Source organism: Tachysurus fulvidraco, chromosome 19 (assembly GCF_022655615.1).
Source record: "Tachysurus fulvidraco isolate hzauxx_2018 chromosome 19, HZAU_PFXX_2.0, whole genome shotgun sequence".
In the NCBI taxonomy this organism is placed as follows: Eukaryota; Metazoa; Chordata; class Actinopteri; order Siluriformes; family Bagridae; genus Tachysurus; species Tachysurus fulvidraco.
In genome coordinates this window covers 13,051,241-13,110,540 of record NC_062536.1, presented here as the reverse complement: position 1 = coordinate 13,110,540, position 59,300 = coordinate 13,051,241, and the positions used below count along the sequence as shown (strand labels likewise).

The window sequence follows — 59,300 nt, the reverse complement described above, 5'->3', positions numbered from 1 at the left end:
TCTCATAAAACTTAGCTCATCGTCCAAATTTTGTTTGTTTACAACATTGTTTAGTAAACAGCAGGCCTGGTATTACCAACACTGGAATGCAGAATTTTAGTGGTTTAATTGGTACTTTATGAGCTCATACCCAGTTTGTCTTTTTACAATAGAAAGACCACACAGTCTTAAAATCTTTGTGACCATTAAAACACACTCTCTCTCTCTCTCTCTCTCTCTCTCTCTCTCTCTCTATCTATATATATATATATATATATATATATATATATATATATATATATATATATATATATAAAATTTTCTTTCACAGTCATATTCACCACTGATCTATCATCTACAATGAGTAATGAGTCTTGCCATTTGCAATACTTTATGCTTAATTTATGACAATCATAAAAACAGTTAGTTTAAACAGTAAACAAATACTACCCTCTATAGGCGACCTAGAGCCAGTGCACCGTTTTTAAGGAATAAAACATAACTTTAGGATTGTTCAGGCCAACAAAATACAGACAAGAATTTATTTCAATCATGTAGAATAAAGTAGTAACCTGCATACATGAACTTACATGCATATACAACAACCCTTTTAAGTGTGTATAAGAGGATAGGATAAATTAGTGGAAAATGATCTGCTGTGGCAACCAGGAAGCAGCTGACAAAACAACTGTAACCCTGAAAGTGACCTTATGAACCTAATATCAGCAAATAGTGTAAATTAACTATTTAAAGTGCTTTTCAAAATCCAAGACATTTGTCATTCAAACATGAAACTCTGTGTCTCCATCACCAGCCTCCAGTCTTTCACAGATTTGTAGTGCTTGAGTCCCATTTCAGCTGAATTCACTGAATAATATTTTTAATGTACCCCTGCAAACAATAAATAAACAGTTAATATCCTCTTATTAGGCTGGTACAATGGAAAATCATGATTAAGTAAATACAATAATATACATATATTACAAGTTTTTTTATTGTAATGAAAAACTTCAGATTTCCACACATCTCATAGAACAAAATGACCTACCCTCTGTCAACTCATGCTCACGTTCACATATCAGGTTCTGTTAAAAAAAGAAAAAGAAAGATAAAATATAAGTTTTTTTGACCCAGGTTAAGTAGCATTTGTAGAATCTTCTACAATTAATACTGTGTGTGGATATAAAATTAGAGCCATCCTATATGTCTCAAGGGAAAAAACAACCCAATACACTTTAGTTTAAAAACCTGGTGGATATGTCTTGGACCAAAGACCTGTGGGTCAATTCATATTTTTTTGTGACACTGCCACCTCTTATTACAAACGTAATAACTTTCTTTAAATACGTACATAAAAAATATACGTTTATAATTATAATTAGAAATCCAAATGTATAATTCTTTAAGATCTAATACTTACGCCAGACAAAGGTCTGAGTTTTTTGCATATGCCTGACTCTGCATGAGTAGTCTTTGCCCTTTTGGGGTTTAAAAGGCACACTTTTGGTGAGATGGAACATCCAGCCCTTCTCAAAGGCCAGGTCTGTCTGATGGGCTTGAGAAAACACCTCTTCATCCATCAGAAGCTCAATGTGGATGTCTGGAGGATGGAAACCACTCACATGGCAGATCAGAAAGTTGTCCTTGCCGAATTCACCAGGCCTATAACTGTATACTTGGACTTTAGGCGATGCTAGAGAAAAATAAAATTAGATTAGTGAGTTAGCATTTTTTTCAGCTTACAAACATAAAAACAGAACACTTTCTGACAAATTCCAAGTGAACTTGTTTGATATCAAACCTTTTACGGAATTTCTAAATAACTTTGTAGCTTAAGTTTACAATGTCATGCAACAGTTAACATTGTATTTATACTTACATTCTTTTGCCTGTGTACAGATCCACAAAATGCAGATTACAAAAAAAGAAAACAGCTTCATTTTTGAGTTAGATTTAATCCCAGATCCCAGGTCCCAGGTCTTTTGCTGTCTATAGTGAAAGTAATACTTGCTTTTCCTGTTGTTCTGCTGCTTCACAGTTAAACAGCCAATCAGAAACATCTTATGCATCAGTCACTAGGTAGAATATCCCCAGGAAGGTTGTCCCTAATAAGATTGTAAGATAGCTGGAAAATCCCAGAACTCCCACAGTAAAAAATCTACCCAGAATTCTATTGTGTAATATGAAAAATACCAACACACAAAAAGAAGAATATGAAGGAGCTTGTAAAATGGTCACCTATTCTGACTGTCTCGAGCACTGGCTTAGAAAGTGATATGAAGGTGAGATTAAATAAGACACCAGGAAATAGTTTTTATCAAGTGAGTTTACAAAAGTCAAGAGGGACGCTAGTAGTGACTTGTAAAGTGTGATCCATAAACACTAACACTCATGTTGGTCATGTCTATTAACTGGAGAGCTACATATAGTTGGATGTAAAAAATAAAAAAAAATACCCTTGTATATTACCCTGTACAAAATTCTAAAAACAGTAAAGTTTAGTGTGAGTGAAGTGGCACAAATATTACTAAAGGTTCAAAACAAAAATGATCAAATATTGTATATCATCATTGTTTTTTTTACCTAGTATGTTGCATTTCCAATGCATTTTTTATGTAAATCCAAACGAGAATATGTTTGACTCATAAATATAATATATATCACAGCTGATCTCTGTCACTAACACTAGTATATCCTAAGGGTTATATTTGAACATATTTGTATATGTTTAGCCATCAAACATGCAAACTCCACACACACATGGCAGAGGCAGTAGTCAAACCCTCAACCCTGAAACTGTGAGGCAAAAGTACTAACCACCAAGTCACTGTGCCCCCAACTAAGATATTGTAACACTACATTTTTAAGTTGGTTTAGGTAGTTATTGTATATATGTATTTTATGTCTTTATTCATACTATAAATGCCAAGATGCCATTGTTGGGCCCTTGAGCAAGGCCCTTAACCCTCACGGCTCAAGTGGTGCTCTATCATGGCCGACCCTGCGCTCTGACACCAACCTCAAAAGCTGGGATATGTAAAGAAAGAATTTCACTGCACTATAACTGCAATATAAATGTATTTTTTCACTAGGGAAGTTTTTGTCATGGGGACAAGAGCTTTGAGCATTGCATCTCTCTCTCTCTCTCCCTCTTTCTCTCTCTCTCTCTCTCTCTCTCTCTCTCTCTCTCTCTCTCTGTCTGTCTGTGTGTGTGTGTGTGTGTGTGTGTGTGTGTGTGTGTGTGTGTGTGTGTGTGTGTGTGTGTGTGTGTGTGTGTGTGTGTGCGTGTGTGTTCTGCTGTAGTTATGGTATGCCGAGGAGGCACATGTTAAATGCGGCTTGGCTCGGAGGACTGTTCTTCTTGCCACAAACATTCCACCTTTACCCCAGTTACCATGGATACACCGAACAATATTATGGCACCATAGTACAGGGAGACCTTGTAATGTTTTATAGTGTTTGTACGGATGTGTAAAATGTCTACATATAGACTAAAGGCCCGGCTGCTCCTGCCTCAGTCTTTATGGTATAGGTAAAGATATTTTATGTACCTTATGATATAGTTCATAGCAAAAACAGATGTGTCTGTTACAATACAGTTTATTTTGTGACATAACACCAAAACCAAGAGGCAAGCAACGACAGGAAATAATGTGTACTGTAGTGTGTAAAGTGTAAAGTTGTGTTTTTAAGGCTTATTCATCAGTAACATCAGTTTGGGTGTGATTTAAAGAGTGAGAACGTGCGGCTAAAGTAGTAAAGGTCATATGAATAACTAGTACAGAAAAAAAATCCTCAACTTGAATACAGTGCTATTTATTTTGTCCCCTAGATGGCAGTGTTGCACCAGTACTAAAGCGAGAGAGAGAGAGAGAGAGAGAGAGAGAGAGAGAGAGAGAGAGAGAGAGAGAGAGAGAGAGTGTGTGTGTGTGTGTGTGTGTGTGTGTGTGTGTGTGTGTGTGTGTGTGTGTGTGTGTGTGTGTGTGTGTGTGTCTGTCGTATAAACCATAAGTTAAGATGAAGGTTTCTGGAAATGGATGTAACCTGGAGAGAAAAAAAAGGCACCTGTTGCTTTGTTTATAGACATGACTGCTGTTTCTGTACAATAACAAAGATTTGCTCCCTTTAAACCCCTGTTCAGACGTACATTCCTCCTGCTCATAACATGGTTCCACTTGAGTTACTGAATAATTTATAGTGTTTACTGAGTAATATGTTATCAGATAAATATCTGAAGAAATAATCCTGGAGTTTCAGATGGTTAAGAAAGATAACCCACTGTGTGGCCACTCTCTCTCTCTCTCTCTCTCTCTCTCTCTCTCTCTCTCTCTCTCTCTCTCTCTCTCTCTCTCTCTCTCTCTCTCTCTCTCCCTCTCTCTGTTAATGTAAATCCTGCAACAAACACCTGAGCCAAAGAAAATAGCCCACTGTTTTGCACCTGTTTTGTTTTTCATATCTAAATCTACAGTAGGCTAAAAATCTTTAGGCCAACTCAGGTGGAGGTGTAGACTGCTGGGACAGCACATGTGGTAACATTCACTTCCCGGTAAAGGCTTCAGCAGAAACCATAACAAAAGCTTCAAAGACTGGAGAAAAAGCTGCTTTCTGCAGACACCACAGGCGTGCCAATCACCCATTTGTTTGACCCTGCACAAGAACAGCCATGCCGAGTGTGTTAACCACTTAACAACAAATAACTAGACATTTATAGAACAGCTTTATGGCACTACTGTGCTCTCCAGAACAGCCAGCCCTCACTAGAGTATATCCTGAGAGATATTTAAAAATGTATAGATACTTATAGTTTTATGAGACACTCTCAAGTGCCATACAGACATGGGGGAAGTCCTATTATGTGTGGTATTGTTACCGTTATGTATGGACCACTTTCAAACATTTGTCATGAAACTCTAGAGCTGCTCAAGTCTCAGGCAGCTCGTCGAGTGTGTACGATGGTGGAGAACAGCGAGCAAAGAGGGAGGCTCCAGCCGTGCGGTCTGGTCTCGCCGCCAAGTCTGTGCTTCATTAAAATGAGGTCATTTACAAAACCAGGGAGGGAAAAAAGGGAGAGAATAAGAGTGAGTGAGTGAGCGAGAGTGAGGGGGAGGGGGCAGCAAAATGAAACCAAAATGAATCACAGAGAGTGTAATCCAGAGAAAGCAGCAAGACAGGGACAGGAGGAAGAAGAGGAAATCGTTCCTCGATGACTAAACATGCATGGCCCTGTTATGTGTGGTGGCACGCGAGCCCACAGGCAGTGACGGCGAGATGAGTCAGGACCGCCAGCATGACTCAGGGACAGTGTAAAGCCAGGCACACCCTCGATCAGGAGTGCTCGTACCACACACACCCACGCAATGCAAAAACAGACAGCCATGTGTGATTCATAACTGTCCAATTCATAAATACTGATTCATAAACAGTCCAATTCATAAACAGTTCACTGACATCCTCTACATTTTTGTGGGTCAGAAAGAAACACTGCCTTTTCATTCATCATGATGAAGCCACTCTGAATCATTCATGCCTTCACAGCCATTCATATCAACTGTCCTGTACACAAACACATCTCCATGTGATTCAGCTTCTCACGAGCTTCTACACTCACCACTGGAAACATCTCCAAAAATATAGAACCTCAGACATGCACAGCCTCATTCAATGAAAGCGTGTTCACATATACCTGTAGATCACAGCAGCAGAGCTATGAAACACACACAGACAGCACCACACACCAGCAAGGGGAAACCAGACACACTCCTGTCCCGCCCTTCGTCTGGGGCCTGCGGTCACGGTTATACAACCTGCCGTTTTAATGTACTGTGACTCACTCACAACGCACAAAATCCGGTTATGGAGAACAGCTCAACTATTAAGCACCAATACCATGTTACATTTCATTGTATATACAGTGACACGGGTTATATTCAGGTAAACTGACACATATATTTTGTAGACAGGAACTGTATTTGCATATTATTTCAACATATCTGCCTATTCATTCATCATCCTACATGTTTAAACATAAGGCTTAAGATTATAGATATTAGCAGCATTTTTGGTGCCTGTACAGATGTTAGTGTGGTGTACAGTGGTGCATTTTTAAAACAGCATTCAGTTAAAGTGAACATGTTATTAAGGGGTGGGTTTTCGTGTGGTGCTGTGCTATCCTATCAAATCAGCTCACAGAGGGGTGCAATAAGCATTTTGCTACTGTGCTCAAGTCTGATATTTAAGTATCATGTAATTCTGTCGACTTTTACTTACCACTTTTTAAAACTTTCCACTCAGTACATTGTGGGAAGCTACATCAATATAATTCCCAAAAAAATCTTATATATTTACATATGTCATGACTTTTAACATCAGAGATAAATGAATTGAGCATTGTTCCAAATTGTTAAACCGATTTGAAATTTAACATGACATGACAATGAGACCTAAAACCCATCATCTGTTGCTACAGTATGTACAGTTTGCTTGCATTTATCATGACTATTTGTACTATGACAGCTATTAGCTATCAGACAGTTTGCATAGTCAGTTATCGTGATACTTAACATGTAGTTTGACTATCTTTTGTTAGTTAGTATTAGCTCATGTTTCCTCAGAGAAAAGTGCTAGACAGTGTTAAATAATACGTCCACACATTCTTTGGTGAAAGGCAAGTATCTAAAATGAGTGATTTGAGGCCATCATTTTCTTTAGTGACTTACGTATATTGAAGAGTTTCAGACTTATTCAGAGAAGTAATTACATAACAAAGAATTTGAATACTTTTATTGCATCTGTCAACTTCTATAATTCTGTTTAAAATAGAAAGTGTGCAGTGCAGCATAGCGACGTTTTCATGACATAACATTAGATTCTCACATGCATCACTTGCACATTCAATATTTTTCAATGTGATGTTTTGGTCATTTTAAAATTATTTCATGTTCGGTTCATAATGATGAAATCAGCAATTTCAAAATCACAAGTGAATTTGTTCTTGTCAGAGTAACAATAAACTCAGTTATTTCATATCAGAAGCTGTATAAACTCGTCAATTTTACTAAATTTTATTTGTATTTCGATTTTAACAACAGATGTCGCAAAGCAGCTTTACAGGAATATAAAATTCAGAATAAAAATGATATCAATATAATGAAATCGATATTTATTTATAATATATTAATAATTTATAATTTATTAATAATATTAATTTATTTATAATTTATTAATATAAATAAAATAGAAATATTAATATATAATATACAAAACAAATGAAAAAAAAGGAAAAAATTTAGAAGAACCTGACTCGGAAGGGAACTCATCTGGGTGGCACAAGAGAGTGTGAATATCATTTATTTCCTTTCTATACATATATATATATATATAACAACCATGGGTGAATCAGTGATTATAAACAGCCTGCTTGTGTGTGTATGTGTGTGTACAAAGCCCTGCAATGAATTGGTGTCCCATTCAAGGGATATATCCCAGTGTTTTCAGATTGGACTTTGGGTTCACCATGACCCTGATGGTATAAAACGCTCACTGAAGATTAACGAAAAAAAACTATGTATTCATATTTGAATGCTACAAGTGTATCCTTAAGACAAATTCACTCTCATCTGCAAATGCAAACTAAACAAACAAATCTTTACTTTAAACTTTAAGCTATTAAAATGCTTTAAATTCACTCCTAATACAGAACAAAATATAATGTTACGTTAGTTCATGTATTATTTCTTGTTTCATGGGAGAACAGAAGAATTATGGTGATTTCTTGTGTGGAAATAGAAAGAGACACAAATAAAGTAGAAAGGCTTATATCAAATCAAACACTATGTTTTTAAGGACACAGTGTTTCATAATTTGCTATATTATAAACTTAAAATGACGAAAGTAGTGTCGTTAATTCCTTCGAGTCATGTAGAGTTTTCTTCAGAGTCATGTAGAGTTTTCTTCAGAGTCATGTAGAGTTTTCTCGAAGGAATTAACCCTCTTATTCCACTGTGTTACAAGATATGGAAATGGAGAAACTAGATAAGATTTCTTTTATCAACTGTCTATTGATCTATTCCTACTAAGATGATTCACATGCAGTTCCTACTAAGATGATTCACATTCAATTGTGTTGTGAAAGAATGAAAGGTAGAACTGAGGTGCTGAGGGCACCTGTGTGAAAGACAAAGGATCCAAGTTTCTTTTTTCACTGCTTTTTATTCTCTTCTGTGTTCCTTTTCCATTCAGGATCCATGGCATTGATTTGCTCCATCACCAGGTAACCGGGAATCAGACATCCCCTCCCCCCCCCGACAAAGAAGACAGGGGGAGGGTGAGAGGGAGGGTGGGGCGGTGGAGGAAGGAAGAACTTTAGCAGTTTCATTTTGATGGATGTGTGGGAGGAAATAGATGAAGAAAGGGTGACATCTTCTCTCAGGTCCCAAAGCTATTCATCTGTTACAATAAGTTAACAAAGAGTCATTGCGCCATCTTTAGATGCGACCGCTCAGTTCTGTGCTTTGATGCACAGGATGATAAAAAGGACCATGTTGTGAATAGTAAATGATGACCTAATATGAGCATATCAATTAAGATATTCTGAAGCATATATCCGCTTGCTCCATACTCCCAAAGTAGTCTTCATTTAGCTATTTTTATTATTCTGCTGTGACCCTGCTAGGGGCCAGAATGGCTAGCCTTAATCCCTCTCCTGGTGCAGGACGAGACAGGAGCGAGCTCTGGTCTTCCTCACAGGCAGACACCCACAAGGGTCATTTCCAAACACTTGTCTGCAGGAAGCACCCAGACTCAGAGTAGCCTCCAAGGGGACTTCCCCGCTTGCCCCTGTGGATCCCCCTCATATCCCAGACACTCAGCAGAGGCAGACAGGGAAAGATCAATGGCCCATCATGCAGCCACTAAAAAGCTGTGTTCTTAATCAAACTTAAGACATGGGAAATGCACAGTTTGGGTCCACATGAATTTTTGAAGCCACTTTTGTCTGCCAGGAATAGCTGGATTCAATAAAAATAGAGGGATTTTATCCTAAGCACATTATTTTTTTCTTGCTTTCTCAGATGCCACAGAAATGAAATCTCAGTACTTCATCTATGCATCCAAGCCTGAAACATCATTACCGGAGCTTCTTTACCAACATATTAGTTCTGCTTTAATGGGCGTAGTGCACTAAATTTGGCAAAAGATCAAATTAGAGTAAATTTAGTTAAAAAAAAAAAGTCTATATCCAAAAAAATTCTGGAGATGACTGGAGGAGGTCATGCACATGTGAAAAAATGGGAACTGGGTGAAGTCTGTGTCATGTGGTGCTGCTCATTGTCTTTTTTTTTTTGTCCTCCCTTAAGGAGATACAGAAGTCAGACTTCCTGAAAGTCCCGAGAGGAATACCAAGGTTAAATATTTACTCAAGAGGCTGGGAAGTGGCTGTTCAGGGTGTGTGCGCATGTGTGTGTAAGTGGAGGAGGCTATATCCTATTTTTACACCGCCAAAGCCTGCCTTTATCATGCAGTAAAAACTTCTGCTCATTGTTACTGACAATATCCCTGCTTATGAATTATGAGTAAGACTCTCCTCTTCTTAACCGGCTCCCACTATAAGGCATATAATTTTTTTCATTCAACTCTATAAAATTACTAAAATATGCCTGAGAAAATGAACTGATGACACAGACATAATGCTAACAAGAACAAAATAATACCAATAATTATAGCACTGTGAAATAATTTGAGTTGCATATCCCCAGATTAGGAAGTTGGGGTCAGAGTGCAGGGTCAGACATGATACAACACCCCTGGAGCAGAGAGGGTTCAGGGCCTTGTTCAAAGACCCAACAGTGGCAGTGCTGTGGCTCGAACCCTGACCAAGAACCCAAAGCCTCAACAGTCTACAGGGGTATAAATCCTTCCTCATTGCAGACCAGTGTTCGAAAAAAAACAAGATGCATGAATTATTCCTACCACCATCAGACTTTAACCCTGACCTGACCTAGCTATTTAATTTCCTTTTCTAGTTATACACTATACCTGCAAAGTGAGTAAATTGAATGAAAATGTTGGGCAGGACTGAAGAAGCGCTCCACTGTTTCACTCCTGGGGCTCATGGAGCCTGTGGCAGCACATGAATTGCATCAGGAGGGTGTGTGAAAGCTGAGCCTGGGCCAGCACTCAGCAGCAGCTGCATGCAGACACACAGAGCAGGAAGTGTGTTTTATTTGCTCAGCGGAGAGGACGGACATCCTTTAGAATGGAAGATACAGGAAACAGCCAATTAAGTACATGTGCTACAGCTCACCTCAGAGGAAAAGAGTGAGCAAACAAAAGAGAGCGACAGAGAATTTACCTTCAGTTCATATATTTCTATTCTTTTTAGAATATTAAAACATATTGCATATTGAATATTGCATTCAGTAGGAAAGTCATTCCAGCTACACGCAATTGTTGAGTATTGAATCATTAAATTGGATGTTAATAAAAAAAAAGTGCATTGTATTTATTGTGAATTGTGGTGTCACCATAATAACAAATTATTGGACATAAAAAAGATTGCATACATTTTAATCACGTATAGAACCCATTAACCAACTTGGAAAAGTTTATATTTATTATAAATAATGCGAGAAAAGAACGTATATTTTAAGATGCCTATTGAAACTGGAATATTGTTTAAATACTTTTGAACAGTTCTTCATCTAATATCTGTACGTTGCTTGCAATAACTCTGGGTTTATGGGGTTCTCTGCCTGGCATGGAATTGTGTGTCTGGAGCTGAAGCAGGCAGTGGATTCAACCTTACTGTGGTTATACAGAATGGGAACCTCATTTCATGGAAAAGAGGAAGAGGTGGAAAGACCACCTCAAAATGTGGTTGTGGTAGCAGTTAAATCACCCTCCACCCAGACAGCAAGCTTGTTTCCACCTCCTCCCTCTCCTTCAGCTGTCGCCTCCCACTTTGCCCCTCATTTCCCTTCTTCCTAGTGGATCAGTTCGGAAGAATCAGTAAGCAGCTGTATGATGTGTGCTGTCCACAAAAGATAGACTCTTAAAGGCTGAGCAGAATGTATTTTGGGGGAAAAAGGGGGCTTTGAATGAGTAAAGGAACTTGGTGTGGCTTTGAAGTATGGGCCTCCTTTCCATTCTGAGGGGCCACAGTGGACAAAGGTCAGGGGCTTATGGGTGGGCCATATCTCCCCAGTGAGGGTGGCAGAGAGAGGAAGATAGACAGAAGAGGCAGTACAGCAAAAACCTTTCAGATTTCAACAATTTATTATAGAGATGTGAAAAAACTGTGGAATTCAATTGATATTCTGCATGATGTAAGAATCAATGAATCTTCAATTTTGTAATACTGAGATGTTTATATTTAGGATGTTTTGGATGCTAAATTAATGTATTATTTAAAAAATAAATGACTTTTTACAGTGTGGAGGATATAATAACTGACCTTTTAGAAATGTTTCGGTTTCAGTACCAGACCCAATTAAGCACACTGGTTATTTTAATTGTTACAGTTCTACTTTATTGCCTTCCCTAAAGAACCCCAGAAAAATCATTTTTAATGGTAAACAAATGCAAAAAAATTTCAGAGACAACAGCAGTCACAAGCACCCATTTTATTGTGCTGAATAAGGCAGTGAATATCTATAAAGAGAACTTTTTTAATCATTTTTTTAACAGGCAAGTAATTCGAAGTGGAATTATAGACAGCGATACTAGGTGAAACAGAGAAAGCCATAAATGTTAGAAAGCATTGGAAGTTATATATTAGGTGGAGGAGGCCAAGAACAGGCGACCGTCTCTCCCCACAGCTAATGAAACTACATAACATTGCATAATGAAAGAAAAATGCTTTTGAACAAGGTAACTGTCCAGTCCAACTGTGACTGAAAGGCAGAGGCAGAGATGAACAGTCTTATAAAATGTATCACCCATAAAAAATATATATGTTTTCCCTGGAGTCAGCCACCTGAATTTTAACTGAATTTAAGCAGATTGAATAATGAGGTAAAAAAAAAAAAAAAAAAAAAAAAAAAAGAGGCCCTCTTGGAGGTAGTAGTGTGTATTCGATTGTACTAGAACATGTTATCAAAGTCGACTTCATTAAGACACCCACAGCGAAAAGCACATTAACAGTGGCTCATGTGGATACACATTCAAACCAACAGATCAAGTCAAGAAAGGAATCAAGAACATTTTGACATTTTGTCAGTAATACACACTGTTAGACATGTGCATCACAGTCCTTTTCACTTGTGATGTCTTTTCCCTAAAGGAGTGAACATGATTCTTGCAAAGAGATGTTTGTTAGCAGTGAGTAAATATGACTACACAGTATATGGTGTCTGCTGATGAAGAGATGTTTTAGGAGTCTTCAGTATTTCTGCAAATGCAGAAAAAATCAGAATATACATTTCAGTGCAGTTATAAAACGATGGCTCGCTGCAGGTACGGAGTTTACCTCCGGTATGTGAACGTGTCTGCAAAAACTCTACTTCTTCTTCTGGTTGATTTGAAATCCTTTTAAATCACACATTCAGTTCATCCTTTACATTTCTCTTTGGGTTCAACATAGGTGCATAGTTTTAACTTGTAAAACACTTTGTTTCACATCCACGCCTCAGCACTTTATAGTTATCAGCATGGCTCCATCCCCTTGTTACTTTATACAGTAGTGAGGTGTTTTAGTCAAAACCCTTGCATTCTAATCATGTTTTTATTAAATGTCACATGAAAAATGTGAGGATAAAGTTTTCCAGTTCAATTCCTTCAGACGGGAAAAGAACTCCATTTGCAGAATTTCTACATCACCACAAAAGAGATACATTTCTAGTGAACAGACAGTCATGAATGTTGATTTGATTTGAGTTTACAATTCCTTTCATGCTGTTTTAATTTAATCAATCACTGTCAGTAATGTGACCCACAACAGTACGTTATTTTTGCTCATTTGAGCTAAGCGCCTGGATCTGACCGAACAGTTGAATATCACTGTAAATAGGAGTTGCATTTACTCACCGAGCAGGAATCCGTTTCAACCGAATAAATTTTAATTTCATTTGATTTCTCCCAAAATAGTAAATTTTTAAAGTGATAAATGGCAGCACCTACCCACACGGTGAATACACCAAATTAAGCTGCTTTTACATAACTCACATAAAATGTTGACGGTAAACTGAAGGTCTTTACAGTGAGCTGAACTTTCTGATGTATCTACAGCTCCCAGAAGAGCTGCATTTCATTTTGGATGCTTCATAAAAAAGCAAATAAAGGTAATTTATGTCTTTGCCATTTAGGTGCTTCATAATGTGGCAATATTTTCAACTCACATAGGTAAGCTACTTTTTTTTTGCTCTGCTAAATATGTAGAAAATGATTTAGCCTTACAGTGTTTGAGCGAGATCTAATGTTGGTTTGCAGCTGCCATGCTAAAGGTAGCCACTACAAGCAACTATGAATGTGTCAATTCAGGAGGCATGTCCGCTGCTCCACTAGCTTTCCGTGAGGCTCTACTTCAGACCCAGTTGAGAATACCAGTTAACGGTTCAAAGGTTTTCATGATGATAGGCTGAAAAAGGTGTAACATTTCACTACATATGAAGTATTACATATAAACCTGCATGAACCACATGACAAGAACAGAAAATCACATTTGTGTAAAAGACACAAATCTTGCTAATCAAGTATATCTCGATATCTAGTAATTAAAAAAAAATAAAATAAAGTCATGTATGCAATATACAAAACCAAAACATATATATATATACTTTTTAACCTGAAAAATTATCAAGTTTTTTTTCTCTGTCTTCTCCCCCAGGAAAATGAAAATCAATTCAAATTTAATGTTTGTAAAGCATGGATTTTGTGCAGTCCTTTTTTTCAGCATACAATCATTTGAAATTGTGCTGAAATAGACCAGGCAAAATCATTTTTTATCAAGACCGGAGGTAGGTATTTGTCAATTGATTATTAGTCTTTTTTTTATCTCTTTTTTTTGAGGTACATATCAGAAGAGTATGTATGTCAGAGGAAATCTATACTAAAACTCAAAGAGAAGAGAAGAAAGAAAAAAAAATAAGAGGAGCAAAGAAAATCCACTTGCAATAATATCATTTAGAGTCATACAAGCATTTGATCCATAGAAACAATTGAGTAAATCAGTACAAAACATATTCAAGTTAACTGATGTAAAACAGATGCCCCAGTTGCCAAGAAAGAAAAGAATCTTGTTACATATAACAGGTAAATGAAAGTGTTAAAAATAAAGAAACAACAATAATTAAAAAAAACAAAAAAAAAACAGTACGTATTCCCTTAGCTGCTTGAGGAGTTCATCTTGGAATCCAATCACACCTCGGATTTCAGTCATCACCTGCCTGACTCTCACAAATCATTTGCAGAGCTTCTCTGTGCCATCAAACATTATTATTACAGGCATTCAAGAGAAGGTTTTTTTTTTGACATTGGCACTCACTGCCATCCCCTGCTGAGTAATGAGTAGTTTATAGCAGCGTGTGTCTCACAAGCTGATTCGCTGGGTGAAGAAATCGGAGGTAGCTTTGAAATGGTGAGGAGATTTTTCATGGGCGACAGTGCCGACGGGATCGAAGCCCTGAACCCCAACAAGGTCACTGTGCTTCATGGATCTTGTGTGTCTTGAGGTATAGTGTGGTTTCTTTCCTGTGGGTTATGTTTCTTGAGGTTCAGTTTTTGAGTCAAAATGTGATGACATACTTCCCTTTATGTGAAAGTACTGAACATGTCTTCTTTAAAGCTATTATGTCTTCTTTAAATGTTGTACAAAACAGAAAAGAAAAAAAAAACAGAAAGAAACACAATAACGAATCTGTACATGTAAAATGGTAAAACAAATATGCCAGGGTTGTGTATGTACAGTAGATTGCTGCATGGTTGTTCTGTAGTTCTATTGGAGACTCACGTCTCATTTATAATTTGGAGAAGTACGTTTTTTTTTTGTCTAGTTTTTAAGCTCACCACCGAAGATAGACAGGAAAAGAAACACCAAACTAACTCTGTCTACACTTTTTATCCCCTAATAGAAAGAAAGCCTATAGTAATGCCACGTTCAAGTCATTATGACACCACCCAAATTCAAACTGAACAAACTCTGGGCTTATTTTAAGGTATTAAAGCTTAGTTATGTTTTTGGTTAAGATTTTCACTTGATGAATATATCTGATGTGATATTCTACACCATTTAAAGGTAATAATTTACTTCATATAATCTCGATACCTTAATGACTTTTGCAGGGTTTTAAAGCCTCTAAATACCATTTATAATAAGTCAAAGCCAATCCAAGTCATGTACTCATGTTAAATATTGTTAAAGTTGTTACATTTATTCTATGGAAAGACCCAGTTATATTAAGGGAATTGTATATGAATACATAATGCAAACTAGTGTGAATAGGTTCTTTTTTGAGAAATCTTTGCTATGGAATGGGCTTTAAATACATCCAGCACAATATTCCTCAGTAATGGTGACCCCAGACTCTTTTTCCTTTTTCTGTACTACAAAATTCTTCAAAAAAAAACTTTCTAATGATGGTAATTAACATTTAATAGGTCATGTTATTTTCAGTTCAATCTGCAGGCCATATCTTTAAATATTAGTGAACATTTTTATGACATAAAATGCTGTATTGAAACATTTTATACATCTAAATACCCAGAATAGTTCGTTTCTCATCTGTCTTTGGTGGTGTGACACAGAAGTAAGGTGTTTTCTGCATGTATGTGTGCACTTTTGATGGAGTAGTGTGTTGTAGGCTCTACCACAAACATTTTAAATGACAAAACCAGATAGGTTTTCCTTCTCTTTTGTGTGTGTGTTGGTGTGTGTGGCAAGAGCAACAGCAGCACATCCCATGCGGCTAACTCCCGCACCTCTGTGCTACAGCAGTTTGGAATGCGGAGGTGAGCAGAATTATTATCTGCACAACGGTTGTGTTTTTTGTCGATGTTGTTGTCGTGATTTTTGCCCCGCGTTCATGCTATGAGGTTTTGTGTGATGATCACAAGAACAAAACCAAAACCAAAATAACAAACAAGAACAAACAAAAATGAAACTAAGAAATGCAACAAATGAGAACGATTAACAAACTTGATAAACAAAAGTGGAAACTCAACAATAAGTGGTCAAGGCAGTCTTTTCCCTTGAAGAGAGCTGACAGCTGGATGAGGTAGAGGTAATATGCTGTGGTTGATTAGTCCTCCTCGGGCGAGCCCTCTGCCTCCTCCTCCTCCTCTTCCTAAAAAGCACAAAAAATCAGCCTTACTTCAATCACTGCCAATTTCTACACATACTCTGAATGACAGGACATTTGAAGGCTAAAGACAATTAAAAATGAAAATATTAAATTTATATTATATTTTGAGGGTTTTTTCATTATTATTATTATTATTATTATTATTATTATTATTATTAGTAGTAGTAGTAGTAGTAGTAGTAGTATTAGTATTAGTATTATTATTATTAGTATTATTATTATTTATTTATTTATTTATTTGTTTGTTTGTTTATTTATTTATTTATTTATTTATTTATTTATTTATTTTTTAATTTTTTTCATTATTATATCTACAGTTATAAATCTGCAGTTGCCAGTACTGTAAAAATTTTGTTTGGGTCTGATTAAATCTGATCTCTATCCTCTGATTTACTTTTGCAACATCTGGCAAACACCCTTATCCAGACCGACTTACATTTATCTCATTTATACAACTAAGCAATTAAGGGTTAAGGGCCATGCACAGGGGCCCAGCAGTAGCAGCTTTGTGTACCTGGAATTCTAACATTCCAACACCTTAACCACTGAGCTACCACAGCCCTGTATTTAATATATATTCTAGCTGAGCATCAACCAGAGAGAGAGAGAGAGAGAGAGAGAGAGAGAGAGAGAGAGAGAGAGAGAGAGAGAGAGAGAGAGAGAGAGAGAGAGAGAGAGGAAAAAGAAATTTGAGGGGAGATTCTTGGCCATTTTCTGAACCAGGGTGGGCGAATTCTAACACCTGGCACATGCTCATGCAACATGACAAGTCAGCTGATGAGAGTGCAAACTAAACTCCTATATACATAACAAATGCCTGCGATTGGCTAGTGTTACTCTGATTGACAGGTGAGTCAGAAATACCATCCCTCACATTTAGCATGCATCATTAATTAGAGAAGGCAAAAGAAAGGTCAGCATGCACGGATAGCCCAATATTTATATCGCTAGCTGAGAGACGGCTCTATAGTTAAAGCTAGTAAATAGCTCACTCTTTTTTCTTAATGCAAGACAAGGAATTTTACAGCTTTTAAAGTATTTTCTAAAGTTAAATGTGTTTTTTTTCCAAGACGCAGACAGAGAGGTAGGTAAATGTTCGAGCTATGTGTGAATCGACTAAATCTGTAAGAAAAAAAGGATATTGCAGGCAAGTTAAAAAAAACAAAAACAAACAAAAAAAACGTACGTGTGATTAAAACCAGTCTAGCACACATCAGTACTTGAGACAAGTTATGAACTTAAATGATGAGTCAAGTGAGTAGAATTTACAGACCATGTTGTCAGTCCTGGCATTTTTACTTTCTGCTGTTTCTGGTGCTTTTACAGTATATTTAATTAATTAATAAATTTCTAACAAACAAATGTGTAGGACATTCATACATACACACTGAACTATATACTGTATATCTTGAATTTTTACTATATTAAATCTCTATATTTCTCTTTATATTTACCTTCTGTTCTATGTTTATGTTCTGTAAAGCTGCTTTGAGACAAAGCCCATTAAAAAAGTAAAAAGCGCTATACAAATAACTTGAATTGAATCGAATCGAACATGCCACTATGGGTTTACACATATGAATATATGGAGTGCTCTACAGCAGCGGTCTCCAATCTTATCCACAAAGGGCCGGTGTGGGTGCAGGTTTTCATTCCAACCAAGCAGAAGCCACACCTGATTCCACCTGTTTAATCAGTTGTTCTTGGCTTTTATAGACTCTGCTGTGGCTTCTGCTTGGTTGGAATGAAAACCTGCACCCACACCGGCCCTTTCCGGATAAGATTGGAGACCCCTGCTCTAAAGACATAAATATAAGTGTGTGTGTGTCTTTGTGTGTGTCTGTGTGTGTACATTAAGGCTCTTGTTCCCAGTGCTCATCAAGGCCCATGCATTCCCACACAGCAACAAATCAGGCTGCAGTTATGCATTCCCACCACAAAATGGTTCGCACCAGCAAACATAAAAGGGGAGGGAGAGAATTTCTTACCTATTCATTACTTTCCATAGGTGTCTTCCCACACTAATCAACATAGTCACTGCTGGAATATATCGTTTAACTGCACTTGAATGTATTTGCATTTGGAGAATGTTTTTTTAACCAAATTCCTTTGATTTCTCATCTGTTTTTCTGTTACATCTAAAACATTGAAGTAAAAAAGACCCTTCTTCTGATCTTCTAATCTTTTAGTCTTATACTTCAGGTCAGATTCCATATCCATCGGTGAGGGCACATAAGATTATATATTGCAGAAAGATTTGATTTTATCAAGATAAGATTTATATTGGCTCTAGAGATTTACCCTACAGGTCCCTAGCTAAACAAACAGTTGAGTCAGAGATTGGGATTTGTGAAACCTTGAAAACACAAACTGGCCATGACTCACATACACACTGATATAAGCGCATAGGTTGAGCTCCAGGCATCCTTTATTGATAGACTGTGTAGATTTGGCCGGTGTGCTGAGTCCATAGCGGTCTGTATTCTCATGATTTGACATGGGTTGTATTACTCAGAAGCCATGCAGTTTCTAAATGAAATTCTTATTGCATTTTTAAGTACTAATGTGTGAGGATCAATGTGTGCTAGATATACTATGGATAAAAGCTTTGGTTACATAAAGGTAGTGTAAGAGTTGTAGTGTGTGTCTCTCTCTCTCTCTCTCTCTGTGTGTGTGTGTGTGTGTGTGTGTGTGTGTGTGTGTGTGTGTGTGTGTGTGTGTGTGTGTGTGTGTGTGTGTGTGTGCGTGCGTGCGTGCATGTGTGTGTGTGTGTGTGTGTGTGTGCAGACTACACCTAGAATAAATACATTTAGTTTACATACCTGAGCAGGCTTTTCTTGGACCACTTGCTGTGGCTGCAAGAAAGACAGCAAAAAAAAAAACAGGTTAGAATTTTTTATCATTGATCATGGCACTGCCTACCATGCCACATAACAGCACATATCAATACCAACATTACCTAATCTATAAAACTCTAAACTGCCTTCTATAAAGTGCCAACACCTAACCTTAAATTAAAGGCAAATTAGGCAGAAATACAGCAGAGCCTTTTACTGTGGGCAAATGGGTGAGTTAACAAAGCCCGGATTGTGCCCTCTTAGTGTTACATCACACCCAACAAGCACTGCCACCCCACCGGAAGAGGCTCTAAGACCTCAAGCAGACAGCTGAGCAGTCTTCTGCTCTTCCAGAAACAAAAAAAGCCCTGAGAGTCCCTTGTGTTTGCAACTAAAGCTAGCCACTGCAAACACACACACACACACACACAGACACACACACAGACACACACACAGACACACACACACACACACACTCACACACACACTCACACACACACACTCACTCACACACACTCACACACACTCACACACACACACACACACACACACACACACACACACACACACACACACACACACACACACACACACACACACACACACACACACACACACACACTAAACTGGATTGTTGGGAACAGCTGGTGCATTTTGTGCCAGTTCCTGCCAGAATGTGAGCAGGCTGTAACATAGTAAATGTCAGCACCGGATGGACCTGAGTGTGTGTGTCGATAAAGTCAAATTGAGAGTAAGCGAATACAAGCTGGGAACTGTCAACCAATAATTCAGATGCCTGGTAACCATGTTTTTGTTGACAAATTTCTCCAACAAATTGTGGATGTGTCCTACATTTTAATGGCAACTCCTCTCATCAGTCACATTCATCGTGATAGATTACAGTTTGATTCCTTTATACAGTACAACGTACCATCATGGGCCTTGTGGAAGCTAATATACAAAGCTAGCTGTCCTTGAAGGTCCATATATGACCTAATACATGCTCTGTGCCTTCACTAGTAATACTTTTGAAAGCTACACTGAATTGTCTATATTGTCTAAAAAATATATATGTACATTTACTTACAGTACTTTACAGTGTTAAAATGAAAAAAATATTTTTTTTTTATAATAATGGTCATAACATTTACTATAGAAATCGTTTTGGAGCTAGCTTGGTAATGACCATGTGATAGGATTTTAATGGGAACTCAAACCAAATTGTTTTACCCTTTACAAACTGAAACATGATCCTTTATTTTCCAATTTTATCCATCAAATTGGAAATTAGATAAACAGTGAATTTGACTTTTACAATTTTCCTATTGCAAAATAAAACTAAAGAGCCAAAGTGTACAGTTACACATTAGAAGACTGAAATGGTTACAATAAAAAAAAAATTGTTCAGGGAAAGCCAGTCAATTTCCATGCAAATATTTGATAAAGGATCAAGAGAGACTTGTCTCAAAATCATTTTATGTGTTTTACATCTTAACACCTCTATAAACTTGCAGTTACAAATCTCCATGTGAAGAGTGAGTTCCCACAGATCTCTTCCCCATCACTGACTGTGGAATGTAGCTCAGGACAAACAGTATTTGAAACCAGAACTCTATAGGTAGAGAGGCCCCCCATTTTCTATGGCTCAGAACGTTCCCTCCACCTCCTTCCCTTCTGCCCCATCTGCACAAAAGGGGAAATCTTGGCATTGTCTTTCACAAGGCTGAAGCTCTACTTTGAAGTTGCTTGGAGCTGACACTCTGGGTGCTGGTTTAAGATGTGGGCCAAAGCCGAGTGGGGCCTGGTGACCCTGAGGCCCCCAACATCCTACGCACACACACATAGACACACGTACACACACACACAAACACACACACTGTGTGCGGCCCAGTGCTAAAAGGGACCAGAGATATGTTCCCAGAGAAGGAAGAGATCAGCAGAAGAAGCCCCAGAGGCAACTGCCCCATCAGTGTTGAAACTCAACCCCCGAGAAAGAATGCAGCCTATTCCCCCTCTCTCCCTCCCTTGCTACCCAACTATCTTTGGACAGCCCTTCCCAGATCGACTTCCTTTTGAGATAATGCAGTACAAATCAATTGCCATTCTGGCACTCGTATTGAATGCAGGCAATCCTGTGATGAACTCCACATGGCACAGGACACTGGATCTCTACCAAGCTGTGTTACATATCCCATTATAGTAGTGTTGCTAAGTGACACTCAGTAAAACGAGTTGAGATATTTTGATCCTGCCTGATGGCACCCAAAAAAAGTCTTCACTACTATTTCTGTCCTGGTTGTGGTTTCAGGGGTTAATCATTTCTGAGATACGCTTAACCTTCCAGAGTTGGTTAAAATTACTTAATTACACATTTTAATGAGAGACATTTCAATAATGACAAACAGGGAAACGCTGGTCAATAAGTGTCCCGTAGTGACACAGTTACACATTTTCCCTCTCACTTCCTCACACTCCTCTGACCAAAGGAGGAACACTCACACTCCTGACTGATCAAAGGAGGAATGATGTGTCAGACAAAAGCTAATTAACTTGTGGGAAAACGTACTCCTGCCATTTAACATCTATATCTACCTGCAGATCGGTGTAACCTGAGACTTAAACTCGTATAATCAGTCATTACTGGTTAAAAACAAAAAAAAGAGACAAAAAAAAGTAACAAACGAAACAAATGGCATTTCATTCTTCCGTTCTCTGGGTTTTATTCATTTTAAAAGCTTGTCAACTAAGTCAATGACTAAGTATACCTTCAGTATAAAAACTCTGATAGAAGGAAAATATAAAAAAAAAAACATTTTCTTCTCTTGGCTATAAAATTCTGTTGTATTCAAACTTGCAAACTCCCCAGAATGCTTTTAAAGATTCAAGGTTCTGTTCAAGCGCAATTCACATATAATGTGGTTCTAGCTTAACTACAATTTTAAGAATTGAAATAAAAAGACTAATTGCTGTCAAGGCGATAGTAATAATTAATTCAGTTAATTTAAATGATGTAGAAGGTATAAATAAAATATGTATATAGATAGAAATATGTAGATATAAATAGGCTACTGGTTAATAATAAGTTATTCTGAGTGACATATATGACATGGTCTACAGTTAAAAGCTTATAAAAAATAATAATAAAGCCTACTAATGATAAAGTAGTTTTAAATCAGTAATAATTGTCAAACCTTAATTTAATTCTGATGTTTTATCTTAATTGTATAGAAATTCAGTTTAGTTTGATTTATTTGTTGATCAGGAAGCCAAAGCATATCTAGGACAACAGCCAGTAAATATGGTCTTTTATGAAAGCGGATATCATATTATACTTTGATATGAACTGATATCATGATCTATAAACTATGCCATCATATAGATTTTTGTCAACTGCTCACTACCAGGAAGAAAGCAAGATTTTTTATTACACAGTACATAACAAGTATTATCACTGCATGCTACAAGACACCAATATATTGTTTATATAACTGTATGTATTATCAGCTCTGTTGCGTACACCATTTTTTTTCATTTGCATTGTCCAAAACACACAAATAAATGGTCTACCTATCAACAGAACTGAAAGATAATATGAAATTATGTACACTTCAATGTGGTTTGTAAATCCTTTGGTCATTGTTTTGTCATAGTGAGGAAAATTTCAGTGGTATTAAAAGGTCTCAAGTTTTTTTGGGCAGAGATCAAGTTGTGCGGCAGCCGGTGTAAGTTTCTTTTTTTCTTTTTATTTTTTTTGTCACTTCCCTCTGACTTGCCATGACCTGGTTTCCTAGCTTATAGTGTTTTGCATGCCTTGTAACAACTGCCTGGTGGATGACAGAAAAACACACACCATGCTCAGGAATGATAACATCAATGAATGCTCAGGAAAACATGGAGAAAAGCAAAGCAAAGCAAAGGAAAACATGGCATCACTGCTTTGTCTAAAGCTAAAGGTTGCTGTACACCAATGACACTCTTTCAGTGTGGCCAAAAAATCTTCTACGGTTCTCAGCAGAGCACTTGGGTTTGCCAAAGGAATAAAGCATAACATGATAAGTGAGCTCTTCAACAGCCAGTTAACTCTCATCTGGACTGTCGGCTGCCTTTTCAAGTTCTGACAAAACAGGATAATCAGTTTGTCACCCCCTCTCCAACTGATGAGACAAGCATGAACTTTTACCAGCCAAAGTTTGTGTAGTTGTCGATTTGCTGGCAATAAAAACCTGTCTATCTCCTTCACTATTCCAGTGCATGAAGAAAAAGCAAAGAAAGAGCAGACCTCCTACTGTTCTTCTGCTGTCAATAGCTCTACCCCTCCCTGTGAAGTGGTAGATCTTCACTTCAGAATACCTTGGCAATGATTCATGCCTCTTGGATTTCAAAGAATTTACGAGTCAATTCTTGTGTAATCTTGCCTTGTCCTCTGTGTGTTCTCAGCACATGCTTTTTGGATATGTGACAACTCACTGAATTGGGGACAGACCTTCAGACACCCACATTGTACATTGTTCAGAACCCATATTTGCCCAGTTTTCTTTTTTAATAAGTATGAAGCGTAATAGGCATGTGCGTGTATATAGAGCAAAGGTTACACAAAGAGATTATGCAAGGGTAAAGAGGAACGAGTAATGATTAGAGGTTTCTGACTTATGTAATAGTGAGACGACAGTCCTTGAACTTGCAAGTGCAAGTCTTAGCAGCTCCAAAGAAAAGCGTGCTGAAACAGTGTGAAGCCTCACACTGAACAGAGCAAAAGGAAAAATTCTCACCCTCAAAATATGCCATGTCTAAAGGCCCTCTTTTGCATGCCAGGCAATTTACTTAAAGCTGCTAACTACAGGGAACCCCTCTCTTCCTCTCAGCGCAAAACTCTTGGAATAACTTTCTTTAATACAATTTGGGAGTTTATCTTAAAAAGTTTAACAAAAGATCTGACACATGTTGAGTCACCATTCTAATTGTAAAAGTAACAAATAAAAATCTGTCCATCCAATTCCGCCAATTTGGTCGATTAGTACAATTCCACACACAATATATTTATCCATAATTGCTCAGCAGCTACCAACTGATGAGAATGAAGTCTAACAGATACTTGCTCAGATGTGTAGATTACCACAACACTAATTACCTTCCTAGGTATACAGGACCATGAAATAATCTGTCATCCTAATTGACAGGAAAGTAAGAGGGAAAGAGAGAGAGAGAGAGAGAGAGAGAGAGAGAGAGAGAGAGAGAGAGAGAGAGAGAGAGAGAGAGAGAGAGAGAGAGAGAGAGTAATTCCTTTCCAACAAAAGAGATGGTTACTCCTGTCCATGGGGCATTTTCTCACTCCCACTGGGGCAATTTAATGTTGCAATCTCCCTATGGTATGGTATTTTATGACACTCAGAAGCTCCCTACACAGTTTTAACTATTTGTTTTGTCAACTCCGTTTATTGCTACTTAATGGTAGTATCTATTGCTAGGATGATGTGGCCATAACTTGTCGATTTGTCTAAACTCTAACAGACTGAAATAATTGAGTTTCTACAGAAAACCATGGCATCTTAATTACACAAGGCTTTAGATTGCCAAATTTCCAAATTGTGATTTAGGTCCTAATACTTTTGATTGTATATTTGATCAAAGCCACTATATTCAACTCTATCTTGATGATGAACGATTCTGATGTGTTTCCTTAAGACTCTTGTTTTGTATTTAAATCGTACCACATGATTAAAACATGAATTATACATAGAAAATCAGTAATGCTTTACAATATTTGAAGCATTATCAAATTGTTAAGAGACCACATATTTTTCTTTTTTTTTTACTTTGTTAATAAAATAGAGGATGAAGTCTAGGAAGCAAGAGTGCAGCTCACGTTCACTTTAAATTTAAACTGAGAACACATGGTTTGTGTTTGCACAAAAGCCTTTTTTTAACATAGCCTCTCCTTAGGGCCGCTGACAAGAATTCCACAAAGACAGGAAAAATAAAAAACACTCTGCTTGATTTGATGAGGCAAACCTATCCAAGGACTCCCTCAGTCGAGGCAGACCCCACGGACGAGCCACCCAGTAACTGCATCCCTCCCCACCGCCACCACTTCTACGAATAAAGGCCACATGTTATATTAAACTAAAGGTGGAAGTGGGGAAAAAGAGCCAGGCAGCTCCTGGGTGCAGGGGTGGCACAACGTCAGCTTTGTGATTTCTCCTGGAATGCCTCCACTATTTCGGCTGATCCTGAAAAGGTTCTTCAGCCAGGAAATCCAAGCCCTCCACAGCCAACAAACCTCCATCCACCCCTCCATTCCTCTCTTCTCCATTTCCCAATCAACTACACTCCCCTACCAAATAGTGCTATGAATGGCACCTATCAGAGTAGAGCTAAAACCTCACGATTAGGGGGAATTGCCGAAGGGCCCATTGTAGAGGAGAAAAATGTCTGCCAGAGTGAGGAATGTGGAAAATTCCTGGCAGGACAAGCAGCCTTTTGTTAAGATTTTTTTTTCTCTTTTTTTTCAGGAGGGGGTGTTCTGGAGGGAAAGAAAGGCGCAAATTGGATCTGCTCCATTTAGGAGCCTCTGCTGTTTGAAGTGAAATCAGTTCCCAGAGTTTTTCAAAGGGGGAGAGGGGTCATGGGCAGCCCTATAATTCAGGTTTTACTTCAGTTCCTTACAATTTTCTAGTTTGAGAATTTGTTGTCTTGAGAGTTTTTTACCAAGTCTTATGAGATCATATGATTATCTTATACTCATTTGTAGTTCGTTGTCTTTTAGTTTTTGCAGTCTGTTTCTCTTTACAACACAAATCCTCTGTTGTTATTGATAGCTGTGAAGTTATTCATAGCCACTTATAGAGCATATAAGAGACCATGTATGTGTTCTTGGAACTATAGGGATGCAGTTGTGGGTTTTGTTCAAGAATAAGAGTTGAGTGGGAAAGAATCCATAAGGAGCAGTCAACTCCGCCCATAGTAAGCTGAATGATGCAGATGTTGTGGATTAACCTGCGTTGCCTGGAACAACTCATGTCCTGTGTCCTATTGGCAATGGCAAAAATACGCTAATAACATGGATCCTGACTAGGTTTTCATAGAATTTGAAGAACAGCAGAAGTGTGGTGAGAAAACATGGAAAAAGACCAACTGTTTAGCAAAGGGTGGTGTATTTATGTACACAATGTCCGCCTCACAGCAGTACGTGCTGAAAAAGCCCACTAGCTCATTGGCTGATTTGCATTAAACACCCTTGTTGCACACATTAAAAGCTAATCGATGATACTAACATGAGCATGTCTTTAGTTTTTGATTGGAGTAGAAGCTGGATGTGGTTTATCTGCATAAAACATCCTATAAAAAAGTATCAAATTTAACACAAATTTTAAATGAAAAATATTTCTACAGCTTTATGCTGACTCGATGATTTATGCTGCATCTTTTTTCCTGATATCCTCAACATTTTAGTTTCTATAATCTATTATGCTATTTGATAAACACAATACAAATACAGTAAATACAAGTAATTTGTAGTTCAATAAATGTTTCAGGGAACTATTCTGGATGTGTACAAGCCTCTGGATGAAAGACATCAGTGAAAGAAAACTGTAGCCCTGTATCAGCCCCAGCATTCCCCCAACAGGAAACAGAGACAGCACATGTGGGGCCTGAGACTGATAGAGGCAATGGATTTTGTAGAGGCCATACCATCAATAACACAGGCCACATACCTTTCCCTGCTCTTACAAACACAGTTGCCACCCCCTGTTATCCCTTTCCCTCCCTTTCCTCTCCTTTCTCACATCGCCACTTCTGTGAACACTAGCTATATAGCCTGATTGGATTGACTGTCAGGTAATTATGATATTATATTGCTTTTAAAATACTGTTTAATAAAAAAGCAGCTACAAATCATAAGCATAAAGAATACACTTAACTAAATGAGAAAATCAGACAAACCTGTACATATTCTTAATGCTTTTCAACATGCTTACTATGTGAGAGACATGGCATGACTACATGGCATAATTTGACTTAATTGACTTAATTTATTAAAGCTCAGACATGGGTGTAAAGTAATCCTTTTTTGGAATAAATTTGGCACAAGTGTGGTGCAATTGAACAAATATAGGGAGGTAAACAGACAGAATGGACAACAATGACCTGACAAAATATGGGAAAAATGTAAAGGTTTGCAAACATTTTAACTCTGACTCTCACACATCCAAGACGTGGAGAAGAGCACGTCAAAGCTACAGAGTGTATTAATATTTTTGCAGGAACATACTATGGGGCAAAAGTTGTCCAAATCCATCTTGCAAATCTAATAGCTAATATGATATGTACTGCTTATTACAAAATTATCCAAAGCGCTGATAATTAGTATGATTTTGCCAAACAATATTGCAATACAATCCAGTGGGGGCCAACATACCCACTTATGTATCAAAAACAAGCAGCGAGTGTTCATCTTGGGTAGAAGGAGACCACAATACATGGACAAGACATTACAATTAATTTTTTTGTATTGTGTGGCAACATGGTCCTGGAGAAACGCTGTCTCATTTCACTTGTGTACTACAACAGCTATATATAATTTTAATGACAATAAAAGCTTCTTGACTTGACTTGACATCCTTGGAGTGTGTTAATAAGCACTGTGATGTATCATAAGAAGCAGTTGTGGCTGGCATCACACGTTAGCCATCGGCTTCCCTAGTTAATAGCTGGTGTATTATAAGGGGGTTAATGTGGTTAAAAAGGCCTGGGTTAAAACAAATTTCTACCTGTGTGTTTTTCCCCCATTTGTAATGTGCAAGTGAAACCTAGCACATAGAGCATCCGCTTAACCATTGTTTCGCGCACTGATTCACTGAACTGCCAAGCTCCTGGGATAACCACAGGAATCACTGACTAGAAAACACATGGGGCCAAGTTCAATATTTTGCCTGAGAGGATTGTTGACGCTATAAAAACTTTTTGATGTTTGACACTGAATCCCCATCACACTGTCTTCCTCTAAGCTTATATATGTGAAAGGGGGGAAAAAAGCCAGGGAAAAAAATTCACACTTTGGCAAAGGGTGAGGGTTTTCCAAGCCTCTCCACCACACTTTGAGACTGTTGGATGAATCCCAATCCCAGCGCTCATCTACTCCACCGATCTGCCTCCTCTGACTGCCGGACTCTCCCTCCCATTTCCCTGAGCTCTAATTCCGCTCCTCACCACCTGCCAACATTGTTTGTCCCATAGCCAAAAGCAGCACAGCCTTGTGTTAGATGAGAGTACTTCCTCTACGCCCCCCCCATCCGCCCACACCCCACGCCCCCCTACTCATTCATTTACTCATTCTCCTGCTTTTTCCAAAGGCGTAGGGTGCGGAGTCTCACTGGTGTTAGGTCTGCAATGACTAATGTCCCCCCACATACAGTGAACTGGCAATGGCTTCTTTTAAAGTAATATGCAGGAAGGTAAATGAGAGGTGAAAGGGCTTTAGGGCAACAGGTAAGATCACCATGTTTGGTGTCTGTGCTCTCACTCGTACACAGAGTCAGCTGTTTTTGGGTGGCTGGTGGTCTCAAGGGCAGAGGGGTTCAGTGGATGGAGTTGACAAAACTTTTACTGAGGGGAAGGGACAAAGCACCTGGCAAGTGAAAGGGCACCATAAATCAAGATCTTGTCTTATACCTCATATCAAAGGAATTCTTGGCACCAAAGGCTGCTGATGGCTTGCTTTGCATTCATTTGTTTTGGCTGCATGATTGCAGCACTGTCCCTGGCAGAATGGACTTCTATGAGAAAACTCGATAAATCATAAATCTATAAATCTATTGTTTTTGCCTATGTGCATTTATTCCTATGGAAACAAATGGACAGGTTGTCTGTAAAGCAGCCAAGTGCTAAAAATGCAACCGTGACATTACTAGCAAGAGAGGGGTCAACCTGCCCAGGAAAAAGAGAAAGAGCTTCCCTCTCCACTGTAGTTTTGCTTGGTTGGTGAGGAACCAAATGCATAAAACTCAGTGGACACCAGCCAGCTGGCAGCATGAAAGGGGGAACTGCTGTGCACAACTGATTAATGCTAGCTGTTTGAGGACAAAGATTCTTCCTCACCCTGCCAACTGTGGAGCCTGTCCGCTTGGCACAGAGGACCCTGTCCATCTCAGCACCTGTGCAGGATGCACACTCGGAAAAGGAAGGGGGAGACTGTAAATCAGGGCTTTGGCATGCTTAAACAGATCGACCTAGCAGCACAGATGCTGGATTGGAGGACTTGCTAAATGCTTGTAAAATTGTAAAAGTCATGCCAAATAAAAATCATACATACAAAGGGAAAGGTCACCTTCTGAATCTTTCTGTAGTCATCATTGGTAAGTGTTGGCTCAGCTATCTGGAAATATGCTGTTTGACGGTGTGACGTTGCACAGTGTGATGTTGTTGAACAGGACAGAATCTCTTCATATTGACATTCTATTCTAAATCAGCTTCTCAAGGTCTTGGCTAGACACAGCTCTCTTTTCTTATCGCCCTGGGGAGGGCAATTCCTATTGCTGCTTAGAAAAGTTCTAGATATCCACACCACCTGTGGAAAAATGGCATCAGTTATCCAAGAACCAGAAAACAATACTCATTTGTCTCATGTCCATCAACATTAGCCGTCAATCTTTTTTTTTTTTTTTTTTAAGAAATAAATGATATCTGTACATTATTTATATAGAAGGTAGAAAATTGTCATAGTATCTATGCCCTAACCATTTTACACATATAAATGTAGAAACGATCAAGGAAACAAACAAACTAATCTCAGCTGTAGAGTTCTACATAAAGGGTTAAAAGAAGTCTTTCCTTTTTTCCAAGTACTGTACATTTCCCTACAGTTTATGAGTTAACGAGACTAAATGGGCTGAGTGAAAAATCTACTTATTAGTGTACAACACAGATTTTAGCCTAGAAATGTCAAACAGCAAAACTCATCACACGTAAGCACAGAGTGTGCCTCCTTAACACTGGGGATTTTGCTGCATATTAATTCATCTCCTTAAATTTTGAAAGAATGGCATTTGAAATTCCTTCTCAAACTTTCTGATCTGAACATGTTGTAACAGCTTCAGAGACTTACTCTGTGTGAAAATGTTACAAAGGGAGGACAGTGACTAGTGTGCTAAGTCTGGTTGGGGTCTTATGATTTCAATTTCAAATTGTTTTTTTAACTCTCAACAAGACGCACACATTCTTGGTTACTTCTGAGGTAGATATGGTTAAACACTACTTTCTTTCCCTTCTGGTGGCCAGAGCCACCTTCTTCTATTAACCATTTAGGAGGGTTGGGGATGACTGGTGGTGGTGGGGGAAGCAAAGGAAAACATTCCAGTGGCCCCTTGTAGCTAAAAAGGATATGCTATAATTAGTTCCAGGAGGGCGAGTGGTAGCTGAATGAAGAAAGCTGGCTTGTTTATCCAGGAAAAGAATGGCAAGGCTCTTGACAAGTCCACCCTGTATATGTGAGGCAGCCATGTGGCTATGGTGGATGCATGGGACATGCCAATTCATCTGTGACAAAATAAAGTTGCCAAACAGATCATAACCTAGGCTTTCAAAGCAACACAGCCACCCATACATGAGGACAGGTCTGTGGACATACATTCCTCTAGTCCATTCATTTAAAAAAACAAGAGGGGAAAGAAAACAAGTTAGTGCTCTGTCCCTGACTGCACTAGTTGAGTTAATGGGCAATTTCTGCTGTGCGTCACAGCCCTTGGATAAATGAGACCCATCTACAAAAGTGGGCCTTGGAGAGGACACTCTCATGATAGCAAGCTGCCTCCTTGACTCATTCTCATTCACAAACTCGCTTCATTGTAGAAGGCTCACACTAAATAGCTTACTCTGTTACTGGGGTGTAAAGGACACACCAACTGGCCAGGCACCATATAGAGGAACTCAGTGATGTAATAATAATAATAATAATAATAATAATAATAATAATAATAATAATAATAATAATAATAATAATAATAATAATAATAATAATAATAATAATGAATTCCCCCCCACACACAAATGAACCCTTTATTACACATCATACACAAAGTCACTTTAAGGCTGTCTATAGGAAATGATAAGACATAATTATAAATCGTTGTAAATTGTTATACTGATTTCTTTCACTCTGTAAACTACATGCAGTTTTCGATGACGCTATACAAAAAAACACAAAATTGGAATTGGATCTAAAATTGCAGATTTTTAACCTCCAAAATCAGCTGCATTGTAACATTACTAAATGGATTAGATACTCCACATAAAGAATATAGTGCTGTGTTTTGTTGAAAAAAAAATGTTACATTTATTATTTATTAACCCACTGGAATTTTTTTCAGGTTTTCAGGTATTCTGTCAGTCTATCATTTAGTATTTTTACACATGGAGATTTATGTTTTAGTATGTCATATTTTGAAAATATATTTCCTTGAGTATTTAATTTAATATAATTAAATAAAAATAAGCTTTTAACATTTTTTTTTTATTTCCCCTATTTTTCCTTCTCAGCCTTTGTTTACTGATGTTGCAGTTCAAATGTAAACTACGCCACAATCAATAATTTATTGTTGAAATCCCCTTCCTTGCTGTTAAGAGATATTAGAACAATTACGTGATTTCTAGCTTAAAATTCTGTCACATGCCATTTTCCTGTATATGCAATTTTTATATAATTATATTATATGATTTTAAATAATTATATTTATAGCTAATTTTTTGCCTCATTGCTAACTCAGTTTTTTGCCTCATTGTTTGTCTATGAGTAATTGACAAGTACACACACAGGAATTGTCTATGTGTGTGCATGCATGTAAGCAATGTAAGCGTGCGTGTACAGTATGTGCGTTTGAAGTCAGTAGATTGTAGACCTATGGCATACACGCAGCTACCATGAAAGAGTAGCCGATCGTGCCTCTGGGCATCAGTCCAGAAAAGCAGTGCAATAAACGTGACCCTCTTTATCAGGCCAGTCCAAAGTTTCCAGCAGTGGGTGGCAGCAGCAACAGCTAAACCCTCAAAAAATGCTCTCACAATGAAATCTCCATTATTATCCTCCTCTGTTGGAAGATTGCTGCTTGCATTCTTGGATGATTTAGTAATCCAGGCCATGTTTTCCTCCAGTACAAACACAATTATTTTAATTTTATTTATTTATTTATTTTTAACGTATGAATCATTCTAACTTACAGGTCCAAGTTTTTAAATAGTTATGAATGCATGCAGAGATTGTAGACTACCCAAGTGACCACATAGCTGCTGCAGATATAGAAATGATACTATTAATATATCACATGAAATGACCTTTTTAACCAATACTCCAGCATTTAAAATCTAAAGCGGTTGTAGCGCAATGTACATTTCCACAATCATTTAGAGACCATTTCTAAATGCAGTTATTATGGCAATCTAATAATATTTATGTAAATCACATATATATGTAAAATGCTAAAGAATTTGATAGAATTGTTACTTTAACTGTATTTGTAAATGAATCTCTAAATATGCATTATAAGACTATTATTATTCCCCTATTATTATTATTATTATTATTATTATTATTATTATTATTATTATTATTATTATTATTATTATTATTATTATTATGGATATAGGCTATTTGTAAAAAGATGTCACGATTTCAATATATGATATGAGATGATACATTGTGAAGTAATGCTAGTCATTGCACTAAAAAAACGGAAGAAACGAAATGACAGTGTATGCTGTATACTCTTCAAGAATCAAGAATGATGCCAACCAGTCTTCTGTGAAAACACTGAGAGAAAAAAGACAGAACCGTCTTACAATACAAGCAACCTGACAAAACATCTTAACGATTAAACTCTCATGTAGTTCATCATTATCAGCTCACAGCAGCCAAGTGGTAACTAATTTAACCAAGGCAATGCACTTCATTTAAAATCAACTCTCTGATGTTATAAAGATCTAGTAACCTAAGTGCATAAGCACACACAAGGAACATTCTTTATGGATAGTGTTGAAACTGGGGAAGCATAAACAGAACTAAATAAAATGTTCTGTGTTGTCTTTGGTTAATTCTATAGACCTTATTACACCAGGATATGTTGAATAAATATTATTATATTTTATGCATCCTTGACTTGTCTTTGTTTTAATCAGAACTTCCTTTCCAGCTTACAGTGTCATGTTAAACTAACAGAAATAAACAGAGTAGCACTTCTTACCTTATTATTTCAGTAATTAGGAAATGGGATAGGTTAAAGAGGGTGCATGGATGAGAGTGGGAGTTATTGTCACTGGGGGATTTTGGTGGACCCAGAATTAGGGATATAACATTAATTGTTACAAATTAAAGTTTTTATCTATATTAAAACAAAAAATATAATCGTAAATGTACTTCCACTGCCTCATAACTTATAATTGAATGCTGGAACTGCCGAAACACTTTAAAGTGTGTTGTTGCTCTTTCTTCTCTCCAGTCGCTCATACATTTACATTTACAGCATTTAGCAGACACCCTTATCCAAAGTGACTTACAACTGAGCAACTGAGGGTTAAGGGCCTTGCTCAGGGGCCCAGCAGTGGCAGCTTGGTGGACCTGGGGTTCGAACAAATGACCTTCCGATCAATAGCCCAACACCTTAACCACTGAGCTACCACATCCAGAAATGTAGCTAAGCATTACTATCATATATATATATATATATATACTATACTTTTTACTGTACTGCTACAATTTAAAAAAAGAAATGGTAATACAAAAAAACACCATTGGTGAAATATTTTCTGTTTGTTTCACTCAATGATATTTATTGTTTGATTTGAATTTCTGTGTTTTGTTTTTTTGTTGTTGTTGTATTATGTTTTAAAAACTAAAGGCATTCAATTTCAGGTTTTAAAGTTAGTTGATTTGGGTAATAAAATTGCTGGCATGTAAACAAAAAACAGAAATCAATCCCACAACATTGGATATGAAACAATAAATCAAAAAGCACTTTCTCAACACTTGTACTGGTTTACAATGGAATAAGAATTCACACATTGACACATTTGATACTGAACCCATGCTATTAACTCATGCATCACAGAAAAACACAAAACCATCAACCAAGCATGGACAGAGAGAGAGGGAGAGAGAGAGATCCTTCATGTCCATTCTCTCTCTCTCTCTCTCTCTCTCTCTCTCTCTCTCTCTCTCTCTCTCTCTCTCTCTCTCTCTCTCTCTCTCTCTCTCTCTCTCTCTGTCTCTCACCCCTGCAGGCAATCAATCTATCAAGGTGTCACTTACAAGCTGATAAACACGTTTTTTTAAGCTCTCCACAGAATTGCTGATGTGTAGCTGTGGTCAGTGTGAAGTCTAACCTGACATCTAAATATTTTCTTTAACACATAATACAAACATTTGTACAATCTCATTAAGCACTTGCTGACGAGCAAGCAAGCAGTGGCAAGGCTGAGTGGAAGGCCTGTGGCACTTTCCCAGGCACAGCCTTAAGCCTAGACGTGGATTAAATTGCAGTGATTGATGGTAATTCCACATTAAAGAAAGTGCGTTCAGTTAAAGATTAGGTCTAATTTGGGCCCTTAAACATATCCAAATTATATATAACATCAATTAATTCGAGTAAAAATTAAAACTCAAATCTAATGGAAGCAAACAGGTTGCTTGTATTTGCAAAACAAATACATAAATAAACATCCATTTTAAATAGTCTAGAAGAACGATTATTCTTATTATATAATATTCTTATTATATTATTATAAATATTATAATATTATTTGCTGCTGGAGACCTCATCAACTAGTTAATTTCACAGACCATGTTTCAGTCATCTATATTTCATACACATAATCCAGCTGTTCAAATATTAGGCTCATTATCTAAATATGTGCAATAATATTTCAGCTATTTATTGGAGCTGTAGAGATTATTGGAGCTTTTCCTTCTTGAACATTTCACTTATAGAACACGTTTTTATTTTATTTATTTTAATTATCATTCAGATTCAAGTTGATAATATTTATTGGTATATCCTTAACCAGTTTGTGAGTTTGGATTAAACCCATTTAATACTGGTGATCAGTCAAACAGTCTAATGATTAGAATTAAAGTAATGTTGAGTTGTAATTTCCATCATTATGCATCTTGGACCACACTTGGAGAACCAGGAGATTAATATGTTCTAATCCACATGGAACAACTACAATGGTTTAGGAACATCTGTGCAATTTTACCCTCATGAAAAATAACAGGGCTTATGAATATGCATTAATATGCAATGTCTAAATATCCTCCTGCAGTCCTGGCTAGTTTAGCACACCATTTCTGTGGTTAAATGATTCTAATCACTTGTAAACGTGATAGGTTCAACATTATGTTGACATGCTAATCATTATTTTACTAATAACTGAACTCATATGTCATGCACCGAGATCAGTTTTGTTTGTTTTTGTTTTTTTTTCATAAGAATGAAATGTCTGTTTTAATTGCTAATACATGTAATTAACTATTCAAAACTAGTTTAAGATGTTTTTCACATTTCTATGACAGATATTTTATTATCTTATGGATAAATTGAGGCTAATTTTAAAATGCTTAATGTATACGCCTATAATATAATTAAAATAAATAAAAGTGTCTAACATACCCATTTCCTTGGTCTTCCTCTGGGTCTCTTCTCCCCTGTGGTCTCAGCTTTCTGTGAATATCAAGGACTATGAGTTAATACCCATTCAGTTCTGCTAAAATGCAAAACACGTCAGAAAATGTTACATATCATTATACTGTTGAATCAGAGCTTCTTGTATTTTAGCAAAGTAGCACCAGAGAGTCTGTGTAAGGTATATCTTAGCATCTGAGAAGGAGCTGTCTGTGTATCTTGCACAGAGGATGTTCCCAACCTGAACAGCATAATATTTCACTGGTGGAATTGTATGCTATACAAATGGAAAGGAGAGGGCCATTATCAGCGGACTCACTGCTGAGATAAGGACCATAACAGACTGTTATGGGTTTTAGATCACATTAGGGACCTTGTGGTAACAGCTAGGCAATGATTTGGAGTACTTCCAATTTCTCAGATATCCTTTACCCATTTAAAAGTTGAGACAAGCACCATTATAATCTGCTTATTTATCTCACATCATTTTACCTCTTGCATCAGGGAAATGATTATTAAATTACTAGCATTTTATGCACAAGTGTTGTTTTGACTGTTTATCAGACAATATTAAATGCAATTTCAATACATTTCTTATGATTTTTTTGATTTATGAACCCATCATAATTACTATCATATTTCTCAACCTGCCAAACTAAAAGTCATTATAGCTAGACTATATTAGTGGACCATATTGACTTGGCGTAATGTTTAAAAGAGCCGTTTCTATACATTTAAGAGGTTAAGAATCTAAAGCACCTTTACATTTACCGTGCAAGCCTCAAGAAGGTCCCACCTTCACAACAATCGAGGACAGTTAACAAGACGAGATTCAGCTCAATAATTGGTAGAATATAAAGTGCTGTCCCTGGGTGCTACAAAAGTTAAGCTGAACTATACGAATGATAAAATATCTATGCATTCAAATCAAATCAAATTTTATTTGTCATATACACATACATACAGAGTACGACATGCAGTGAAATGCTTTTTACATCTGTCCGGTATTCGAGCATAAAAAGGAATTGAATTAACCATAAAAATAAAACCAAAAGGAGATAAATAGGTAGATAAATAAAAAGTATAAACTATATAAAAACTATATAAAATATGAAAATATATGTGAAAAATATATGTATATACATAAATGCGAATGGTTTTAATGATTGTCCTTAAAGTGTTCATGTGCACTGTGTGTGTATAAAGTGGCACTGTGCTGTGCAAGTCCAGAGTTAAAGTGACAGTCCAGAGTTAGTGTCATTGTGCAATTCTGGGAAGGGGGAAGGACAGGTGTCAAAAATACTATGCTGGCTGGTTCCCAAAAGGCATCGTAATGTTAAGGTCATCTTAACTTGCTGAAAGACTTTGGGTGTCATTATTCTCATTCATAAATAATTATCTTGCTACTGCAGTGTAAAGCACGTATTTAAAATGAAACCTTCCCATACATCTTCTACACACACCAGTTCTGTTTGGTTTTATTCTGCTTGCCCAGAGTGAGTAATGACATCACTGCCACACATTACTGTTTAGCCAAATAAGTACGCTTTAACAAAGGCCATAAACATATGCAAAAACATTTTGTGCAAGTGTCACAAGAATAAAACCTTCGAAGGACACAGCCGCTTAGTGCTCAACCCAAGTCTGACCACAACCACCACTCTACTGTCCGCTTAGCCAGCTCATGTAACTTTAATGTGTCAGACAGGGCATATCAAATTCTTAAATGAGAGGATGGGTTACACCAATTTGTGATTTGATTAAACAGTTCTAGTAACCACTAGACTGATGCACTTCAATGATGTGCTTCAGTTCTATCTCACACTAGTACAAACAAATAAGCCCATAGGTCACCCACAGTTCTTTGAACTTCTTCTGTATTTTTTTTCTCACTACTGCTGTTTGTGTGTCTCTATCTGCCGGTGTCTCTTTAACCAATCTGTGTATCAGCTCTCGGTTCAGGTTGCTGCATATTTAATTGGGATATTTAATGGTCTGTAAACTAACACCCTTATTAATTAATCATGGTTTTGCATGTCTTGTCCAGCAATGCAGCCTAGTCTTGTGTCCACTATGTATGCCTTGCAGTCACTGTTGAGCCTTTACTTGGCCTTCCCTGACATGACAAGTGTATGTTAGGCAAGGCCATTGCAGACTAAGGGGGTAGGCAGAGACTGGGTGAGCTAGACTCGCCCTGTCAGGCCTTGCTTTGTAAAAGGATGGTTTAAAATTAGCCCCTTGAGTCCAGTGTATCAAGTTTAACAATGACTGCTCTATGGAAAATATTCCATCTCTTCATTAGGACAAATGCATTGAGCAGATGATCAGAATGTGTGGTTCAGAGTGTGCGTTTGACAATAAGGATAATACCGTTTTAAGTCAGCGAAGTTATCTTTTCATTTAGCTTGGTCATATGATACAGTCTCAGGAGCTCCTAATGCAGTAATTCATCATTTTTGCAGCAAGCATTTACACTGTAATGATTATTGTAAGCTGCACAGGGCAACATTGTACACTGCCTTTTTTGTGTTAGCAATAGTGTTCTTTTAGAATAATATATCAAAATTTGTATTTTATACCCAACTCTGCCGGACGTCATTTCATTTGAAACGCTTCAATCTTTTCTCCCTACGCTCCATTCATCCGGTCTATAACTCCTCAAAATGAGCTTTCAAGAAACAAGACTTCTGCCTATATGCAGAGTTTTGTCAAGTTACAGTCTTTTACCTAGATCAGGCCCTTGCCCATGTTAAAGAGTCTCACAAGTGAAATCTACAGTCTGTTTAGCTTAACTAGTGGAACTACAGTCTGGGGATCAGAGTAAGGAGTGGCAATTTAAACCAGCGATGAACACTTCGTTTCAATCTGTAAAGCAGTAGAACCCGGTGAAGATGATTAATTCTGGGTGGGAGAGCAAACTTTGTGAAAAGTGTTTTGAGTCAGGCGCCTTGGCGATTTCCACTCCTTTCATCTTAGCAGATTTATCTGCTCACTGTTTATCATAACAATGCCAAATGAGATGAAACAGAATTACACCGGCAGAAAAGAGCTTGGGTTTTTTAAAGTGGGGCTGAGACTGTTTACAGTGGTACCTTAATGTGGAAGCGCGCAAGTCGGGCTGTCAGTGAGTCATTACCACAGTCTGATCCCCCTACCACCAGCAGATAAATGAAGACATCCACACTCCCCCATGTCTCACAGATGAAAATCACACACTAATACATCTTAACCAAGACTGCAAATGATGTTAAGGAACGTCTCATATACAACAGGCCTGAGCAGACCACACACAAAAATGAAGGGATATGTTAATTATTTCATCAGCAGTTGCCATGTTTCTGTTTTTGGAAAAAAAAATTATGTGTGAATTTGATTACATAATTGCTTGTGAACATTATAGTACAGCAAACTGGGTGTGCCTTTCACTGAATACATGAATATGCATGTGTGTGTGTGTGTGTGTGTGTGTGTGTGTGTGTGTGTGTGTGTGTGTGTGTGTGTGTGTGTGTGTGTGTGTGTGTGTGTGTGTGTGTGTGTGTGTGGTGAAATAAAAAAAATCCTGCAGTGGTGGGCTTACTGTGCACTGGCCTGGTATACAGCACAAAGTGTTATGATTGCAACAATAATTAGAAAAGTTCCACATTACATACACACACACACACACACACACACACACACACACACACACACACACACACACACACACACACACACACACACACCGAAACAGACTCATACACACCACACACCCACCCACAAGCACACAATGTTTGAACTGACTCAGGAGTATGGAACACAAAATCTTTCTTTGCTTACTGATACCCTTGGATGTGGGGTGTATGATAGCATGCAAATACAATTGTCTGTCTTTGTTATTACAATCAATCAACAGTGACTGAATGCCACAGAGCTCTGTAGCAGTAGTTAACATCCTACCTTCTGTGCTGCTTTGGAAGGCCCCTTGTTCTTGCTTCCCTTGGGACGTCCTCTTGGACGTTTGGGGACAGGCTCACCCGTGGGTTCCTGCAGAGGAGAGAAGGTAAACACAGCAGATGAGGTCAGGTAATATAGCTGTTAGACAATTTGCCCCAAAATCAATATAACTTCCCACTGCTCCATCTATATCATTTCCAACAATCCTCTTATTTTCTGGTGTAAGCAGGCATGCATCCAAAACCCAGTAAAAGGTATTATATGTTATTGTGTGACTTTGTAATTAATATGCAAAATGTATTTAAATTAGTAGTAATTGGTAGATAGATAGATAGATAGATAGATAGATAGATAGATAGATAGATAGATAGATAGATAGATAGATAGATAGATAGATAGATAGATAGATAGATAGATAGATAGATAGATAGATAGATTCACTTTTTACATTTTATATAATATTATGTTGGACATTTTATCTAAAATATACAATGATGTAATTTCTATTTGCAAATTTATTTATGTAATAACTGAAAAAATATTTATAGCAAAATGTGTGTTGTGAAATTATGCACACTGTTAAAAATATGATTGCTTGATGGTTCTTTGGATGCTTAAGGGTTATTTGCTTAGAGGGGGAAACTTTTAGGGCTATAAAATAAAGAAACCTTAAGGGTTAAAACGTTATATATATATATATATATATATATATATATATATATATATATATATATATATATATATATATATATATATATATATATATATATATATATATATATATATATAATCGGAAATACTAAGGTATGACAAGTGACCCAGCATAAATCTAAAAAAGAGCTCGCTTTATAAAGTTTGGAGAATGTTCAGCATATCAGCTGGAGTCCAGGATTTTACGCGCGCCAGTTCTACAGTGAAGCCCAAAGCAGTTTGCTGTTGTACTAAATAGTGTTTAAAAATAGTGCGCGCCATAGAATGGCTATTTAACTCACTGTTTAATACGGTAGTGTTCGGTTTTGGACGTGTCACCCACATGTGCGGGCGACATCTAATTACAATCGGAAGGCTGACTCACAGAGAAGCTTATGACGGTGAATCACGGCTTTACGGTGCGTAAACACGCGCATGTTCATGACTAAACTCTCTTCCGTGTCGTTACACTGGAGAACGTGAGCAGGCTACTAGCTGGAACAACGAAATTTAGCACAAATAGTGAATGAAACCGGTATATGCAAAGGAGTTTGTGTGTGTAGCGCTTTATCTGTGCTGCAGAACGGCGGAGGTCGCGCCTCGGTCAGGGGCGGCGTAAAAACAGTCGTTAAAGATGCAACTTCCAAGCGTAAAGTTTGTACACACTGAATAACTGTGTCCGGCAGCAACCCTGAACTAATCTGTGATTTCAGGGAAACACTAGAGAACACAAATTCCCAAAAATCACCGGCAGGCAATATGCATCATTTACTAAAACTATGCAGAAATAGGTTCGCTTGTTTGCGAAAAGCAATATATTTGCATAGCTGAATATTTATCCATTGCCAATGCGTTGATCATTGTTAGACTCTAAGAAAAAGTTTGGGATCATTGGTTCGATTTGCCATTTTGCAGTTTTTGCATGACCCTAGAATTTAAGCTAGAACATCTTCCCAGCACAAAAAAAGGAGTTGCATAAAAAAAGTTGCGCGCCAACGAGGTATAATCATGAACTCACTCGATAACATTATTTACTATTGTTGTGCATTCATATTTCAGCTCACTTAAACAATCAATAGACCACAGCACGACACATCAAGAGACAGTTGCATGCTCAGGATAAACAGGACCGAAACTGCAAGATATTCATTTAATGCACCGGTGTGTCAGATGTGTTTTAGGCTATTATTCAGTATTCGTTTTAGGATTTAGATACAGAAGTGTAAAGAAAAAAAGAGGAAGAAAAAGAAGATGAAGAGGAGGAGGAAGAAGAAGACAAGCCAACGGCACTGACTTGCTGCGGCTTCCGGGGTCTTCCCGGTCCTCTCTTCGGAGGATCGGCGGCCGGAGCGGGCTGCTCGCGAGATCCCGAGGCTTCGGCGCCTTCCTCACCGCGCGCGCTCATTGCAATGACTCACAGCCAAACGGGGAAGTTCCTGTAGATCTGTGCTCCTGCAGCGCGCGCGCTCTGTGTCGCGCACCGGACGTCCTGCTGCAGTATTACGAGACGATGGGTGATGGGGGATCCACTGTAGTCTGAACAAGGTCTGAGGATAACGGTAATGAATAAACCAAGGCAGGTGAGGCGTTAGGGATGCAAAATAGTATCTAAAAAGTGGGCCTCGTGAACCTGGAGGTGTCGCGATTTGCACGTGCTGCCCGCTTGAGTATTTGGCACACGCAAGAAAAAAAACGTCTCGTCTTTAGAACAGAGTGGGGGTGGCTATAGTCATAAAATAAGAGAGCGATCAATGAGAATGTTGGTCTTGTCCATGCGGACGAACTCGGCGCGCTGTCAGATGTGCGCGTTGTGCTCGCTGGGCTCAGTGGAGTTCCCAAAAAACCTGGAGGAAAAACTTTTCTACACGGGACAGCTTAGGAAAAAACATTCGCCTTTTAAATGCATCTCTGTTGCCCACACGGAAACAAGTCCACTAAGTGGACGGGGCTGTGGTATATATATTATTTAAAAAAGACGAAAATCACTTTTCCCGTGGGTGGATAATATGGAGAGGGAGGGGGCACAAAAGGCGCAAAGAGAGAGAGAGAGAGAGAGAGAGAGAGAGAGAGAGAGAGAGAGAGAGAGAGAGAGAGAGAGAGAGAGAGAGAGAAGGGGAAAAAAGAGAATTGGACGGCTGCCACAGAAAACATGAGAAATTCTGCGAGGAGAGACCACATCGAGACAAACTCCTGTGTCCAGCACCATTCATGCTACTGGACACGGTCCAACGGGTTTAAAGAGACCAAGAGCGCATGCAAGCTTTAATATTGCTCATTACTAGAGTCATTTAATAATGCCTGCTAAATTCCATGCAGATACATGCAGGTACAATAGTGTAACTTGACCAGGCTTACTTTCAGTGTTCATTTCACTGGCAGGTATTTATTTAATATGCAACAATCAGTTACCTGTAATGTTTATGTAGATCAATTGCTGATTCAAAATTAAATAGGACTACTACTACTACTACTACTACTACTACTACTAATAATAATAATAATAATAATAATAATAATAATAATAATAATAATAATAATAATAATAATGGCTTTAGCTGGATTGTACAGCTGCATGTGTGCGTGGAGTGAAACTTGCACCCAGACCTTCAGCAGTCGGTGGGCTTTGAAGCGACCCGCCCATCGGCGCGCGGTGAGATCAATTACACAAGAACAACAGGTCCTGAGAATGAAGTGCATTACGTGGAGGCCCTTTCCCACGATCTGCCCGAGCCTGCATGACAACAGGGGGGACGGCAAAGTCCTCCCCTAACTCTCTTCACACCAACTCAGTCTTGGAGACTTAAGCTGATACAGCAAAAAAAAAAATAAATAAAAACGAAGAAATTATTTAATAACCCAAAAAACACCTCAAATCAGTGCACCTAAGTGTGTTATTGTTCATTTCCGATCCAAAGTGTCTTTCCACATCTAAAGCCCTGTTTTATTAGGGGGAGTGGAAACGGTGTGGTTGACTTCGCATAAGAAGTTTCCTGTGAAAGAGAGTGGGTTCATTTGTCGCTGGTATTTAGTTCATTCATAAAAAACAGCCCCGGGCCCCTCGTCCCCCGGAGAAGGCGGACCAGAAAGGAATTTCTCCGCGCGCTTCCTGAGGCCGCGCCCCCGCAGACAGACCGGCGTCGCGAGCGCAGGCGCGTGAAACGAGGCCAATCAATAGGCACTGCCGCAAACCACTGCAGAAAGTCCTGTAGAGATCGATTACGGGCCACTCGAAACTTTCGTGAAGGCGGAAGCGCTTGAATCAAATGCACGCATTGTGCAAAAAAGGTATTTTTCTCTCTAGGTGAAAAAGTGGTACTTTGGTTCCATTAATCATCATGGATGAGAGGAAAGACTGTGATTGTAGTGCTCACATTGGGGGTTGATTGTTGCACTTGTTTCGGTTCTGTATTTATTTACCTTTATCCTTAACCCATTTGAACTGTTAAAATGTAAAGAAGAGAACAAAGGTGTAAAAATAGAAGGAACGTCTGCACCGTCGTTGCTCTTTGAGCTAAACAAAGCCTTCTTTTAGCAGTGAACAAATCGTGGAGGATCTTGTCCACTGGGTACACACTAAGAAGAGACCAGCCACAGATCCTCACTACCAATGTTCAAGCACAGTTACATAAGATACATTTATGGGACGTAGGGCTGCCGAAGCATTACAGCCACACCATAGATATATATACAACATATTTAAAAGACTTTTAGCCACCAGATGTAGGGGTAACAAGAAGAGACAGAAACAAATGAACACCCCTGCAGATGAGTGAAGTTATTTATTGAAATGATGGAAGACACTGAATTGCAAAATTGTATTTTCATCCAAAAACTTTTTGCATTTCGAAGATACTGCATTGGCTTTTAAAGCTCCTTGTCTTTGCATAAAAAATTAGAAAATTAAATATAGAAGTGGAAAGGGGAAGAAAATGCATCCAGATGGTTGGCTGCCCCATTGCCTTGGGTGGGGGAAGTGGCATTGGAGCACTACTGACCACACAGTGGTACTGTCTGTGTAGTAACAAGCACAGGAATGGGTTATCTATGGCCAGTTGCAATGCTGAGGAAGGGGAGGGAAGAGTGGTGTTAGTGGTTCCTCCAGACCACAGAGACAAATTATTATCCTGGGCTGCTTTTCCTGTTGACTCCCTTTTATGGTCACATGGCCATCTGTTTGTCTCCCAGGCCACCTTTAAGGGACATGGGACAATGTGTGTGAATTCAGACGGCTAGAAATGAGCAGCCTGGTGAGCTGTAGGGATAGGTGCGCTGTGCTGCATTGTCTGCAGGATCTCATGTGCCTAATGGAGCTGAGAAGGGCAAGGTGCAGGGAACTGGTCAAAGTGCAAATTAACCTCTGTGAACTAATCCTGTATTTTAGGAAGTGTTTCAGAGAGGAAGTTGGTATAGTGTGCTAGGCTCAGGCCAGGAAAAAGGTGTTGTATGAGAACACACACACACACACACACACACACACACACACACACACACACACACACACACACACACACACACACTCACTCACTCACTCACTCACTCTCTCTCTCTCTGAGTCAGTGGACTTATTGCGAAATTTGTAGCAGTGACTCGAATGTCATGCAAAACTCAACCCAAATAAATTAGCAGTTTTGTCTAAATTCATACAAATGAAACCATAAACAAATGTATAACCATTAAACCAGCCCTATACCTTGTACCTTGTTGAAACCAAGTGCCTTGTTGAAAATTGCACCAACTACCTAATGACAGATGAATCGTCCAGTAAAAAATTATACCTCTGAATCCCAATTAAGTGAAGTTATGGTAGCCTACTGATCAGAAGTTTGTGAGTTTTAATCCCAAGTCCACCAAGCTGTCACTGCTTGGCCCCTGAGCAAGGCCCTTAACTCAGTTGTCTGAAATGTAAATCACTCTGGATAAGGGTGTCTGCCAAATGCCATAAATGTAATACAGAATCCAGGCTTTCCCCACTCACTACTTTGACATCCATTCAAAGGCTCAGACTTTGGCTCAAGTTACACAGGTGAAATCATAAACTGCTTACATTACAAGACCTTGAGAATCTCATCTAAGCCAATGTACACTTCTCAGGGCCCTGTGTTTGTGCACAAACACAACATACAAAGGGTTTAAACAGGCTGTTTGTGGGGTCTCCTGGGCAGGTGAGGAGGCCAGGCCACAGATAAACCTAGGGTGTTATCAGCTTTGTCACACTATCTCACATTCACTGTGTTTGTGCTGTTGATATGCTGATGTCGACAAGGTGGAAAAGCCCACGGCCTCTGGTTCATTCCATGAAGTTATGTGAATGATGTGTTTTGGAGTAGAGAAGCAGGAGGCATTAGCAAATGCCTAATATATAAAATATATAAACTCTCTACAATTCTAAAACCAACTTAAAGATGGGTTTCAGATCCATAAGTCAGAAGTTGTTTTTAATTTTGTGTCAGTTTTGCTCAAACCCATGATCTTCAGTGAGTTGTTCACAGAGCTCTGCATTAAAGTAAGAAGTTCACACTTTCTTTTGTTTTGTCAAGTGAGATCCCAATTTCTAGAAGCTGTTAAAAAAAAAAGAAAAAAATGAAAAATCCACTTATTTATTCAGGATACATTAGTGTTCAACCTGAAAAACAATCACCCCTATTGTCTCAAATAGCTATAATGTTTATATGTATACATGATTTTTTTTTAAATCTTTTCAAATACAGATCAGTACTGACTCTTACTCATGTCCAATGAATTTTCCAAATTACTTTGCACACATCTGTTGTGTGCATGCTTTCATTGAGCACCATATTATTCTAATTTAGATTTATAAAGCAGGTGTTGTGTGACATGGCAGAAGTTAACCAGGTTAATTGAATAGTGGCACTTGACCCCAGGAGAAGGTCAGATGTAAGGCTGAGCATTTAAAAGATAGGGTTATATGTGGGACATTCTTCAGTGAAGGAATCATAAGGAGAAGCGGATGTCACATTGGCATGAGAGAGAATAAAACATCTGAGACATTTTCCCTGTGTATGTAGCCTGTGTACCATTTTTAATTCATCTGATCCTTTAATGGGTTTATTTTGCAGATATCCTTTGTTTATTATATAGAGTAGATAATTATATGTTTGAAGTTTAAAGTTATCTCTTAAAAAAAAGCTAATGGTTTCTGATCTTCATGTAATGCTAGATGACAAAAAGTCAGGTTTTTGAGTACAAAAGCTAGTCACGTACTCAAACTAGTCACTGTTACGTATCTTGGGGAAAAAATCTAAATTTTGCAGCTTTTAAATATATCTACAGGGCTTGTTCTTAAACAGTTCTTGTTAAGTTAAAGGTTTAAAAGACAGTCAATGAGCATAAAAAACTCATAGAGAAGCTTAAAATATGAATATCTAAAAATGTCATTTTGTTTTGAAATTTTTTTTTTGCTCTCATAGCAGCTCAGAGGTATATTATTACACCGAGTCTGCGCTCCTGTTCTGTTTCTATTCAGTATCTGCTAGTACTGACAATCTCACTATGTTTATTTCCTGAGATGACTGGATTCAGGAAATCGCTAGCAGAAAACCCTAGTGACCATAGACTTTGTGTTTCCAGAGACCTAAAAGTAAAAATATTGTCTCCACACCATACTGGGGTCAAAGTATTTGTGATATAAAGGATTTACCTCCACAGCAAAGGCGAGAACTAGGTCTGGGCATTTTTCTGATGGGTACCTCAGAGAAGATAAAAAACTACTTTCTCAAATTAAAATATTAACAGAACAGAACCAGCGGCTGAAGATTTTCATATTTGTGTACAGACTTGCAATATCTTTGATGATTATGATCTTTTGTGTTCTTTAAAAATCAATAGTTATTTACATTAAAAACTCAAAAAAGGCATTTTGCTTAAACTATTAATAACAGCTGTTTATACTATAAAATAAATTGTTCTCGTGTTAGATTTAGATCAGTCTGTTTGGTTACCTATTCGACTTGACCAGAACTTTTAGCATATATACAAAAATTTGTTTGTAGTATATTTCCTTTTTCATAGAAGATCCAAATAAACTACATTTAATGATTTATGATGATCAATTAAATGTTATGATATTCTGCATTGGAATCATTCAAAGTATTTAGACCGAGTTATCCAGGATTTTTGACTGAGACGATGGACAATAGTGTATTTAAATCCTACAGTGTATTTAAAATACGGTCCGTGGAACTACCTGGTGGGTCTTTCTGGGCATCTCAGTGCCAAGTCCATGTGTTTGCACTCTAGTGGGAAGCTGGCAGGCCAAAGGCTCCATCTGCTGGCATAACAGAGAGGATGATGCTTACTTATCAGATCTTCTAATGCTAAACAATCTCAGGTCATCTGATAATTGTTGTCTTGCTACCTCTAGACCGATAGACTGACAGCACAATTGCAAAAGCTGATGGATCCTTAAGCAAAGACAATGCAGTACTTGTGTTTGGATTATATTTGATCTGGTCTATGTACAGCTCCTAGCTTGCTGGGTTAAGAATGCAGTCTCTAACCTGAGATCAATGGAGAAAGGAAAAATGCTAACTTTATAAGGTGTCTCAGAATTTTAACCTTATATTGTTGCAGAAATGTGCAGCCCCACACGTTTTAAAAGCATATATAATGCAGGTTTAAAGATCTCACCATACAAACAAACAGCTTAAAATACCTCCACACTACTGTGAGAGAAATGTCTCTAAAGAAATATTTCTTTAAAGAAGTTACCACTTTCTTTAGCCTTCTTTTTCCTCATCTCTTTATATTCATGCATAAGAGGTTCCAGCACACTGAGTTTGCTTATGTAGTAAGTGAGAAAATGGGAGACAGCAGCAGCCACCACTGGGTCTATCACCCCATTATTCTGACTACAAAGCACAAAAAATACATGTCTCTCGATGGATTGGTCTCATGGTGGATTGACATTTGAGTGTATACACTCAAGGAATCTCAACTATATAGACCCTTATTGAGACAAACCAAAGAAACCTTCAAGATGCTAGAAAAGAAATCCCTAAAAGTGTGACATGGACCCGGTTATTGAGCTTTGGTCAAATCTTGAATCACTGACTTTGACCTAACTGAAACTGATTAGGTTATATTTATGACAGGCACCAATGATCAAATTGTCCAGTTATTGTCATCCCTGTGTTCATGTGATGGCTTTTGGGTCTTGAAAAAATAAAAATAAATGCAATAAAATAGATATAATTCTCATCAGCAATACAAATAATGTTAACTGTTAAACTTTTACAAGAGACAAGAATTAATATACACTCTTACTTTTAAAAAAATGTATCCAGAAAAGCAAGGTTTTTGTACAACACTACAACCGAGGGTTTTCCTTTCAGATATAATTCCAATAAAAAAACTCTTCTTGTAAAGCAAAGAACCCAAAGAACCACTGGCTAACTCCTTTCCCCCATAAGTTTAGTGGGATATAACTGTAGGTCAGAGAATCTGTTTTAGTTTTATGGTACTTATTTTACCTCCACATTCCCAGAAACAATAGTACATTTTCATTTGGTCAGAGGTGGTCTCCTGAAGGGTTATTTAAGTGTAGTTTTAGTTCATTTTGGAGAAATATATTTAAAGTCCTCTTGGATCTTTATGAAGTCTTTATAAATCTAGACAGATTGTAATTATCAACCTTTTTTAAAATGCTAAAACATGATCTCAAATGTACTCCAAAATGTATAACTGTTGCACAGATGCAAGTGTAGAAATCCCCTAAAACATCTATTTAGAGATGGACAGAAATTTGACAGTAATTAATTAAAGACCAATGCTTTTACACTTTTCTGTACCTGTGTACATAGAGTCATTGCAAAGAATTTCTTGTTCCATCACATGGCAACAGCAATCGCAACCTGATAAATGTACAGGCTTGTAAAATTTATGAATGGAGCAAGTTATGGTTAGAACAAAATGGCTGTTCTTCTTATGGCTGTGCTGAACATAAATGTGTACAGCAAACCACAGCTCTGTGAGTTTTTCCTAAAAGGCAAATGGTTTTCCAGAACAGGAAACCTTTTCAGAGGCAGCCCATCTCTGTGACACACACACGCACAAACATAAACATATGTGACATGCACACACACTCTTTACCCCATCTCTTTAACATGCATAGTCACATATCGCACAGACACAAGATACACTTTAGTGTAGTGTTAGAAAAGTCTGTTCTGTTCTTCGATTAACTCGCTCACACTGACAAATTTATGGAACCTTGGCCTGAGAGACAGGAAGTGTTCAAAAGAAAGTGAATGGCCTACTAAACATTCCTGACCACCCCAAAAAAGATCTCAAGTGACTCTGCCAGTGTGGGGCTGAACTGCCAATGCATGGAGCAGATTCTCAGAGAGAGAGAGAGAGAGAGAGAGAGAGAGAGAGAGAGAGAGAGAGAGAGAGAGAGAGAGAGAGAGAGAGAAAAGAGAGAGAGAGAGAGAGAGAGAGAGAGAGAGAGAGAGAGAGAGAGAGAGAGAGAGAGAGAGAGATGTGCGACAGGACAACATTAACAGTCAAGAGAATCACACTTATAAGCTATGCTACTATCTACTGAATTTAACCATATAATCCCTGTAATAGACAGGTGAAAGTCAACAGTATGCAGCGATCCAGTGCACAATCTAGCAGCTTGTAATGAGCAGTTTTTAATATACAGATGATCAAATGTGTTCCATTAACCATATCATCCTGGTGCACAGACAGTCGTAATGTACAGTACAATATCCACTCCACATCTCCCAGTTTTTAGAATGTATCTTACATTAGAAATGGTTTTATCATAGACATGCTGGCTGCACTTACATTTTGCTTTTATTTGCAGAAATTATTTTGTATTAATTCTGATTGTTTGCTATTAAATAACCAGCCCAATTTGGCTTTAAGTGGTCAAATTGCCATTAACTACTCCTTTTTTATGCTGCTCCTCAAATGAAAATGTTCATAGAGTAAGCACCAGGAACAGCATAATTCATGCCCCAGTGGGGATCAGTTACTTCACTACATGTAGTATCAACTCTATGGAGCTAAATGGAATAGTGAGCATTCTAGAGAGTGCAACATCTAGAAAAGTGAGCAAACCTGTGTCCCCCCCCCTCCCCCCCTCCCCCCGGTTCGTAACGTGGGAGACCGTAAAAGGGACCTTATGTTTGTCAAAGAGCAACATTTTTTAGATTGTCCCTCAAAAGATGTAAATAATATTTCGACAGAATTTCAAAATGTATGGAATCGTGGATAATAATTTATGAAGATTAAACTTTTGTTGAATGGCTGAGATATATGGTGGGAATCTGATACATCTGCTTCTATGGATGACCCAACACACACAGTAATACATTTAACAAAGCCAAACACTTTTTAAGATCATCTTTAATATGCAAAATATATAGGTACCATTTATATATTCTTAGAGTTCTAAATACTTTGCAATACTTTTATTGCACTTAATACTTTGAACATAATGGTGAGTGAGGATCAAATACTAATAAATTGTAGGAATTGAACCATTTTTATAAAATGCTCTTTCACTTGTTTCTATTTTTTTTGTCTCAGTGTAAAAAGCAAAGTGTTTGTCTTCCTGTGTAATCTCAAAAATCAATAACCTTTGAGCTTTGTGTTTGCCCAGGCTGCAGTCTTAACAAAGTCAACAAGCTAAGCTGTAGGTGCAACCAACCTGTTACCTGTTAATTCCAAAGTACCTTTGTGTCCAGGAAGACATGCAGATAATTAGCTTGAGTTATTGCTCAATAATGGGATTAGAGTTAGATTTGTACTAAGCATGTGAATATTTAGACATTTTTACTCGTTTATGCACACAAACATGTTCATTTTGGGTCTGTAACGTGTCTGGCATCTCTATGTTTGATCTAGAAATAGTAGGTTCATTGGTTGAACTCTGTAACTCTGAGTGTGCCTTTGTCTGGTTTGAGGAAGGACATGGGAGAGTTGAGACATGAGACCCATTGTGGTTAACACTGGCAAAGCCAGAGGGAATGTCTGGAATGTGACAGGGTGTTAAGGAACTGAAAGAAGGCATGACTGGGTACAATGCGGTCACTACCTGCATGTCACCATAACTCATTTTAACCCTACATCTCAACAATCAATTACTTTGGACATATTGAAAGGAATGCTTTTCCTTCAGAACTTTGATGAACAAGTGAAGGAAAAGGGAAAGGGAACTAAAATGACAAAGAATATTGTCAAGCAACATTGTTTGTGAAAATTGTGAAATTTTCATTCATTTATTCACTGTAAATCATATGGCTTTGAAATAAACTGTGTTATTATGGCCAGTTTGCAAAAAAATTCCTGCCAAGTATTTTTTTGATAGATAGATTTTTTAAATTAAAACCATTTTATTTTCAAATCCCTCTTTTGTCATATGATAACATTAATGTGAGATTTCACTAAAGATTGTCTTTAATGAGAAAAAATAATGAAATGGTTTTGTCATAGACACAACCCGCTGGCTGCACTTCATAGAGTGAGCACCAGGAACAGCCTGAATCGTGCCCCGGTGGGCATCAGTTAACACTTTACTACATGTACTGTAGTATAAAGATTGAACAGAGGAGTACTTACTGCCACACCATTTTCTTTGGTATGTAAGCAGTGTCATTTTGCTTGTAATAAAAACATTTTGGCCCAGCCACAAATGTTTGCATAACCAAGAGGGAAAAATTATTAGCTCCATTGCCTGTAAGTTCAAATGCTATCAGCTACCTAATCTCACTTTTCAAACAAACAATCTGGAGAATTTGGAATTTGCCAGCAGCACATTCACAATGGTCCTAAGCCAATAGTCAGTGTAAAACAAGAAAGGGTCACAATGAAACACCTGCCAAAGGCAATGTGTGTGTGTGTGTGTGTGTGTGTGTGTGTGTGTGTGTGTGTGTGTGTGTGTGTGTGTGTGTGTGTGTGTGTGTGTGTGTGTGTTGTGTGTGCATTTGTGTGTGTGTGTGTGTGTGTGTGTGTGTGTGTGAGAGAGAGAGAGAGAGAGAGAGAGAGAGAGAGGGAGAGGAAGAGAAAGAGAGAGAGAGAGGAAGAGAGAGTGAGAGAGAGAGAGGAAGAGAGAGTGAGAGAGAGAGAGAGAGAGAGAGAGGAAGAGAGAGTGAGAGAGAGAGAGAGAGAGAGAGAGAGAGAGAGAGAGAGAGAGAGTGAGAGAGAGAGAGAGAGAGAGACAGAGAGAGAGATCAAAAGTTTAATTTAACAGTGCACCATAAATAGAAGATGAAAAGTCGACTAAACTTGCTGCTCTACATAACGGTAAAGATGATACACATTGTGTTGGGAATTTATGAGAAATGCAAAATAAAAATAATAATAAGATTTTTAGTATATTTGATATATTATATATATTTAGTTTTAATATATGTAGGTTTACATGATATCAGTAAAATGATTTTTATCTCAGCAGACGTTTCTTTTGTAAAATATCTTGTTCTGTTTCTATGGCACAAAAAAGCCACCCCACATATAGGCAAACTCACCAGACAGCAGACTAATAAACTGAAAGTTCGATGTATATTTAAAGGTTCTAATGCATATTGTGTAAATGAATGGTGTCTTAGTGTGCCTGCCTGGGTGACCTTTGGCAGCAGTATGTTGCTGGACTGCTATACACAGGGAGACTGAAAGAATGCTCTTTCTGTGGGACTGCTCCAAGATTTGTTTTGAAAAGAAGCCAGAAGAAAGTCTGGGAGACTAAGTGGAAGCAACTAAGCAGTGGTGACATCCTCTCTTATTTATTTATGTATGTGTGGAGGGCAGGTATTCAAAAGGCAGTTGTCTTGCTGCAATCAGGTTCTTTGCATAGTTTATTTTCATTTTTTTTCTCCCCAGTACTATACTGTAGTCGAGAACTGCTAGGTATATGCTTCAGTACAGCCAAAAAGTGTACTTTCCAATTTACATCAGTATAATGCACCGTAACCCTGAGGTATGGTTATAGTTACTCAACAGCAGTCTTTTTTAACAAAACATTACAGCTTTAGGTAAGACAAATAACTGTGGCATTAAAAATAAATTAACATGTAATTACTGTAGGATACATAAGCTTTGCCTAAACATTGTATAAATATTATATGATAATACATTTTCTATAACAGCATCTTTTATAATAGTGCAGGCTGTAATGAATATCACAACTTTATATTAATGTACATGTACTAATATGTTATGGTTTCTCTAGTAATGGCTATTTCACAGGGGCATGTACGGTGAACGCATGAATTAAAAAACCTTTATTGATCAAATAATGAGGGTTTTCTGTGTTAGAATTTTATATCTGTCAGAAGTAAAGCGGTAACTTTAAGCAAGGCTCTTCATACCTGCTAAAATATAAAAAAATAACTAGAAGAAACCTTCGTGGTGTGTTGTAATTGTATTAGAGAAGAAATTTGGGCGGTAACTGGAAATCTAATGATAATGTTGTATCACTGATTACTATTCCTGTAATATTCCCCAGAATATTTATTATATATTACTAATACACATATACATCCAATGTCCACTGTTATATAGGAGATGTGGTAGATTAGTGGCTAAGGCATTGGACCTCTGATCAGAAAGCTTTGAGCTCAGATTATTCTTGTGTGGCGCTGGTAAAAGTGTACCGGGTGAGACAATGTTTCTCAGTGTCAGTGCTAGTGTAGAGTGTACCTTTCAAGTTCTACAGATGAATAAAAGAAATAATCATGGAATAACATATGCTTTAGTCTTTCAAGCTTCTTTGCATATACAAAGAAAAAAGCCGGATTAAGCTTTTGCATTTTTTTTAATGAAAGGCTTAAATCCAAAGAGAAAAAGTTTTTTACACTTCCATTTTTCTCAGGCTTTCCCCATTCTAGCCAGGAAGCAGGGGAAATTTCTCTGCATACTCAGTAAGCCATGCCAGAATAGGACCATTTTATTCCCAGTTATGCAAATTGTGAGTGCTTGGTAACAATTCTATATTTAACTTTGGGCTCAGAGATATAGCCTTTCTTTCCAGGAACTGTTAGAGAAAGGAGGCCAGCCCATAACCCTGATCTAGTCTTTTCCTCCAGATGTGTGCACTGAGTTAAGTCAGAAACTCTTCTGTCTGAACCTGAACTTAGAACTGTTTTTTTGTTTTGTTTTGTTTTGTTTTGTTTTTTAAATCAGACTTGGTGTTGGGATGCAGGAAAAATGGACAATGTAAGGATCTGAGCGACTTTGACAAGGGCCATATTGTGTTGTCTAGACGACAGGGTCAGTCTTTTGGGGGTGTTCCCAGTATGCAGTGTTTAGTTTCTACAAAAAGTGGCAATGTGAGCATAAGAACTGGACCATAAAGCAATTGAAGAAGTTGGACTGGTCTGATGAATCACATATTTTTTAACATCATGTGTACAGCCAGGAGAAAACTGGAGAAGAGATGGCACAAGGATGCACCAAGCCAACTGTCAGTGTGATTTCGCACTGCTCTAACGTTTAACAATCACACAGACACAGACACAGACACAGACACACACACACACAAACACACACACACACACACACACACACACACACACACACACACACACACACACACACACACACACACACACACACACACACACACACACACACACACACACCTTAGCCCCTTAACTAATTAGCAAGAATTTGGATTAGTAACATTCACTGAAAGAATAGATTGCCTTTCACTCCGATGCCAATCTGTTTCCACTCAGTTCCTCCCCCTGACATTGCCATGCACGTCCTCTCATCTTCATCCTCTAATGCTGCTCCCAAGCTGCTCAGCATGGGCTGAAGCACTGTAACGAATGAAAGGCTCTAGCCCAAATCATTACCCAGCCTCGGCCAGTTCCTCTACGATACACAACTGGATTGTTTGCAGAACTATACTGCAAAAGTTAAATCAATCAATCAATCAACCCATCCATCCATTGATGAAAATTGTTGGTACCCATCCATTAAACATAGAAAATCCCACAATGGTCACTGAAATAACTTGAAACTGACAAAAGTAATAATAAATAAAACATTTATGAAAATCGACTAATGAAAATCAGATATATCTTTTGAATTGTGGTTCAACAGAAGCATTTAAAAAAAATTATGAAACTTTTGAGGCAATCGAGTGATTCAAACAGGCAAACAGTTTCAAGTAATTTCAGTGACCATTGTGGGTTTTTCTTTCTTTAATGAAAGGGTACCGTATATATACAACTTTCTTCCATGGGGTCGTCAGAAATTTAGGGGTTATTTGCAAGGCGCTGTTGATAATTTGCTCTTCAGGGTACACTGGATGCTATCACCGACGGTCAAAACCATATGCCATATTCAAAACACCAGGAGTAAAAACACCACAAAAAAAGAATAAGGATGGAGGAGAGAAAAAGGTGCATGTCAGCTCACACCCCATCCATTACCGTCATGCAACCACACAGAAGTACACGCATCCACAAAAACACATTCTAGTAACCCAAACAAAAGGTTGAGGCATTCCTCATCCCTGTAACTAGCTTCAAAACATTAGGCGGGCTTTTAATTTCCAGCCCTGGGAAAAGAATGTCTTATTGAGACTGCAAATGAACTACGTGAGGAGCATAGATCACTCCCTGACACTTCCTGATAGTAAGACTGGAAACAACACACCAGCTGAATCCCCTGGTTTATTTGTGTTTGGCATGCCAGAGGGGTGGTGTGGTGATTGCCTGGTGGCATTCCAAAGCTGTGATTTATTACCAGCAAGAATCATTGATCATTTAACAAACCACAATTTATAAACAATTGGTGGGGCAGGAAACAACATTTCTAATATACATACATATACTATATAGGATTATATGTAGTTATTCTAAATGCTAAAGGCTTAGTGTTCGTATGTGTATTTTTCTATTTAGGCATTTGGTCTCTGTTAGTTATATGCGAATGATTATGAACATTTTTAATATGCAACCTCTTTATAAATCTTTTATTTTGTAAAAGGAAACGTGTCTACAGATTTAAAGCAAAATACTCATGGATCATTCTTAAATACTGTAGTTGTAGAGCGTGAGACATCTCACACGTTTTCAAAATCCAGATCACATTTTCTATATCCACTAAATATAAATCATTTTCTGTAGCATCATTTCTCACATACACCTACTCACATCGAAGCAGCCGTTACATCCAAGCTCTATTAATATCCTAGATCATATCCTTTATATACATTATTCATATGATTATTCCTTCTGCTGCTGACCAAGGTTAGTATTAGAAAACCTAAAGGAGAAGAAAACATATCAAATGGAAAGAATATCTTTGAGATGCTCGTAATAGATCTGTGTTAATTATGCAACTGATGGTGTCACTGGTTAAATGGAGCACTTTAATATGTATACTGGAAGGTTAATGTATTTTCAGTGTTTCTATATAGAAAGTGTTTCTCCATCACAAATAATACATTAGAAATGTGTAGTAATTTGAGAGTGCATAAAAAATGATAATGCAAACCTCACAAGCTTAGAAGAAAAAACAGCATGGGAGCAGCTGATAATTATGTAAAGAGTTTTTATCATTCTGCTTCTTTTTTGTTGGTCTAATGATTATTTTCTGATTGTTACTGTGCAGACTTTCAAACTGTGCAGTAATGCAGACTTTCTCCGACAATGCACATTTGGAACTAATCAGCCGAACGGCACACTAGATATGTGAGAGGCTGAGTGTGTGCAGCTCTGCTGAGTGCTGCCTTCATGCTCCAGGCCTCTGGCCACTCTGTGGCCCAGCACTAGGCTCTTCATGTGGTTTCTGTCAAATTGCATCATTTGGAGCAAGGCCACAGGCAGACTCTGTCCCGCTGCCCCCACATCACTCGCCGGAAAGAAAAAGGGAAATATTTGGCAGGAGTTAACAGAGCCAAAATGAGATCATTGACTTTTCTGGAGGAAAGGAGTTGCATCGCATCCATCAGCCTGCTGCTTGATAATGCTCGCCGAGCTCATAGTTTAAAAAAAATAAATAAAAGCTTTTTTTTCTACGCTTATTTCAACGTAGTAGCTCATCCTCCCTCTCTTTGACTTAGCAATTAGCCATTTCCGTGTCTATGGAACACCTTGTTTGTGGGAGAGGCAGTTGTTGTTTTTAAGAGTCTTGGATGGTACAAAGTTTTAGGGTGGTAATGAGCACAAACTAGATAATATAACTTCTGTCAGGACCACTTTGTCGCAAGGGAATTAGATGATATGCATACAGTTAATGTTGGTGGTTTGGTTCTGTTCTGGGCAAGAATCCACATGCCCGTCCATGCGCATGCATGGACAGAGCGGGGAGAGCAGCGACTAGAAAATAGAATAGACACGCATCGTGGACAGCTGATTAACAGCTGATGCACGCTTGACGACGTGGCCTGCCAGAACTAACGCGATGCTTGATTTTGGCTGGTCAAACAGACCATTGTAGCAGATTCTGCCTCTTTAAGTGTCTTGGAGAGTTTATAATGAGAAGAATCAATGCGCACTTGGAGATGTTCTTCTACTAATAATGGGGTAGTAGGTCTAAGCCACGTCTTTCTTAGGTTATAGAAATTTCAATAAAATGTTTAGTTTTTAACATCCACATTGTCTTATTTATTTATCAAAAGTTTTTTTATCAAAACGAGAATCATTTGGGATTGTTGTTAAACCAAGTGATACAGCGCCAATAGCAGTCAGAAGACAAAAAAAAACACCAGCTCTGTAGCTTCATGCAGCCAGTAAGTGACAGTCATGCCAGGTGATTATACGGCCATACACTCCCTCCGTTTAAGCTTAATTTGGGCTTTAAACACTTGTCCGTTTCAGTAATACATCATCAGTAGATGTGTTATGGACTCAGTCACAGGTATACATGAAGTGGATACTTTACTCTCTCTCACTCATTTTCTACCACTTTATCCGAACTTCTCGGGTCTCGGGGAGCCTGTGCCTATCTCAGGCGTCATCGGGCATCGAGGCAGGATACACCCTGGATGGAGTGCCAACCCATCGCATTCACACACACACTCTCATTCACTCACGCAATCACACACTACGGACAATTTTCCAGAGATGCCAATCAACCTACCATGCACAAGGTGGAGGTGTGAGGCGAACGTGCTACCCACTAAGCCACCGTGCCCCCCTGGATACTTTACTCATTATGTAATAATTTCCTTTAAAATGCATTTGAAGGAAAAGCTAAAGTTTAATAGACACATACATTGTCCAATCAAAGTGCAAATTTCACAATAAGTTTAGTGTTTTTAGGTTTAGGGTTTAAACAAAATGGTTTCAACTTTTTTATCTACTGTGTTGCTACAGTACACAAAGGAAACACATTACAGGCTTGTCTGGGTGTGTGTATTTGCCTAAATATTATTTTCATTTACAGCTTACATTTATGCCTTTTCCAGAGCAACTTACAGATGTGATTTTTTCATTTATACGTTTGTTTATTTTAAATGAGACCTCAGGTTATGACATATTGATCAGCTCTAATTGTTTTATTTAACTATTGTCGCACCCTCCTACTGTATCTAATATCACCATCATCCACCACATCTGTGTGCTTCCAACTTTGTGATATGGTGAAGGCCCACATAGGAGTGTGATGGTCAGGCATCCACAAACCTTTGTCCATATAGTGTCTAACGGTGGAACAAAGCTTAGGGAAGTGGGATATAGTAGCTCAGTGGTTAAGGTGTTGGTCTACTGCTTGAAAGGTTGTGAGTTTAAATCCCAGGATCACCAAGCTGCCATGCCTAAGCCCCTGAGCAAGTCCCTCAGCTGTACATTTGAGATAAAAGTTGCCTTGAATAAGGGCGTCCACCAAATGTATTGACCTTGAAATATTTTTAAATTAGCTTTGATTCCATTAAATCTTGCTTCAAATACAAAATGTTGTACATCTGGAATAAGGCCAACAAA

At 38.0% G+C, this 59,300-nt stretch overlaps 1 protein-coding gene and 1 long non-coding RNA gene across 2 annotated transcripts; both read right to left on the bottom strand.

Moving 5' to 3' along the window:
* Positions 1 to 507: 507 nt before the first annotated feature.
* LOC113645483 lies at positions 508 to 2,020 on the bottom strand. Its single transcript, XR_003441234.2, has 4 exons — positions 1,859 to 2,020; positions 1,400 to 1,672; positions 1,028 to 1,064; positions 508 to 870 (listed from the first exon to the last, which is right to left on the bottom strand). It is a non-coding gene; the product is annotated as an uncharacterized LOC113645483 (long non-coding RNA).
* A 13,511-nt stretch (positions 2,021 to 15,531) lies between these two features.
* Positions 15,532 to 42,382, bottom strand: hmga2 (high mobility group AT-hook 2). Its single transcript, XM_027151063.2, has 5 exons — positions 41,690 to 42,382; positions 39,709 to 39,795; positions 35,761 to 35,811; positions 19,094 to 19,126; positions 15,532 to 16,253 (listed from the first exon to the last, which is right to left on the bottom strand). Exons 1-5 carry the CDS (start codon positions 41,798 to 41,800, stop codon positions 16,209 to 16,211), a joined length of 327 nt encoding a protein of 108 aa, XP_027006864.1. The 5' UTR covers positions 41,801 to 42,382; the 3' UTR covers positions 15,532 to 16,208.
* Positions 42,383 to 59,300: the final 16,918 nt, after the last annotated feature.

Excerpts from the sequence above, each read along its gene's own strand:
- hmga2 (XM_027151063.2), bottom strand. The coding sequence starts at position 41,800 with ATGAGCGCGCGCGGTGAGGAAGGCGCCGAAGCCTCGGGATCTCGCGAG. Across the intron at positions 19,127-35,760 it reads GAGGAAGACCAAGGAAATGG|CCACAGCAAGTGGTCCAAGA; the intron begins GTATGTTAGACA and ends TCTTTCTTGCAG. Across the intron at positions 16,254-19,093 it reads TCCAAGAAAAGCCTGCTCAG|GAAGAGGAGGAGGAGGAGGC; the intron begins GTATGTAAACTA and ends TGTGCTTTTTAG.